At 38.5% G+C, this 59,812-nt stretch overlaps 2 protein-coding genes across 5 annotated transcripts; one reads left to right on the top strand and one right to left on the bottom strand.

Annotated features, from left to right (window-relative positions):
* Positions 1–418: 418 nt before the first annotated feature.
* On the bottom strand, positions 419–35,946 carry syt9b (synaptotagmin IXb). 4 transcript variants are annotated; one of them, XM_077516386.1, is made up of 8 exons: positions 35,455–35,946; positions 17,232–17,407; positions 15,521–15,738; positions 14,511–15,051; positions 7,367–7,487; positions 7,052–7,223; positions 6,847–6,976; positions 419–1,761 (listed from the first exon to the last, which is right to left on the bottom strand). In XM_077516386.1, exons 1-8 carry the CDS (start codon positions 35,600–35,602, stop codon positions 1,684–1,686), a joined length of 1,584 nt encoding a protein of 527 aa, XP_077372512.1. In that variant the 5' UTR covers positions 35,603–35,946; the 3' UTR covers positions 419–1,683. The 4 variants fall into 4 exon arrangements, with proteins under 4 accessions (XP_077372512.1, XP_077372514.1, XP_077372515.1 ...); XM_077516388.1 differs by having other exon boundaries at positions 15,521–15,734; positions 35,455–35,599; XM_077516389.1 differs by lacking the exon at positions 35,455–35,946 and adding an exon at positions 34,616–34,695 and having other exon boundaries at positions 15,521–15,734.
* An 8,845-nt stretch (positions 35,947–44,791) lies between these two features.
* On the top strand, positions 44,792–50,090 carry olfml1 (olfactomedin-like 1). The gene is made up of 8 exons (XM_077518053.1): positions 44,792–45,233; positions 46,434–46,537; positions 46,658–46,848; positions 46,949–47,052; positions 47,218–47,409; positions 48,099–48,279; positions 49,519–49,678; positions 49,787–50,090. Exons 1-8 carry the CDS (start codon positions 45,105–45,107, stop codon positions 49,941–49,943), a joined length of 1,218 nt encoding a protein of 405 aa, XP_077374179.1. The 5' UTR covers positions 44,792–45,104; the 3' UTR covers positions 49,944–50,090.
* Positions 50,091–59,812: the final 9,722 nt, after the last annotated feature.

Genomic DNA, 59,812 nt, shown 5'->3' with positions numbered 1-59,812 from the left:
AAAAATGTGCCTTCTAAAATATTGAAAGAAAAGAACAAAAAATAGGTAATATGCAAATCCATGAATCCATGGTGTGCTGAACTACAACGAGTATGCCGGGGTCCACTGTATGTTTTACTATGACAAGTTTAAATGGAACCTAAGAGTCTGGAAATGCAGCCTTTTAAAATGCATTGTGTGACAATAAATGCATCATTGCAAGGTTTAATGGCACAGGTTACAGTAAATATCCCAGACCTGAATATTTAAAGATTTCTGTTGCTAATGTCTCGAACTGCATCACTTTTGACACCATCATGCGTAAACAACATGATACTACTACTTTTAAGGTCAGTCAGTAGGGAGCACTCAAAAATCAGATATGACCTGGGGTACATTACAGATGTTTTCTATTTTTCTGACAATCAGTACACCAATCCATCCATAAAGAAATATTTATTAATGACATCTGAACTGACAGCTTGTGTTTACATAAAGGTTTGACAGAAACAAAGCTGCAAAATAAAACTTTGAAGCATAATGCATGCATTTAATTGACAAACACAAATCATCACTGCTACTTGTGACCGTGTCCAAAGCACTTTCTCAAAACCTAAACATAAAAGTGGTTTAAAAATACAATATGGTGTGGTCGCACATATGATAGAATTAGGAAAATTGTTAAAATAGCACCTTTGTCACCTTCTAAAATAATAGCCTAAGTCTTTTTTTTTTTTTTTTTTTTTAGAAAACAAACAACTGAGCCAGATACTTATTTTATGATCCATCCATCCATCCATCCATCATCTGAACCCTTTTACATTTTTTAAAAAGATCATTTCAGGGGTAGACTCGATGCTTAATTAAGGATGTAGCCGATTTTAGTAGGTGGCCAACATCCTGAGATGTTTAAGGCAAAATTGAATTTTGTCAGAATATGACTTAAGCCATTTTTTAAGAGGGTGACGATACTGCCAATGGTTGATTGTTGGTTACTACTAGCAAATACTTTGAAATGGATTCCTGATTTTATTTCACTTACTGCATATTTCTAAATTAGGATGGTTCAGTCAAACTGCCCTGAAGCAAAACAGAATACATAAAATCTGCAACCAAGCCGCTATCAATGCGCTGTTTGATATAACAGATAGGAATCATTCCAAGAAATCGGATCACTTCTCTGAAAAACACACCACATCAATATTTCTCTACGAGGCCTCTATTTTCTTTATTTTGACCAAACACAATGAAAAATGCTACTTAAACATGCAGTTAGGAGAGAAAAAAAAAGCCATATTTTCTTTATGTTAGTCTTGACATATTCTCAAAGCAAATACATTACTATATTTTTGCATATTAGAAAGCTGAAAAAAACTATTTTCACTAAGAATCTTTGACATTTTTGTTGAAACAACATTGACTCTATGAGCGTCACTGCAGAGAAAATGGATGATAGCTCGTCAGTCACAGTTATCTAAAGTTTGAACTTACACAAAAGTAAGTTACTTTCAAATGATTAATACTGTTAGTAAAAGCTAAAATAATTATATACGGCAGCAGTTCGGTTGGAATGTAATTAAGTTTTATTTTGTGTGTGTAAGTAAGAAAGTAGTAGGGATAAGCCTTAATGGTACTTTTTGTAGGTCCGTTCTTTGTTATTCTACCAACCTGAGGCGTGGTGTGCGTGTGCGTGCGTGTGTGTTTTCAGGGTGAAGGGGGTGCCTTCAGAGAATTGGTTGATCCTCCTTGACTTCCACTCCCTGCTGCTCCCTGTCCAACCCACTGATCACCACAAACAAGGAGACAAAAATGGTGCAGTTAGTTGCAGAAAAATACATATGTGAAAACATTACAATGCTGTACATTAGGGGTGTTAAAAAAAAATCGATTCGGCGATATATCGCGATACAACATCGCGCGATTCTCGAATCGATTCAATAAGGGCAGAATCGATTTTTTTTTTTTTTTTTTTTTTTTTTTTTAGGATTCACACCTTGAGCATGGAAGAATGTTATATGAACGGAACATTAAGCCTTAATATTTTATTTCAATGCTGTTCAAACATGAAACAGATTACAACCTCTATAAGACTGAAATTTCAGATAAATAAATAATACATTTTCATATAAATCTTACACTCTACAAGCTTACTGATTAGTATTTTCTAAATTTGAATGAAAAAAATCGCAACAATCGACTTATAAATTCGTATCGGGATTAATCGGTATCGAATCGAATCGTGACCTGTGAATCGTGATACGAATCGAATCGTCAGGTACTAGGCAATTCACACCCCTACTGTACATGATATCTTTATCAGCAACATTAGTGTGGAATTCAGATTTTCTTTGCTTAGCGCTCTCGACGGTGCCACATGATTAGCTTGGGTCGATAAAAGGTGAGGTACTCATGGGCAAAGGCTCAAAAATGCCTTTCAAATCGTTTAGAGGATGCTGGCAAAACATGTTCTTTTTATTCAGCAACGCTTTCATGCACCAAATGGAAGCAAACAAGCTTCTGTCCTCTTTATACCTTTTGCTTTTCTGATAAATAACATAAAAGCTGATTTTAAAATGAGTTCTTTTGGCATTGTCATTTTTGTATGTGTATCTGTTTAGAAGCGTGACTGAAAATACAATTACTATCATATTTATTATCATTCTCACTCCATTAAGTCAGCAGAAGTGTAATTGGAAGCCAGGGGTGTGCAAAGACCTTTTGAGGTGCAGGTGCGTTTTATGTGTTTGTGACATCTCTGTCTACTTGTGGCTTCTTACACAGCATAGGATATGATGCTTATGGAGCCCGTGACATGACATCAGTGTTTTTTTGTGTTTGTTTTTTTCGAGGTTGGGGGGGGTCCATAATGTTGATATTACATGCACAAAAATGCTCATTTAAGGTCACAAAATACAAATTTGAGATGTTAAACTCATAATAATGTGACCACAAAACAATAAATCTGTGGCTCCATACTTGACAGTTTGGTAAGCAATGTGGGAGCTCATTCCCAAGAAAGGGAAAGGTGTTGCTTGAGGTGAATGACATGGGACACGAATACAGTAGGAAGACTGAAATTTAGGGATGCGAAAATGTAGCTTCATGAGCTACTTGCGATATTTTGGACTCCTCTAGATGGCACTCTTGGTTTAAAGATGCAGTGCAAAGGTGATCTATTGCCATTGCAGTAGCCTTTATTTTCAAAACATGAGCACCATCTAGAGGAGTAAAAAAAATATTGCTAGTGATTCATGAAGCTTAATTTTCCTATCACTACTGACATTCCTTTTAGGCTGGAGATAAGCTGCAAAGACAAAATTGGCATTACAGATTGATGAGAACAGAAGAAGAAGAAACAACACTTTCCTTAAAGGGATTAGATCACAGTATTTTAAGCCCTTCCACAGTTAACTATAGGCATATAATGATTAAATCATTATCTTACCTTTGACGCCATAGCGATGTTTTTGTGGTTGTTGTTGTTGTTGTTTTTAAATGAAATATTAAGTGTTTTGCTGGTTATTTTTCTAACACAGAAGTAAAACGCCCAGCTCAGTAAAACCCCACCTCTCCCCGTGTGGTTGCCATGCCCCCTCTCGTCTGAGCCAGCTGATGCTGGAGCGCTGAGTTCGAGCACTCCTCTGAATGGCCACGCAAGCCATCAATTCTTCAATAGACATTTGAAACAAAACGGCTCCTTCCAGCAAGAAATCGTAGTGGAGGAGGAGGGGAGAGGGGGGGGGAGAAAGAAGAAGAAGGGGAAAAAAAACCCTGAGTGGGTCATAAACCAGGTACCTACTGCTTACAGGACAAGCACACTAACCACTACACCATTTGTTCAGTTCGGTTCAATGACACAAAGGTTTTACTTGTTGTTTACACAAGTGTCAGCCATAACGGATTTTAAGATGGCCAATTGCCATTGCACTTTGGCATTGCAAATGCAAATGTGAAGGATAATTGTTTGCTTTGAATTAATTTGGACAGAATGTTTACTAATAAAGGCTTTTATCCTGCGAGCATGGAAGGACTCGGAGAAAGTGGGCGAGCGGTTAGTTCACAGAAGCCGTGTGGGGGGTGGGTCCGCACTTAATGACTTCATAAAGTGAGCACCCGCTCGTTTTCTCAGGTTGGGAGGGGCTGGTGCTTGGAGAGCAGAAAGACCTAGAATTTCTCCTCGAGCGGTGAATGTAGGAAAACACCACTTTGGTGATGTTTTTGGTGAGGAATTAGCATTTTATCATGGCTAAACGCTCCAAAAACTTGATTGTTCACATTACTGTCCCTTTAAATGGCACCAGAGACCGTAACCCCTTGCTACCCCTTGTTTTGTTGTCAATGAGAATGAGAATGTGCGCACATTACACATTTATCATGGTCACAAATTAACAACAAGAAAATCCCATGCCCCGAGTCTGGTGCTCCTTAGATGGTGGGGGACTTATTCTCTACAATTGTTTTTATTTTCAGTGAAACACACAATTGAGAAAATCCAGCTCCCTAATTAGAACAACTTGATTTTAAGATAAGTACATTGAAGTTTGATGAATGAAATCCCTTCTTAATAGCCCTCAGAGTGGCAAAATACAACTATAAATGCTCCTTTTGAATCAGTAAAGCTCATGCCAGCGTGGCCTCAGGAGTTGTGTAGATCTTTTCAAGAAACACAAACGAGGCATTAGATCGGATCTTAGTCCAGTGCTAATGGCCATACAAAGAACATCGCCAGTAGAGTGAGTGTGGTGTTTTGCTACACAAACGCCCTAGAGACATTGGAGCTCATCTTTCTTTATCACCACTGGCAGGCAGGGCCACTGACCTCCAACCAACACTGCAAATCCTATTTCATGTTAAACACAATGTGACAGTTAGTGCTTCATTTAATTCTAAAGTGTGTGTTTAATGAGCAATGAAAGGATCCTGATGGGATTATGTTACTCCTAAAAAATATATTTGCAATAAATTCTGAAAATACAATCTCATCAAGAGAGTTTCAAAAAGTCTCTAGTAACACTTGAAAGTTTGTACCCCACCCCCCCCCCCATTTTGTGTCATGCCCTTTTCTGTTTGAGGAATAGGAATTGGTTAATTTGACCCATCCATACAGGCTAATTTCAGCAAGGCTAACAATGTGCTGCAAACCCAAATTCCAAAGAAGTTGGGACGTTGGGTGTATTTCACAAAGCAGGTTCAACAAACTCTGAGATTACCAACGAAACAACGAGTTCACAAGTTCACATACCCTAGATAGGAAACTCTGCGTTTTCGGTTCCAGCACAGCTGATTCCAGTGAGTTATATTAAAGCGCTGAGTAGTCACACCTGGAGTTACTACCAGAATTAAAAGACCGCCTTAATGGAGCCCCGATTCGTCGAGCCACCAAGGCATCAGGGAAGCCGAGTGTGGCACCGCCCTCTGCTTCCGCGTTGCTCCCCCCCTCTCAACCAGAAATCTTAATGCGATCATATGTCGAATTTGAACACGACTTTATGAAATAAATTAATAATAATAATAATAGTAATAATAATAATAATAATAATAATAATAATAATATTAATAATAATAATAATAATAATAATAATAATAATAATAATAATAATATATTTAAAAAAAAAAAAAGGAAAAAAAAAGGAAAATAAAGTGCAACACCGCAGCGGCTCCCCCTAGAGGAAGGCGGCGTTGGAGAACATTGCTTTGTCCTTTGTACGATAATACTACAGGGAAAACCTATTGAATGATAGCTCATTAATTCATTTCATTTAGGTGCGAGTGAGCAGCACACTTGAATTAAGATTTGTGTAAAATGTCAATAGAAACAGAATACAATGATTTGCAACCCTTTTCAACCTATATTCAATGTAGACACTATAAAGACATGGGGCTTTATTTTGGTTCTCGGCACAAGTCTGGGACAAAATGCAGTCTAACTTTGCACATGAGAGGAATTTACTTTCTTTTAGTATTTTTGTACATGGGCGAGGGGAGAAAGGGCCGTTTGAATCATTGGGATGGAATATAGCTGAGACCCGACCAACCGAGTGGCCTTCGTCATTTACATTCATCATCAGAGTGGTCCGGAGCGCACGCCATTCTCGACATTGCACGAGTAAATAAACTCGCTGGGCTCGGAGAGATGAGGTCGGCGCGCGCATAGTGCATTAATAAAGACAAACTGCAACATCGCTCCCTTGCATGATATAGTCAGTTGCACATGTGACGTGGCCATTTTGAGACGGTGCCTCCACAAGCCCTGGTTACCACCTATTGTTGACTTTTGGTTCCTGTAATATGATCATTTACATTACTTTTAACATACATTATTTCAAATGGATTTTTTTTTTTAAATCATCTATGCACCTTTGTTTGTGTTGAACACAGTAGATGCTTCTTTGAGAACTCATCATGAATCATGAATCAGTCCAGCATCTGTTTTGGCATGCTGTTTTTTAATGAGTGTGGGCTGGGAATTCAGAACTATAAACAGGTCTGTGAACGTAGTCACCGCTCTCTGTAGCTACAGCTACAGTCTTTGTTGTGGAAATCACAGAAAAACAAGGCGCTATAAATGAAAGCTCTGCTTCTTGTTACATAATTGTTGTTTCTGCCATTTTAAACCTAAAAGAGCAATACAATGCATGATGCAATAGAATAATCATGTTGTGCATCTATCTGAGTTGTATTAAGTCAGATTTGGTCTGTTTTGTATAATCTTAAATCTGACATTATACAAGTACATCCCAAACATTAAATGCATCATATCAATAACAACGGGAAACTATCTTGTCCAAAATCCAACACTGTTGGTCTGTTACACAATGATCCAGTGTGACAGTCAAGTCCTAGCAATGAATAAATAAATGATCATACCTCTATTAGCGGGTGCCAGTGAGCGACAGGCTTGCGTGGATAAGTCAACATCTCACTCCAGTGATCTCGTCCCAGTGTGTCGGCTTCATTGCCCACCCTGCACACCCCGATGATTTCGTTATGTCCAACACTACAGTCAACACAAGAGCAAAGTGTTCAACCCCATATTTGCTCAGCAGAAGAGCATCATACATTCCTAACTGACCGATCATAGTCCATGACGGCTATCAGTAGACTTATTTGATTGATGTTTTCTGGGGGGACATCAAAGACGATGGCTTCATTGTAAACTGGGTTTAAAGTGTTGCGTTTGGTTGATGTCTTCCTCTTCTTTAGTCTCCGGCCCTCGCACATCAGCGACACTTTTACATATGGATCTATGGAGAAAGCATTTTCAATAAGGAGAATAAAATATATGGAAAATAATGACCCTGCATTTATAATGAAAAACTAATACGAGCTGCAACATAACTTTGGAATCTCCCATATCAGACTGAATGTAGCATCAATGAAAACCCACCTGAAGCACCGGTGATGTCCATGGCTTTGAGATTTCTGGCTTTGATCATTGTGATGGTGAGCCTGCCAGCCGTGGGGAGATAGCACAGTGAGAACATCAGCTCTCCCAGGTCCACATTATCCTAAAAACAAATATACATTTCATTTTAACTCATTCACTCCCAGCCATTTTTATTAAAGTAACCCCCTTCGCTCCCAGCTGTTTTACTGGATTTTGACTGATTTTGCAAGGCTCACAGAATACTGTGTTCTATTGCTATAAAAACATGATACCAACCAAAATAAAGATTAGAGTCTCTTCTTTCATCAGGAAAAAAAAAAGTATATTTCAATCTGTTTTCATTTTGCAGCAATTAGAGTTAGACAGCTAGCTATTTTGGTGCCCTAAGCATAAATGTTTTGTGGTCTCCCCCCCCAACACTCGGTCCGCACACCCCATCACCCCTCCCCTGGTGGAAATGAACTGATCTGAGTATTTGTCAGTTTTGCTTTATTAAACAAAATAACTTGTAAGTAGGGCTGTGTTTGAAATATCGATATATCTCTATCATATTGATACACCTTTTCATATCCCAATATTGATACATAAAACCATGTATCAATATATCGACCCCCCCATTTTTGTCAATTTATTTACACAGCCTGTGCTGTGTTTGTAATTTATTTAAATTATTATTTATTGTTTTTATCAGGCCATGTTAAATGAAACAGATTAATGTAACTGCAATGGATTCAATTCCTCATGTAAATATTCATATTCTTACTAATGCATTCAATTAGAGCAAGAAGTTTCTACTCTTTGCAGCATTGGTACTTTTGACTGTCTAAAATATGTGCTGCATGAATTCCTCAATTGAATCGAAAATCGTTGTGAATCATGAATTGAATCGGGCCCTTGTGAATCGAATTAAATCGATTCTGGAAATCTGAATAGATACCCAGCCCTACTTGTAAGTGTCAATATTGAAGTTTTAAAAATGTTCACAAAAATAAGTGATAAATAATAAGTCTTTCTAAAACTAACAATGACACCAAATACTCAAATAATTAAAGCTAAATGAATTAAAATAAAACTCAATGCCACTACTATTAAAAACATCTGGAAATAAACAAAGTGCAAGCAAGTTAGTAGAGGCCCTCCAGAGGCACATGTCTACATTTCTGGGCTGCAAAATCGGCTATCAGGTCATCATCATATGACAGCTTTTGTGCAATTTCCGCATTCATGTTAGGGTATGAAATGCTCCTTGAACATATTGAAGCATTGATCCTGTATTCAGAAATACAAGACAATATTCAGGGATTCTACAATGAAATATGGTTTTGAACCAACCATGGTACAAACATTTTCTAAATGGATTAGGATTATGGTATTGTGCAGGCCTATATTTAAAACACAGGTACATGAAAATTTTAATAATCTACCCTTTTTAGAGAAGGACTGATAGGGCACTATGTAAAAATTCTGGACATAATGTTAAAACTATGAATATGAAATGAGGAAATCTACTTAGCCTTAAGATGATGATTATTATTATTTTCAAATTACACTTTCACCAGTACATGCCGCTCTTGGCCGTTCCATATGAAACAATATTGTCTCGTCACATTCCATTTAACATACCGTATAATGAACGTGCTGGTCACAACCATTCCACTGCGGCGGTTTGGAGTGTTTTTGTTTTGGGTTTTTTTGCTAACTGTGGTCATGTAAACATAGCTGCTACAAAATAAACAAATTGTCATACCTGCAAGTGACGCGCGAGCATCATCTCATTGTTTTTTCTTTTCCTCTTTTCTGCTCCCAATTCGTGATGCCTTTTTGATGACATGTCCAGATATCCAAGAATAAACTTCTGCCAAATTTGCGATTGAAGCATAAAGTGCACCCCACCCCCTCCCACTTTACCGAGTAGTTTGCTTCGTTGGAGCAAAAGTGCACCCCGCGGAGCAAAAGTGCACCCCGCCCCCCTCCCCCTTTCCCTAATACGTAGGAACAAACTACTAGGGGAGGGGGGGCACCAACGTAGACCAGCGATACCGCTCGTCGAGTAAATAATGCTACGTTATTATTTGTATTTATTAACATGCTTTACAAGCTTTTATTTTAAATATTAGACACTGATATTATAATTACTAATATGATTATTTTTACGGGCTTGATTTGTTTTTTGGTGCCCCCTTAGGCAGTTGGTGCCCTACGCGCAGTGCGTGATAAGCGTATGCGGAGCGCCGTGTCTGGCATTAGAATATAGCTAAGTTTCATCATGATTCACAAAACTGTTTAAAACAGTGAGGAAAAGAGCTTTTAGCAACATGGTTGATCTCTTATACTGTGCTGCCACCTGCTGGCCATTTTTGTAATAACTACCATTGCGTCAAGCATTCGCTTCAGTTCAGTGGCTGCATCAAAGCCTTCTGTATGGTTTAGCATTAAAAAATAAAAATAAAAACAAAACAAAAACACGTATAAATACGTCTTTGGGGTCATGGTAATATTTAAAATATAACGTATATATACGTTTTTGGGAGCAAATGAGTTAATACCTCTTCATATCTCTGTGAAACAATCCCTGGTGGGGTTTTAAACAAACTGGTGATATAATTACTGGTAACATGTTGTTGTCTTGTTTTCACTTAATTTGTTGTTTAATCGTAACTAAGTAGATTACCCAGCTATTCAACAAAGTTATGAAAAAAGGTCAAATTTGCTCGACGTTTTGTGCATAGTGCTTCTTCATGTATTAAAATCTATCATTTATCACATATATGCAGTACATTGTTTCTAAGTGGAAAAACACAATATTTGAAAGTGTGTGCAGAAGCATATACTTAAACAGGCAAGCATCAACTGACCCGCCTTCCATCAAGCACTCCACCGACAATGTCATAACCTCCTACACAAACACCCATTGAGCTTGCTTTCAGACTACAGAGTGCTGGCCACTACTCTTGAGCACTCACATCAAGGCCTGCGGTCAATATTATGGTCACATGTGCTCAGCCAATGAAATTAGACGAGAGGCCTGAAGCACAGCAATAAAGCAGAGTGAGAGAAGACAGTTTATCTTTTCCAGTTATAATGCTAACACCTTCTTTCCCTGAGGAAAAGTAAGGAAAAGTACTTTCTCATACTATGACAGAGTTTGACAGTATTTTTATTTGCTACCTTTTCTTTTTCCTTTTTTTTTTTTTCCATTTCAACTGTCCTTTTCATTTTTACTTTGTCACGAAGTGTGTGTTTATGAGCCATACACACAAAACTGAAACTGTACAATTTGGTTGAAGTACTTTTCATTGGAACCAAATTAATTGATTAATTGACTTTTTGTTCTCGTAAGGCCCTTTTCCACTGCACTGCACCTCTAAAGTCCACAAACGTGTGCCCACATACGTAAATTTAAACGTGCGCATGTTTATGTTATTCATAATATTGTATTTTTTACTGTGATGCTTTTCAGCATCAACAAATCTAGCAACTTTTATCATGTATTTGGGGACTTTTGGAGACTATGACTCCCTTCAGAGTAGAAAATGCATGTCGACTGCTAGACTGAAAGTGAATCGTAAACTATATGTATACTATATTAGTAGATCTTGCTTTTACATTCAGTATTGCAGGATTTGGGATGGAGATGTTCAACCCCTCATAAGGTATGCAACCTGGATGTGCAACAGAATGAAAGAGAATCTCACCTCAGATAAAAGATTAATGGGGGGAAAACCTGATAAAAGAAGAGACGAGATTGTCACTTCATTTTGAATGCTGTCATGGGCTGAGAGCGAGATGAGACACGGGCGCCTGCTGACTCATTTTGATCGTTTTTTTTTTTTTTTGGGGGGGGACACTATTCTTTGTAGCCAAATGAATGATAAATATATCAGTACTTCAATCATAGACTGCAAGGACCACGTTGGGATGAGATAGTAATAAAAACATTGATAATGTTCAGTAATATTGCACTTTAAAAATGTGTTTTTGTATACAAAATCCAACTCAGTTCCATATTAACTGAGCGTCAGTCAGCAGAAAAGTAATATTTGATTATTTTTGATTGAACATGGTGGAAGGAAATAAATCAGTCCTCATGTTAGGACTTTTTTTTGACAGAATCTGCTATTGCTTCATAACAAAGAAAATGTACTCGAGAAAAAATGAGTAATAACTTTTGCTCTTTTTTTTTTTTTTGCTTCTAATATTAAGTGACTTTTGAACCATCTATGTAATATGAGCTTCTGAGTGAAGTTGGTGGGTTCAAAAAACACAACAATAACATGATCTCATCAGCAATAAAGTTTGTGGTCTTTTGTGTAGTCATCGTTTGTGGAATTTGTCAATAATTATGTGAAGGAATTAAAAAAAAATCAGTTGCATGCCAAATAGAAAATTCAAACTGTAATGTGTATTATTAAATTCAGAAAACTATATAATTGAGAGTATGTACGTGAAGACAACACACTCACTAAATAAATCTATTAGAGACAACTTAGAGTATTTAAATTCTGTTTGGAAAGCTCATAATTACAACAAACACATTCAGGAAAAAAGAAAAAAAAAATCAGTGTACCTTATTAATTCACTCCAGACTTAAGTACGTGAACTGCAGGTCTCGCCAGTACAGTCATGTGTGTTAATTACAGCCCAGTACAGGGTTGTGCGCCTGCGGCTATGATTAATGCACATAGTATAGAGACTAGACCAGCACAGAGTCCCTTCTTCCAATCCCAGTGGAGATAACCTACTTCTACTGGGGAAAGTAAGATTCTCTGATCATCTTTACCGTCCATATTCATGTACTTATGGATTCAAAATACAACATTCAGTGTTTGAAAAAAAAAAAAAAGGATAAATTGTATATAAAGTGTGGTTAAAATTGGATGCCCTCAGACTTTGAGATGAGAGACAGCACAGCTGTAGTTGACAAGTGCTGGCCCTCGGACTTGGCTGTGTCAGGCACAGCTGACAAAACCAGGAAGGTGTTAAGATAATCAACACATGATAATTGAAGTGATATGTTTTTCATGGCTATGTGATACAACATGTTACCTCGTTGATCAAAGTTTTGCGTTTTATTTGTCTATCCTATGTAATTGAGATACACTTCCAAATGTGTCCCGCACAAATACATACTGCATGCAGTGTACTGTAAGCAAGCACAAATTCGAGTAACCACAGTGTATTATTTTTTATACAAATTGAACTCAACTCTTTTGAAAACAAACTAAAATATTCAACTTAAGATAGATAGTGTGTTAACCTCCACTTTCAGGCACCAAAACACAATTTTTTTTAAGATAACAGCCAGTATCATCACTTGCTTGGCAGGTGATCCTATCTCTTCACTTTATCACACAGTGTGCCAATGCTATGCATACAGTTAAGTGAATAATTTAATATAGATAGCGTCCTGCATGTGTTTCCGTCACACCATTTCATCGTTAGGTTTGGTTATATCTGGGTCATCGCCCGTAAGGATTCATACAGCTTTCATTAAACATTAACTGTCTCTAAGTATATTTCAGTGTTCCTGTCTCCTGAAACCACAGATGAGTTCTACTTGGAGGGAAAATTAGACACATTTCTATTGATACACCTCCTGCTGGAAATTCTCTCTGGACAGGATCTTGGCCTTTTTTGAATCATTTGAGCAGATGGCCTGTCTCAAAGGATGTTTGGCCAAATTGGATACCCCTGGCCTATATAATCTTCAAACACATTGGTCAAGTAAACTGCTCCAACTGATCGTGGTTGTAACAGAATGAAAACAGTTCTAAGACGTGAAGCTGGTAATATGATCAACTAGATAAAGTGCAATTTCTAGAGAAATTGTGTGGGAATGCTGAAAGCTGAATGTTAATAAAAATTGAATGCATGTGGAATGCTTATAAAGTAAATCAAAAGATAAATTACATGCAAATTACTAATTATTAATTGGAGTTGTATGATAAATTAAAAAAAATGAACTGCAATGAGTCTAAGGTGGGATTTGAACCCTCTCCTACTGTTTACTGGTCCACACGCTGCCACGCTAGCCACTGATCCACAGCAGACTTGCTGTCATTGAAGTGTTGTGAAATAGTATTGAAGGATGTCTTGCTGAATGCCAGTGAATGTGTAATTGAGCATTACATTTCATGCATTAAATATAATGTGTGTTAACCAAAGGATAATGAAAGATAAATTGTGTGAAAAATACAAATTATCAATTGTAGATGAATGATAAATGAAAAAAAAACAACAACGTTGAACTTCAATCAGTCTAAGGCAGGGTTCAAACCATCAAATGTACTATAATGTGGTTCAAGCTGGACTTGAACCTAAGTTCTCTGGTGGCAGGCAATTGCTCTATCCACTGAGCTGACTTGTTGAAACTTTGGCTCATGACATATTTATATTTCATATCATTTTAAAAAGCTGAAAGCTTGCATTGAAACTGAATAACATTAAGCATTTAATCATTTAAGTGAAATTATAATGCATTTCCCCATATATAGTCTTGGTATACATGTATATCACTTAGCATAATGACCATGGATATATTTGCAATGTATAGTCGGTGGTGGGATTTGAACATATGATCTCCTGGTTACTAGACAATGTACTTTAGCAACTGCTTTACCGAGTTGTATCATACACCTGCAAATGATGATAAGTTTTATGTATGGAAGTGGGTGTGGAAAGTGACTTATAAAAAGTTCAATGTCTGTCGCACTGAAAATGGATGGGGAAAAGTCAATTTTAAACATTATATTGTGGGAAAACTGTAAGTAATGTGGAATCAGACGGTATATTCCCAGGTAGGTGTGAATTTGTGAAGCAAGTTGAAATTTGACCAGTGTAAATCGGAAGTATTATGTGAGAGTTATTGCATGGCAAAAAAAAAAGTGTGAACTCATAAAATGAACTGGACTAAGTGGAATTTCTGGAGAAATTGCGTGGGAATGCTGAAAGGTGAATGCTAATAGCTGAATGCTAATGAAAGAAATAGAAAGATAAAGTCTAAAAATTACAAAGTAATTAACTATTAATTAGTTTCAACTTTCAGCATTCCCACAAATAATAATAACGGTTACAAATAACACAAGTGACAAATATACAACAGAATAATTAACACATTGCCACAGGATAAAGATTTGTATCTTACCGAAGTGACATATTGGATGTCCCGGCACAATTTAGTTTCTCGTGGGAAATCTGCAAGGTCTAGGAAGTTGTCCACCACCACTTGCCCAATCAAATCATGGCGAGTAAACCTGTCAAAGTCATAGACACTGAAGTGCAGCTTTCGGTTCGACAGCTCGGCGTAAGCCACTGGAAAGAGAAACACCTCATCAAATACTGGGTTGAGAGTCTTGCGGTGCACCTTGGTCTGGTGCTTGGTTTTACGGTCAGGAAGCAGGTAGATCTTCACGTAAGGATCAGAGGTCCCAGAGAAGTCCTTGGCGGGAAGATCTTGAGCCTTATGAATCTTAACTATCAGCTGCTCGAGATCAAAGTCAAACTTAAGGATGAAATGGAGACGTCCGCAGTTATCTGTCCTACGTCCATCATCTGTGTCCACAGAGCGCTGCTTGTAAAGCTCTGGTTTGATCCGACCTAAACCAGTCAGACTATCTTGCCGCTGGAACTGAGTAGGATTGAAGTCTGGATTGGACAAGTTCATCTGACGACGGATCGAGTTGTGTCTGGAAGAAAGAGTAAAATTTCAGTTATCAAAGGTAAAAATGTTGCTTTATTTACAAACTGTGACTTTGATAACTTTATTGTGCAGACAAAAATATTCAGTTATACATTATTTTAAAGTAAATTTTGGGCAAAGTTTGACCCTGTTGTGATAAGTTTCGCGGAGCTGCTACCCACCAGATTGAATTTCATTAGCTATAAATAAAACGACCTAGCATAGAATCCCATTCAATCTAGGAGCATAATAGCTAAGCTATGGAGAAAATATCAATATTTTTTTTTACATTTTACTTAATTGCTTGAAAAAGTTCATCTCAAATAATAGTCAATGTTTATTTGTTCAAATGGGATATCAAGCATCTGCTCTGAATTTAATATTTTCTTTGCGGTATATTTTCAAATTTCTGACTTCATATGCATATCCAGTTTTCAAACTCCTTCAGCATCACAATCGAATTGATGTGTACTGACCGTACGGACGACGTGGGTTCAGTGATTTGTCTTTGCACTCTGTCCCTGGCCAAGGTGTGGGCTTGGATATGGTCTACTTTGGCCTGGGCCTCCAGAGGGATGTCAGGTGATGTGTGGCTGATCTTCAGACCCGACTCCGGGACAGACACAGCCATTGGGAGGCCTGATGTCTCCTTCATACAGCCGTCCTCACTGTACTCCCTATCATCCCCATCTACCTGGGGATACAAAGATTTGTATATAGTATGATACTTTTCAAAGCCTCCTGTCAAAAAACAAAACAAAAAAACAACAACAACAACAACAAAACAGTTAAAATGTAGGCATGTGAAACACTGTTCTGCTCATCAGTGTCGGTCTCTTTTAGAGTTTGACCTGTTCTGAATTTAATTTCTGCCAAACACAGTCAGTTTAGTTGCCATCACTGGCATCACTCTTTTCAACAACTGAAAAACAATCTCTATTTGAAAGGCTCTGAAGTCCAACAGTTTACAATTTTGTCATCATTTTAATTATTATTTTTTCCACGTGCAAGGAGACAGATCGGCGTGCCGCCGATGTGGGTGATGAACGTCATCACATTTCATTCATCGTTATGGCAACAGCGTGAGACAGTCCCACAGAATAATTATAGGAATCAATTAATTGAAAGATTATCATGAGCATCTTATAAATATTATAATGGCAACCCCCTGAACGCACGTCAGAACTGGGGGTGGTTACACATGGATGCATGATCGGAGATGCAACGCAGCCTCCAATTGCCCACGTCACGTGTGACCACGACGTCATCCGTAAGGGGAGATTTTGCAGGAAAGTGCATTTTGAATCGCTACTGCCACATGTGGCCAAAAAATGAAACTGCATACTCTCCTCTTCACATACAAAATACGCACATCGTTACATCCGCAGAAAGCGGGAAATTCTAACCCTAATCCAGTCCGAAAATTATTAGCCAAAGGCTTGCAGGAGTACCTATTGTGAACAACTAAAGTGTTACTCTACTAATTCGAACATTTTTCAGTCATAAATGGTCAAATAAAAAGGCTGTTGTAAAAATATTTTTGGACAAATCGTTACACTGGCAGCTTGAACACAAATGAAGGATGCTGCCACGATTGGCTGAGAAAGCTACGTTCCATGATCGCACAATGGCCCATAATGTCACAAACGCCCTGTTGAAAGCCTAGAAAAAAAAAAAGAAAAAAAAAAGAAGGAACCTTTTTTATTATTATTATTATTATTATTATTATTATTATTGTTCAGCCAATGACGGATGCCATTAATGGCAAGGTAGGAAAGTGTGATGATGACCACTGTATTGCATAGTGTGGAAAAAAAATATATACAAATGGCCGTGTAAAAAAGGGGGGGTTTCACCAGAGGCATGCTATAACATTAAAAAGAACTATTGTTAAAACGAGTTATAAATTATTGAGTTTAATTTGATTGTTTTCTACAGCCGTTAACTTGTTTTACCACTTATAGCTAAGGAATTTCAATGTTAAAATAGCTGCCTTCACAGTAATAATGCTGTAGGATGGAAACATTTTGGGTTCCACTCTAATTATAATTTGTTTCACATTATGTTTTTTTGTGTACTTTGGTGTTAGCCAATAATTATGTTGGTAAAAGGGCAAATTATTTTTTTTTACTGTTGTCTGTGTGATGGATGGACCATATCAAAGTAATGAACTCCTTTCCACTTTACCTCTGTTAGGACAGGCTGTTGGTCCCCACCGAGAAAATGTGCACCCTTGAGGACATCTGGCAGAAATCGGCCACTCAGAGGTACCCAGCACAGTTTCCATGATACAAATAGGGAGACACTAAATAAAGCCAGGCCACAGGTGGTCACCAGCAGGGACAACAGGCTCACTGATACATCTGGAGATAAAAGAGACACAGTGAACAGTGAGCACTTTCAAGTGACAGAAGCATCGAAAAAAGCGGCACATGGGAAGGATGTTTGTTCGTTTTTCTAAAGAACAATATGTGCTACATGTCCTTGTTGCAACTGAAAAAGGTACTACTAACTCTTTTGTATCATTCTATTGCCACAAATACCGTATATTATAAGTAAAAATCATTAACTGAATATGCTAATCTTGTTTTCAGGCAGTATTAACTGTACTATATATTAAATCACTTGGCATTTGAATTATTTGAATAATTTGTCTTTTCTCTTTCTCCATATAACATTATCATGTCCAAGATGAGCTTCTCAGAATCTTCACAGACATAAAGAAAAAACAAACAAACAAAACTTTAAGCAAATGCATTGGCATTTGGATTGGTATTGTGAGGGTAAGCTAAAAATTATTTATGTTGTTATGCTACTAGGCTAACAATATAAAGAAGCAACACAATAAACAATAAGCTAAGCAATAAATTCCGTTCCAAGAATGTTAACCTTAACAGCGGACTGTTTTGTAAGCATTTGTTGTTTAGTGGAGTTTAAGTGCATTCCACTCCCAATTAAGTTTTTATTTATGGAGTCATTTTTAGCCATGAAAGAGAAAGTATGGTGCCCTGTCAAAGATATGCTTGATGTGGAGAAGAAAAGCTGCAGGCGATGTGGCGCTCAAGTGCAAAATCTTGTCGGGCTGCTGAAGAAGCAAATGGAGGGAGACGGTGAAGAAACGCCACAGCTGGTTGCACTTCAGAAGGAGTTTTTAAAATGACTTAGCAGTCTAATTCAAGTCCCTCTACAGTTCAAGTGAACCAACATATTCACACCGCATTACAAGTTTTCACCTTATAAACTCGTATTTTGATCAAGTTTATTTGGAATGCTTGGAAAACCAATCATGAAAGAGAAAGAAAGTACAGTATAAGTACGAAGGCAATAAGTGCATCATAGTCGATTAGTTGGTAGTCGAGTAGTTAGGTTTCCAGTACAGTAATGCCTCTTATGAAATGATTTTGTATTTACCGGTTGTTAAACTATCAAATAAAACACTGAAAACATGTAAGCTATGTATCACTTTTTACACATATGCTCTTTACCAGCCACATTTATGCTTAATAACTGTTATTTTTTTTGTTCAAATGACTGACCCACCTACCTTCAAAGTAGTGACGGATAAATGAAACTTCATGAAGCACTTGTGATATATATATTTTACTCCTCTAGATGGCACACGGTTTAAAAATGCAGTGGAAATGTATTCAATTTACATTGCACTTTAAACCAAGTGAACCATCTAGAGGAGTAAAAAAAAAAAAAGTGTTTCATGAAGCTTCATTTTCCCATCACTACTTCCAAATCTATAATTCTAATCAATGATTGAAAAAAGACATCCCAGATAAATGAGATGTACAGTGTATGTGATCCATGTCATCATGAAAGTAACTTTTAACCTGCCACCATTTTCAGTTATTTTTCAACTTTAAAGTCATCGTTTGTCATTTCTGTGATAATAGCCATAACATAAATGATAAAGGAGAGTGAATACTTTATTAGATATTGGACTTTATTTCCACCTGATAACTGCTGGGAAAAATAAGGTCGTGTATTGAACATATAGTGCGAGTGGATAATGCTCACGCAACCTTCCACAAGCACCTCTCATAGCAATGTGGAGACCAACTTCTGAATAGATACTTTCAGAGAGGAAGACCTTGAGGCATGATTATGTATGTAGTCTCGTATTCCATCATACACTATAGCTCGTTCATAGTCTCACTTGTCATTCTGAGTCAGACTCATCACACTGAGCACTTTGCAACGCAGTATTTTGAAGCTAAATGTTGTGTTGCAACACAGTCTTTATTCACAATGTTACTGTCTGAAAAGCACTGTGCAGACAGAAAATTACAATGGTAATTTGTTTCAAAACCATCTATTATGCCATATTTTATTGCGCATTTGGCTCGAGCTCACCGTTAGTGAGGGAAAGTGGTGCAAAAATGAAATGTATATAAAAACTTCTTTCCACAAAGAAACTTCAGTGAAATAAATAATATTTCATTGGCACGGTAGTTGAGTGGTTAACATGTCCGCCTCCCAGTATTGAGAACGCAAGATCGAGTCTAGGCTTCGGCCTTCCACGGTGGAGTTTGCATGTTCTCCCCGTGCCATTCCAAAGACACTCCAAAGACATGCATGGGAGGTTAATTGGTCACTCCGAATTGTCCCTAGGCGTGGATGGTTGTTTGTCTCTGTGTGCCCTGCGATTGGCTGGCAACCAGTTCAGCGTGTACTCCCCCTACTGCCCGAAGCCATCTGGGATAGGCTCCAGCACCCCCGCGACACTTGTGAGGAATAAGCAGTTAAGAAAATGGATGGATGTTCTCGCTCTTGGCCATCTCCTCATTCTCTTGGCCATCCATACGCTGCTCTCTGTTTGGCCAAAATATCCACGTCGCAGTGGATAGTTTCCCTTGCAATGCAGCAAGGGGGAAAAAACGGTGTGAATGTCTCAACCATCCTCTAACACTGTGATATGCTTGACTAATTTTGACAATTGAACGGATGATTTTGCATATTATGACTTACACACTGAAATCCTGCTGACAAGTTTTGGAGAGGACAACCATTAGACTGAAAAACAGCTAATCCAGTTTGATCAGCAAAATCTATTCATTTGGTAAATGTGCTGAATGTGGGCACATTTTGCTAACTGTTGGCTAAATGTACGCCACCATCTGCACAGATCTACTGAGGCAATTGAGACATGTACTAAGACATTGGCAATTTAATGAGAGCAATGAGGAATGCCATTCACTTGACACCAATTGTAAGGTGGTTTTGGGATTTGTCCATGGCATTTTGAAAATGTAAATTCAGCTTCAAGAAATGTGCCAAACCTATGGGAGAAAAACTGTAAAATCTTAACCGATTACACTGTAATTCCCTGAAAAGACAATAGTATAAACTAGTGTTGTTCCGATACCGATACTGGTATCGGCAGAGGTGCCGATACTGCATAAAAACAGTGGTATCGGGATTGGTGACTACTCACAAGTAACATGCCGATACCATTAATTCCAACGCTAATATAGGATTTTGGATGCAGCATCTTGTGACTTGCTCATGCACAACATTCACTGATATATGACATGTTCAATGCATACCGATCTAAGATATCCTATTGGCCCTTGAATGCTCTGAACCAATGGCAGGACAGCTTTTTCATGTTGAGGAAAAAAAATCTTAAGTATCGGTATGGTATCGGTATCGGCCGATACTGCAAAGCTGGGTATCGGTATCGGTATCGGGAGCCAAAAAAACGGTATCGGAACAACACTAGTATAAACCCAAATTATTGACCCACAGATAGATAGATAGATAGATAGATAGATAGATAGATAGATAGATAGATAGATAGATAGATAGATAGATAGATAGATAGATAGATAGATAGATAGATAGATAGATAGATAGATAGATAGATAGATAGATAGATAGATAGATAGATAGATATGTGAATTGTGGCTGGGATAGCGTGACATGCTGAACCCCTACAATGCAATTCCTCACATTTTCACATTGTCAACAGTGAGAAGAACATGCTCAAATTTGAATGAGCGTTAAAGCATAGCCAACTTTGTGTGAAATGAGGCCAATCCAAGACAGTACACTGTGTGCCGCTCTGACCAGGGCTCCAGCTGGGATGAGCTGAATGAGACGGCGCAGTGTGTGTCTTTAACAGTGTTGGCTGGATGTACTCCTATGGTACTAATATCGAGGACACAGCCTCCATTCATCCATCCATTTTCTTGACCACTTACTCCTCACAAGGGTCGCGGGGGCTGCTGGAGCCTATCCCAGCTGGCTTCGAGCAGTAGGCGGGGTACACCCTGAACTGGTTGCCAGCCAATCACAGGGCACACAGAGGCGAACAGCCATCCGCGCAGACAAGCACACCTAGCAACAATTTCGAGCACCCAATTAACCTGTCATGCATGTCTTTGGAATGTGGGAGGAGACCAGAGTACCCGGAGAAGACCTACGCAGGCACGGGGAGAACATGCAAATTGCACCCTGGAAGGCCGAAGCCTGGACTCGATCTTGCGTCCTCAGCACTTTGAGGCGGACGTGCTAACCACTCAACCACCTGTGCCAATAACATTTCTCTTCATAGTAACGTTGTTTATATTGAAATCAATCCGTTCTCATTTGACTTAATTTTAAATACCAATAAACACACTTGTCACTTTCCCATAGCCACAGGGTGTCTCCATTTTCAACGTCTGCTTGAAGTCTGTAATCAAAGCCTTCAGTTCTATACAGCTCAGAGCAGCTAATTACATTCAGTAGCTCCACTAATCAGTAAGATTGCGACAGTATACTGGAAGATGGCACAATCATCATTACATATCTCGAGAGAATTTGATTAATGTAATGCGATTGGGCATGTGGCCCGTGGAGTTCGCTGCGCTGCTTCTGTAGTGTGTTCCCAGGAATGAATCAGAGCAACATGGAGGTCCAAGCTCATGTAGCAGCTGAGCTGGCAGGCCAGGCTCATTCTCATGCTCAAAGAAAACGTTCTTTGCTCCTTGCTCTTTCTTTTTCATTACTTCTACAACACACATGGTGTATTTTTTCCTATGTATTTGGATCTTTCTTCAATACATGAGCTGTATTTTAGGTCAGGTAGGTTAGTTTTAAAAGCTTTTTCTTGTTTATGTTATGGTTTCATCATGCATTTCTGGTATTTGGTACAAAAGACTTTTTGGTGGCTTGTGTATGTATTACAAAATCCACAAAGTCCTTAGATGAACGTTTCTTTGTGTTGTGTTCATTAATTTATTATACTAGTAGTTTATTCATTAGTTCAGTTCATATTTAAGAGTGACATTTGGGAATTAAAACACGCAAATTCACTTTAACATTAGATTCAATATGTACATTACAGTCTAGGCCTGTTGGTTAAATTGCTTAGTATTCAATGACTAAATCAAATCTACTTATAGTTTACCAAGCTAAAACCTTGTCCAATAAATGCCATTTTACAGTGAGAACAAATCTAGAATCTAAAATCAGGTTTATCAACACAAAAGTAACTTAACAATTAGATATTACCACATCAAAGAAGGTCGTTTATTGATGTACAAAAATGGCTGCAAACTTTTGTTCATACAAAATGATGTGGATGAAGATCTTTGAACTCGAAACGTGACTGCCAAACAGGCAATATTGCTATTGTATTATATTCACATAGTCACATTTCCAACAGCACACGCAATTTGATTTCTCAAACCTGAGAAAAATTGTAGTGTCCCACATCTGAAAGGTAGGTGCTAATGCACACACAGAGGATTTTGCCATCTTAGCGCAACAAAATAAGAGGCGGCTGGCAAAACTTTTCTGCTTGTGTAAACGTTTTTTGAAAAGCCAGATGGCAACACTGCTTTCAACTCTGCATTTCCTTGTGTCTGGGTCATTTTAGCACACAGTGACAATTATTGCTGGCCTCCATGGGAGGAGTTTTCCAAGTGTTCTGTCCTATGTTTTAAACATATTGTGCAGGACGGGCATGTACATCCAAATCACATGTAATCAGGGTGGAGTAAATCAAATTAAATGTTGACTTTGTGTCAAGTCAAGTCAAATCAAGTCAAGTCATCTTTATTTATATAGCACTTTCAAACAGCCTTAGCTGCAGTTAATAATAACAAATTGAATTTATCAGCGCCTTTCAAAACACTCAAGGACACATTACAGGGCAAAGGAAACTAAGATGCTTAAAAAAAAATGGGCAGAAAAAAATTAAAATAAATAAAGAATAATAATAAAAAAAGACATAAAAAGGATTAAATAGGATGGATAAACTGGCAGGAAACATTAAATGGAGTAGTGTAACAATCGACAGTGTGGCACCGCACCACAAGGTGGCGCTTTCTTTTCTTTGTGTGTTAGTAGTTTTTCCTTTTGTCTTTTTGGAGATGAATGTTTTTTTTTGTATTGCCCGTATTTTTCCCTGAACGGTCTTTTTGTAATGCGTGGTGGCGTCGAGCCCGCTCCTTTTTTGTTGTTGTTAGTTTAAAATAAATGTTGTTAACGTAAGTTGCTCTCCCCTTTTTTTTGTGTTGCTGTCCTGCTTCGCCGTCCATGGCAAAATCAGCCTCCACGCATTACAATAGGCAGTCCAGAATAGGTGAGTTTCTAGTTTTGATTTGAAGGTGTAGAGAGTCACAGTTTCGGAGGTCCGTGGGCAGAATGTTCCAGAGCCCGGGGGCAGAGCGACTGAAGGCTCTGAAGCAGACTGAAGGCCATGTTACAAGTTACAAGTTCAGAGGCCATTATTTGGGATCTTAATAAAAGCTTGCAATTGAGATAGATCATAAGCATGCCCATCAACAGCATGGACGTTCAGTTACAGTAAACATGCGATTTAGCGCTTCAGCATCTTCATAATTTACCATAATAATAAATCAGGCCAATATTTTTAAATGCCGCAGAAGTTTAAAAGGCTTCACTGCTTGTTTGATTGGCGACAGTCCACACTTCACACTTGGACTGATGCATCTTCTTCATTGCTCACATTTTAAAAAGCGTAATTAATAAGTGTTGGTTTTTTTTGTTTTTTTTAGGAAGGTTTTTCATCATTTCTGTAACAATTTTTTCTTTTAAAAATGGGCAGTAGAAGAATATATGTCAACTGAAGTAAAGAAATCTGAGACATTTTAACATTTAGTGGTCCCATTAGGTCCCAAAAAGTTGACATCTCAAAAAATAATGTCTACTGTTTCACCTTTTTGATGCATCGCAGCCTCTTTCTGAGGTTATTGCTGCCAGTTAGTGTCTCACTAATGATGCCAATGAGCTAATTTGGTGTTTGGTAGTGTAAGCTGAGTAACCTGACAGATGGATTGCTTCACATCTCCATCTGGAAAATGTGCAAGCTCATCACTGTGCTCATCTTTGTGTGGAAATGGCTCAGTGGCAGAGAGGTCGTCTCCCAACCCAAAGGTTGGGGGTTGGATCCTCAACTCTTGTGGCCATGTTGAAGTATCCTTGAGCATGATACTGAACTATATCTTTCTTCCCGTGGACCTTGCAGCACCTTGCATGGTGGCAGCCTTGCATTGGTGTATGAATGGGTGAATTTGAGGCTTTGTAAAGAACTTTGGGCACCATATGGTGTAGGCAAAGCACATTATAACTAGTGTTGTTCCGATACCGATACTGGCAGAGGTGCCGATACTGCATTAAAACAGTGGTATCGGTATCGGTGACTACTCACAAGTAACATGCCGATGCCATTAATTCCAACACTAATATTGAATTTTGGATGCAGCATCTTGTGTCTTGCTGGTGCACGACATTCACTGATATGTGCCATGCTCACTGCATGCTGATCTAAGATATCCTATTGGCCCTTGAATGCTCTGAATCAATGGCAGGACAGCTTTTTCATGTTCAGGGAAAAAAAAACTTAGGTATCGGTATAGTATCGGTATTGGCCGATCCTGCAAAGCTGCGTATCGGTATCGGTATCGGGGGCCAAAAAAACGGTATCGGAACAACACTAATTATAACTGCACCCCATTTCCCATTTTAATCATTAAAAAATGGTAGGTTAGCACACGGGCTACGATGTCAATGTTTCCAAACCCTTATTAATACAAAGCACCTATTTCACATTGAAAAATCTAACGGAACACCATCAAAAATTGGCACAAAAATTGTAAACACTTAAATAGTGCTTGCCAATTGTGGAAGATGCGGTCAATGATGAGATGAGGAAATGAAGTCAAGTCATGTCTGTTTACTCTCCACAAAATAATCATTTTTGGACTCAGTGAAATTGGAATATTTTTCATGACATCCCCAGTGATCTCTCACAGCACACCTCCGCTCCTCAGCATGCTGGTTGGGAGTCGGCACTCACTCATCCCCATGACTACCAACAATCAACTCCTGGCCCAAGGTCATATCATCTCCAGCTGGCATGGCACTGAAATACTTCTCACAGCTACTCAGACTCAACAATTCCACTTCCATGCACTTCTACTAGTGGCATGCGGTGAGGCACTGACATTAGAATCAGATTCACAAATTCATGAGGTGAACAGTGGTGGATTTGCCGTTGAATTTGTTGAATTTGTTGGTCAATGATGTTTGAATTAGATTTGGACCTACAGCATCATTCTTCATTTATTTGATCCTGTGTCGCTTATAGTTTTTGAGAAATGTTATTAGTTCGAAATGATATCTTGACTGTTTAGCTTCAATTCAAAGCAACATTTTACAATTCTCTTCATTTTTTTTCCTCTTATCTGTACTAACAGCTTTGTTTTTTGACATACCAAATCATCTTGGGACAGGCACAGTTAAAAAAAAAAAAAAAGACTATTATTCCATGCATTTGAGAGGGGAGGGGGAGCGGTCTAAATTTCCATGATACAGTAGATTAAGCATGTTGATGTTTTTTTTGTTTTTTTTTTTTTTTTTTTTAATGGGTGAATTAAAATAAAAGTAATTACTGAAACTTTCATTTTGTTTTATTTTTATGCTTTCATTGTATTTTATTTATATTCATGCTGCTACTTTTCTATTGTGCTGGTGAGGGCTGACGGTTGTGGGAAATGCTTGATGGATGATTTCTTTGGCAACATTAAATATTACTTTTCTCAATGAAGAGGTTAGGGTAGGGTAGGGTAGACAAATTGTCTTCCCTGCGACAGGAGACCCTTTGATGAATTTGCTGACAAGTGACATAAGGATTTTTGGCTGTATAATGATAATAATGAGTGAAGTTATTAATATTTTTAAACATATAAATTGCAATTGAAGGGGAGCGCCGAATCTTGGCTACGGCAGCTCTGGGTAGGGGTGAATTATGGTTATTAGTGTCATATGCAGTGTTAGTATTGATTGTTCTCACAAATGACACTTTAAGTGTTAGCGAGTCATTACCAATCAACTCATCTTAAATAAACACTATTAAGTTACACACACTTTTTTAATCAGAAATCACATAAGCTACTTATGCAATTAAATAAATTGATAAACAGCTCATTTGCAAAATTAGGCAGCACAGAAAATGATTCAGAATGTGGGTGTGGAAAATCAAACATTGAAGTGCGTTAAGTACTGTAATCCATTTTGGCACAATGGCGTTGCTCTCATGCCAAGATGTATACATGACACTTGTTGAATAACCCTGTTTCACTGCTCTCACTTCATCTAGGAGTTAGAAGCAATGCTTTACTTTCCTGTACATATGACTGTAGGAGTGGATTAGCTAATGAAATCCCACGATTAAGGCCAGTTTATTATTTCCTGGAGATTGCTGCTGTCAGAGGGAGAGAGCTTTTCCTTTTCATGCCATCTCATTAGATTGTACTGTAGTGCCTCCTCCCAAGAGTCAACCTCCGAGAACAGCTCAATAAGATGCAGCAGCCAAGTCAGCAATAGGTCAATAAGAGACAATAAGTGAAGTGAAAGGGCATAGGAGAGTGAGTCCAAAGGGAAGCATCTGCATAATGTTCTTCTGCCGAGGGGAAAAATTGTACCTCAAAATGCAATTAAGAGCGTAATGACGAAATTCTACAAATATTTAATGAATTCCTGAATCATAAAGTGACTCTGAAAGTGGTAAAAACAAACTTAATGCAACGCAGAGTTCTAAAGAAACATATTTCCCATGTTAATGACTGTTTCCTCTTTTGCACTATAATGACAATTCAATTTCAGTGAGAACCAAAAACCAATTAAAATCTGCAATCAGTGTCTCTCAGAGTCAACAAAACTCATCATCATATTCTTCATGAACGTTTTTTCTTTTTTTTCCCTTTTTTTTTAGTTCCCTTTCCTACACTGTAACCACCTATCCCTATGAGGTACACTCTAAAATGGTGACTAGGCAATTGCATGGCACATATGGGAAAAAAAAAAGTCTCAGATGAACCAAAAGTGCATTGGAATGTAATAACTGGAGAAAACAAACATAGGGAATTTGCAAATGCCGCACATGTCATTTCATAATTTCTCACACAAGCTCTGCTGTAAAATGCAAACAAAAATATACTTTGCATGCAATTATAATAATGTAGTTTTTCATTATCAGAGAGGCAGCTTTTTCAAACCCCGGCACAGGGGACATTTCAACAATATGCCCTCAGAAAACAAAGAATGGATGCTACACATGGTAAATAATGCAGTATGCTTCACACCAGGCTTCCTCACTCCTGGTCCTTAGGGGCCGGAATTCTGCAGCTTTTAGATGTTTCAGTCCTCCAGCATAGCTGATTCCCATAAACAGCTGATCAGCAAGCTCTGCAGAAGCCTGGTAGCAATCCAGATCTTTAGAATAATCTGTTTTGGAGGACAGAAACATCTAAAACCTGCAGGACTCCAGCCCTCAATGACCAGGAGTGAGGAAGCCTGCTTTACACAATCAGGATTTTTTTAGGGGATCGATCACCACTCAGCAAGTTTTCAGTTTTTAGTCTCAATGTTTTAACGTGTAGTAAACATCCACTCTTGTTTCAGAAGCATTACTTCCTGTCCTTATGTTTCCTTTAATATGGTGATTGTCTCCACCTGTGTCCCATTTCTTGTGAATAAATACAGCCTACATCTGTGCCTGTCCTTGTATCATGTCATGTCCTGAACACATCTCATGGTTAGCGTTGTTATATATATATATATATATATATATATATATATTTGCAGAAGTCCACACTTATTTTTATTTATTATTATTTTTGTTTCTTGTGCTTCCTTAGTTTCTGCCTAAAGTTTTTGTTGTGACCTATTTTGCTACTTTTGTTTTTGTTTTTACTTTTTGTTTTTACCAGCCCTGCTGTGATTTTAATTGTTTCTATGTGTGCCCTGCGATTGGCATCCAGTTCAGGATGTACCCTGCACGCCTACTGCCCGAAGACAGCTGGGATAGGCTCCAGCAACTCGGCATAGGCTCCAGCAACCTGGCGACTCTTGTGCAATAAATAGTTCGGAATATGGTTGGATGGACAAATTGTGTATTTGGGTCCTTTTTCAAATAATTTTTACTAGGGATGGGTTTAAAAAATCGAACAATTAATAAAAAAAAATTTAAAAAAATATTTTCCCTTTTGAGCCTGATCTCTTTTCTCCATAAATTCATAAGAAAAGAGAATTTTAAAGGCCACATTTTTGGGGAGTATCTTACTGTTTTCTTGAAAACGGTTTACATGAATTTAAATGTATTTTCTTACAATTATAAAAGACCTGACTTATTGCACTTTAAAACAATTCAGAATCATTTTAATTAAATTTTATTTAAAATTATTGAAATTGAAAAATATGTTCATCTCATCCTTGTTGATGTCAATGCATGTGTAAAACCTAAGTGATTATAACACGTGTTACGTTCATGAATAGTTTTTATCACATCTTTGATATTTAAGAAGAACTGATGTTCCATAATTAATCAATATTGGATTGAAGTGAAGCGAATCAAACCAAGAAAAATCGAAATTGAATCAAATTGAACTTTTGTGAATTTAAACAAAATCGAATCAGGACATTACAATCAATACCCAGCCCTAGTTTTTACCATTTTTTGTCAATGTCTATTAGGGGTGTCACGATTCACCAACTCCACGATTCGATTTAAATTTCGATTTTGGGGTCACGATTCGATTTTTTTTTCGATTTTTTTTTTTTTTTTTTTTCTCTCCGCTCCCCCACTTTATAACACAGAGGCATATGCTTCTGTAGGCTAAGGCTAGTCTATGATCATTGGTTCTATTCATTGTACAGTAAATCTTATTTCAAAAGATCGGCTACATATAGGTGATGCAATTTCCATATTATTTTTGTGTAAATTTATGTAATATATGATAATTGACATTAGGCAGGAATGATCAAATTCAAAGAATTTATTTACAATATAAAGTTAACCGTCTTGTTCTTACTGAAGTGTAAAATAAAAAATAAAAAAACAAAAACAAAAAGTCACAGTGGGTGCCTGCCATCTATTGACTGTTTTTGGTTACAACAGTGTGCTGTGCGTTCCTCTTAAAATAATGTGCAATGTGCAACAACAACAAAAAATATATTGTATCCAAAGTCATGGAACAAATACAGCCTGAACAAACTATATCCCAACATTTACAGTTGCTGGGCATACTGTAGCGTGGTTCAAGTACACTAATTAAATGTTTGAATCCAGCGTTTTCCAAGGCTGCAGGTCTGCTGCTATAAATAGACCTATGGATCTGGCGTTTCGCGCGAGCTGAAGTGTGTGGAAGTTTCACTGTAAATGAGGATGAAATAGTTGGTTGGACCGTTGTTTTCCCACTTCTAGTTGAATTTGATAAATCTAAATCTTTGTGATGCCTGCGTAAATGTCCCGTCATGTTTGTCGTGTTTCCCGTGGCCGAGTACAGTACGCGCACATAGCATATCTTGCAACTGTGGTCTTTTTATCGACAACGTGAACGTTGTCGACATAACTCACCGGGAACGCAAAATGTTTCCAAACTGGTGACGAGAGAAGCGGGAGCGGCTTGAAGCACCATTGCTGTGTCTGTCCGCGCTTGCCATCATGACTGCAGGAGAAGTCAGCTAACCCCGGGTTTTCACTGACTGCGGTTGCGTCTTGACTGCGTGCTCCGGACGGGTCAATTTTTTTGTCAATCCACACCAGCTCCGCACAGCTGCGGTCCGGCAGCTCCGTCGCCGCCCACTTCCCAACGTATCTCGCGGGACCGTGCGCGCGCGATCATGTGGCATTTCACAACGACAAACATACAGAAAGTCTGTGCTTCTTCTGCTATGAGATTCCATGCAGCATCTTTTTTTTGGTTGTCCTTGTAAAGTATATTAATAACGAGAGTCGGGTCAGTGCGTGCTCAAGGCGAGCGCCACTCTTTATTTCTGTCTTCCGCGTCCGGCTGCCGCTCAGTACGGCAAGCGAGATGGGCACAACAAGCAATCGCGAACATCAAACTCACAATACATTACAGTCTTTATAAAAAGGATGTGCCGTGTCATATATTATTTTGTGGTTTTCCACCTCCAATTTATTAAACCTCTCCGCGTCCATGTTCGCTGGTGTCTAAACCGTGAATGAGCACATGGCCCGGCGACGCCCACGTCACGTTCTGCGGGGGGGGGGGGGGGGGGGGGGGGGGGGGGGGGCATCGAATCGAGTGTCCTCTCTTCTATTTCGATGCTCGAAATCGTGACGTAATTTCGATCGATTTCGATAAAAAATCGAAATCGTGACACCCTTAATGTCTATCATGTCCCGAAGAATAGTGTAAAAAGAAAAAAAAAGAAAAAAAGAGTGTTATCTGAATATGAACAATTTATTTATGAACAAACAAGCAAAATTAATGATGTAATCAGATTGATGAATTATGACATACGGCCAATCACAAAATTAACAGCATAGGCAACTATCAGCTGATTCAATACAGCCAATCAAAACAGTGGAAAGTCTAGTAAATAACTGGTGAACTTATCTAGAAATGTGAATTTAAGAAGTGTTGCATTGTTGTTGTGAACACAGGGAGACGTGCAATAATCTAACAGTTACGCAATAAAACCATTGACTAGCATTAAATGTTCGGGAGCATGCAAACACATAAAGTCCCATGTGGGTATTGTCCATTTAATGTAGTATTTAAGGTGTGTGAAGGGGATGAGGGGGGATTCTTAATGTTCCTTGGTCTCAGTTCAATTAAAACTTTATTTTCCCAACTGGGGCAATTCAAGAAATGTCAGCACTGTGCGTGGGATTAGAAAGATTAGTTTATCTTTCTAATAAAGACTGCTACATTTCATCCACAAAGTTAACCAATAGTATGTGACTTCCTACTCTTCTGCACACTATAGGTTAAAGGATAGTAACACATAAAAGTGTGAAGACTGTCTGCCTGGACTGGTGTTAACCTAATTACAATTACAGGCTACAAGGTTTTGCTTTGTGCTATTTGTTGCAACACATTCCCGAGGCCAGTAACTAGAGCTGCAACAACCATTTGTTTCTGACATATCCCTTTGATCCCAACGACTCCTCAGAAGGGCTCCGACCAAAAAGCAGCAGCTAACAATGAATCACGCTGCTTTGTTTGTTTATGTAGAACGAATGGAGATTAAAGCAAAAATACTGCAATAGTTGTTGAATTCACATAGACATGCACCCTTTCTTGACAGAGACGTACAGTGATTGGTCAGATTCGAAGTAAAGTTGCCTATTTACAAAAAGATCTGGTATATGTTGGTTCTAGAATATTCAATTCATAATCCAATTGAGATGCTATTCTCCATGGGTGCTTTATACATACAGTTAAACTGTTCATCAGTGGAATGTCTACTTGTTTAGGGTGACCAGACTTTGTGGTTTAAACAGGACAGTCTCAGTTTTAAACCTTATGTCCCAAGTCTGGCGGATTTTGTTAGCACCATTATTTTTGTCCTACTTTTACACAGGTCCTGTCCCAATATCCCGTCAAGCCAGTTATCTCGGCCAAATGTACGTCAATCACATAGTTGTCATGTTTCAGTTCAGTGGGATTGGGTTTTTGTTTCATTTTCAGTGTTTATGTTGTCTTTTGTCTGGTTTGTCTCCCCTTGTCTCGTCATAGTTAACCTCGTCCACCTGTGTGTGTCTTCCTTTCCCTGTATGTTGAGCTAATCAGTAACCTCAGCCTATTGTGTCTTCCAGGTGTGTCTTGTTAGTGTCTCGTTAAGTGTGGTGTATTTAGTCTGCTGTGTGTTCACTCGGTGTGGGAGCATTGTTCCGTTAGGATCTGGCTTGTCCTGTCCTGTCGTGTCTGGTCGTGTTGATGCCGTCATCATTGTTGTCAAGCCAAGTCTCCCACGTCAAGCCAAGTTTCCCCACGTCAAGCCAAGTCTCCCCACATCAAGCCAAGTCTCCCCACATCAAGCCAAGTCTCCCCACGTCAAGCCAAGTCTCCCCACATCAAGCCAAGTCTCCACGTCAAGCCAAGTCTCCCCACGTCAAGCCAAGCCAAGTCGCCCCACGTCAAGCCAAGCTTCCCCATGTCCAGTCCAGTCTCCCCACGTCATGCCAAGTCTGTCCACGTTCTGTCAAGTCTGTCCACGTTCTGTCTAGTCGTCCACGGTCCGGTCCTCCCTCACCTCGTCACAGTCTTGGCAATCAGTCCTCTCACGTCCCGTCCTCTCGTTTGATTGTCGACAATAAAGACCTCATGTTTCTTTCTCCGTCATGTGTCTCCGCCATTGGGTCCTACCTTCACATCCACCACGCTCACTCCGCACCCACCACACCCTGAGAGTAGTTGTCATAGTGGTTCATATAGTCAACCAATTAAAAAAGTATTTAACTGTGAAATTCCTTCATATTTACTCTCACATTCACGTTTGCTCATTTTCATTTGCATCTAATCACTTGCAGGTCTGCCATGTTTTTGTCTTATCTGAACTCGAATTACTTCCTGCTTCCGTGTCAAAGAATCATGGGAAATATAGTCCTACTAGGCCAATGCTGCAGTTACTGACGAACTTACAAATGCGAGCTGAGCGAGCTGTGGTGTGACCGCAAGGTAAACAACACAGACAGCTTCCAATAGCTGCCGAACAAAAAACGTTGAAAACAATGGTGACTTCATTGACTTGTTTAGCGCTGTTGAACTGTCAACAAAGATAGCATTTAGCATTAGATGAAGCAATTAATACGACCACAAGTCATCAGATTGACTAGCGATTAGATTTGTTCGAATTCCTAGTGAGAATTAATCGGACTGTGTATTTGATTTTCGGTGAAATTGTAGTGTCCTGGTTTTTAATTTTGAAAATCTGGTCATCCAATTCTTATTAAAATTTGGATATTTATTTTTATTTAATTTACCGGTATGCATGTTTCCTGGGTTCCATGCTTTCACATGCGCTTTGCATGTACGTGTGATAATGTAGAGATGGTATGCATACCTTCTTAAAGGAATTTGCATAACTTATCATGTGCTAAATGCATTCAATGCTTTTGTTTATCCAAAAACAACAACCAGAAATTGCTGTTTATATTTGTTGTTTTCCCACTGAGCCTGTGACTCACCAGAATTCAGAGGGCATTGCAATGCAATGCAAATGCAATGTGTGGCATGACACGTTATTTTAAAAAGCTTAGCCGTCTTGTGAATTAATTTACAGAAAATGTATGAAATTATGCAGTCATCGTGACATGCAAGCAAAAGGCAGCACACATTTACATCAGCCACCGTATTTGTGGGGAATCATCCTCTCTAAATTCAGTATCAGTGCTTTATTTTTGATATACAGTGTTGTGGTGTAACGATAATGACCATCGGGTAAAGGGACCTATTAGCTTCATAATAGTGGGCCAACTTACACAGAGGTGTGGTTAAATCACACAAATGTAATAACAATGCAGAAGGTACTGTAAAAACGCTTAATAGTGTCGTTTTTACTTGAACTGTAACATTATGGGTATGATGGACCAATTGAAAAGTATGTACAGTAGTATGTGACATACAATCTTATTTTGTGAAATCACTTGACTGAGTGTCTCAACATAATCCCAGCAGGATTGTTTTCTTTCCTTCTCTTTTTCTTTACATTAGAGAACTACTCATTGTACTGTACTTATCTGGCTGCAGCCTCTCAGTTTACAGGACAGTTGTTTGATGTGGATCAAACTGCGTGTGCATGCATTTAGAGCAGTCTAATACAAGAGGAAGTGGGTCACAGCTCCTCAGGGGAACCAATCTGGTAGCTTGAAATTCCTTCTCATCATTCATGTTTAATGATGGATTGTATCATTTTTAAAAGGCAAAGGCCACGCCTCAGAGTCAATTAACAAAGTTAACGAGCAACACAGACATAGAGATACAAGAAATGTACACCTATCTACTCAATATATGGAACAAATATGTAATAGCTTGCATTTATTTATTTATTTTTTAAATCAATGTCCTGTTGTATTGTTTTACTTAACAATCTTTGTTACTCCCTTTGAGTTCAATCAAGGCTCAAATTCGTTCTTGGGTTTCAACTGACATTTAATGTCGTCCACATGTCTTGTACATGTTAACAACACATTAACAATGCCGTCAGAACTAAGAAAAAGAGCGAAAATAAGCTCAATTAGCACACAAAATAAAGATGCTTCACAATAAACAAGAAATGAAATGACAAGTATTTACCTCATTGGCCACAATCACTCAAAGGGAATAATAACAAAAAAGCACGTCTTCTGGACAAGCTCCTTCCTTGTTGTCCACCTGTACGTCAATTAACAGTGTCCCTTAACAACATATGATGGAACAAAAAAGTCCCTTCCCCTTTTCAATAAAGTTTTTAATTCAAATGAATATATCTGAATATTATGACTTATTTAACGTTTTTTACATACAAATAATGACTATTTATTTTTCTTTTACTACCAAATCAAAACTATGAAATTAATCAATTAAATAAATGAGCGTTGCCTCTAATGGCAGCAACAATCTTATTTGAAAGTTTTTTTCAGAGTGGCTTTCTCACGCTGTTAATATTCTGTTAAAACATTTCTGGAAAAAGCTGCCAAATGCATCTATCTGCGAGTCGAGCAACAAATGCATTTTTATCTCTTGTTTGTTTTTGCTGGAGCCATGTCTGTAAAGTGCTTATTGGAGCTAAGAGGAATGTTGGGTGGGGCTTTTCTACTTCATCGAGTCCATTAGAAGAAGAAGAAAGAAAAAAAAATCCCAGCATCTTTCCATGTGCTGCGCTGTGAGATGATACTTCCAAAAGATGCAAGCAACAAGTTCACAATTGCCACTTTTCTCACATTTGGAATGAAATGAGCCGCCATTAATTGTTTGATAAGCAGTAAAGTTATTAGAATTGTGAGCGCACACACAACAAGTGTTTTGTGATTTGGTGAAAATAAATAAATAAATAAATACGATCCGTTATCGGTTACATCAACTGTGAATATACGATCTTCAATACAGTTTACGGATCCATGCAGTTTGCCTGTCAACTCTGCGTTGAGCCTTACCAGAGTCCGTGTAACGAGGTCTGGCCAGGTCCCTGAAGTAGTAGGTGAAATCCAAGCAGTTGTCGTCCTGCACCTCTCCTTTAGCGCACAGGTCGGAGAGCAGCTCGAGCGCCTTTCGACAAATCTCATACTCTCTTTCTCCAGGCATTGCCCTCCAGCATCCTCCTGACTGCTCGGCCACCCTGCCCGATCCTCCACCTCAGTCGCACCACAGGCACGACAGCGCGGCTACACCCCTGGATGGCGACGCATCCGCGAGGTCGAGCGAAAACTAGTTTTGTCTGATTTGAGGGTTATTTTCCACGCTCCAAATAATGTAGGTTTTAATGACTCCTCCAATTTAAAACATCCTCGGGATGATTTTTTTTTTTTTTTTAATACTCAAAAAATGCTCTCAAACCTGCCTTGTTGTTTCGATATCCACCAAAGCATCAATGGCTGCGAATGAATGAGTGGCTGGATGCTCTGTGCTCTCATCCTCTCATTGCAATTGGATGCTGAGACTCACTGGAAGTTAATATGACTCCATCAAATCCCCCCTCCTCTTCCTTCAAGGTATCCTCCACTCACCCTATATATATATATATATATATATATATATATATATATATATATATATATATATATATATATATATATATATATATATATATATATATATATATATATATATATATAATTTATTTTTAATACGATGACAAGAGGGACAGTGCTGACCATATAGATTGCGCTGTGTGAAGTGATGAAGTATGTGATGAAGTATGTCCCCCTCACCACCTGCATGCTGCAGATGGTTAGAGGCCTAAATAATGAGATGTAATGCGTGTGCCTGACCTTTACTGATAGGAGTAATAAAGAGCAAGCACAATGGATAAATGTGCCATTAAAGAGCTGATAAATCGAATAAAGAGCTCTCTGCTCATGCCTGTCTCACAGTCGGGTTATAAATAGATACAGACAGGTTCAAAATACTGTGGCACCAAGCTTAATGAATAATACTTCAAATAAAATCCACTATGTATAATTTAGCTCCAGCATAAAAAAAAAAAAAAATCAAAAACAAAAAAACATATAACACGTTTTTGATAGTAAAGGACAAAGTAATAAAAAACGGTATTTATACATTTTTCGGTTTGAATGGCGGACGTGCCAACCACTCGACCACCCATATATATATATATATATATATATATATATATATATATATATATATATATATATATATATATATATATATATATATATATATATATATTTTATTTTTTTTTTCTTTAGTTTCTTAGTTGCATGATACAGCTCTCATGGTACGAGGCATGATAATTGTTTGGTTAAGAGACTATATCATATCTGCTTCAAACACAATTTATTTGATATGTATCAGTTGACCAAAAGGTAATGTTTATACATTTGCTTTTGCATTTGTGCATTGTTGAGATTTGAGTACAACCAGCCTCCCTTATACTATGTCGAATCATGCACAGATCACATTGCCAGCCTCTCTCATAAACAGTGAAAATCAGGCAAAATTGCATGTTGCTTTTTTCCCCTACAATCTCTGTGGCATATGCTTAGAAGTGAGGCATAATACGCAATAAAGTGGTTCAGTAGCAGTAATGTAAGGTGCACCTGCAATTCACTCCACAGATGCTCTGTTGTATTTCAGTTGTGGGTGATTCAAATTCATTATTCGGGGGGACGGATCCAGGCTGAAAGCCAGGCCCAGCTGCCTCCGAGCTACACAACAGATCTGTTCACCTCCACACCGGCTGCTCTGTTCTTCATAGCTTGTGAAAGAGTAGCATCCGCTGATCAAATGAAGTTGAAGGGATAAATGATACAAGCGTCATGAGCTTGGTTCTGAATCCTAACTCTGGAATGCAGTAGCGAATGTATGACAACATGTACAAGACATTGTAGGGTTGCATATATTGTATGTTCAAGTTTGTCCAAAAGTGCTGTTGTAGCTTATTGGTAATCACACCTGAAGAGTGTATGTTCTTTACAGTAGTCAAACATTATTCCCATACTTTTACAATTTACCTGTTTATAGAGTTCAAAAGTTTATAATAATCCTGGTTTATTGCTTATTTTAATTTAAATCTGGCCATAATTTACCAACATTTGTAGGGTGTATTGAAAAAGATATTGGATTCACCAGTGAGACCATAAACATGATCGAAGAGTATCTATTGAGGTAATCAATCAAAAGGAAAAATAGGCTAATTTTTTCGTGGGCATCTGGACAAGGTCTTTTGCTGATCCACGATTTAGAAGGCAGCCGATGGTTCATATGCAGTGTCTCATTTTTCAGGCTGAAAAGCTTGTTAAACATCTTAGTCTTTTACTCGACAGCTTAAAATTGTAAAAACCCTTTGGCCTATTTCATCCTCTCTTTGGTTTGGGGCAATGGCCTCTGGTGGAGCTTTCTCAATATGGCAATATATTCAAGGAGACAGCGCCTGGACAAACAAGTTGTACGCTGTTGAATATGATAGATTTCCTGGAAAAGGCTCCATCTTGTATGAATCGACATGGCATTGAAAGACGAGTTCCTTTCATAGTCAGTGACCCTATGATGAAATGAATTTTCAACCAAAATATATTGCAAGTGCTCTGCTTTCACGCTGTCTAAACACACAGGGCTCTATTTTCGTGCCATGTCCAAGTCTTCCGTGAAGTACGGTGTAAATATGTGTAGGCTCAACTATTTTTAGGCATTTTCGCAGACGCATGAAGCGGCTACTTGTCGCGTCTTAACGCGTCTTAAAACACATCTGTATTCTTTGGCTTTTGCCGCACCATGAGACTTGTTCCTTTTGTGGTGTGTATGAGTTTTAGTCTACCTATTTATGTATTTATTTATCTCTTTATTCTCTTGCGTACTTCTTATTTATTTACTGATGTAAAATGTATTTACTTGAAAAAAAACTTGTATTGCACTTCAAAATGTTTGCTTTGTTCTTGTTTACAGCAAAACTGATATTTATGTTTTTGTACAGCACTTTGTATACAGCAATGCCTGTTCTTAAAGCGCTTTATAAACAAAGTTGAGTTGAGTTGAGTTGAGTTGAGATGATTGTACGTGACTGTGCACCCCCACAACTCCCGGCCCCCATCCTCCATATATGTGACATGGCCAGTGGGATGATTTTAAATAGCTACTATATAATAAATCTGAAAATAATAATGATTTGTTTAATAAATTGATTTCTGCAATGATTTCAAACAGTGGTCCCCAACCACTGGGCCGTGGCCAGCTACCGGGAAAGAATAAAAAACTTACTGTACTTCAGGTTTATTGATTAGCGGAGGCTTGAAAATATTTTATTTTGAAAAGTAGCCAGATTCTCTCTGTTATAACAATGGACTCTTGACGCATGTCAAGATGCTAATTAGGTAGGTAAGGTACTCACTAAATGTTTAGTTTACAATCATTTGTGAGCATTAAACATGATCAGATGATCACTACATGGGATGTCGCACAGGTGCAATTGGGGAGGAAGGAGGTCATGCATGCAGTTCCTTAAAAAATTAATTTTGCGCACCGCTACCTGCCACATGCAAATCAGTTTATTCTTCCAGCATGTCAAGAACTGCCTTTTATAGGAAATGGAAAAAAAAAACTTTGATGAGAGGCTAATCAAGGCAACTTTTAACTTTTTTTGTGTGTTTTTTTTTTTTTTTTTTTAATATGGCATATTGCGCGTGCTCGTCTGCGACTATACCAAAACTTGCCAAAAGTCTGGCCTGCCTACACGCAGAATTCGACTGTGCATCACGCATGAAAATAAAGCCCTTGTTGTGGGCTTCTCAAGTTTCTGGTACTACAAGTATTGTCATATTTGGGTCATATCACGACTAAAAAATGAGAGCTTTGCTTTGAAATATTAGGGATGTAGATGACAAGGCAAATGCCTCAGTGAGGTAAAAACAAGGCATCGTAGCTTCATTACCCCTAATTAATTTATATACCCGTGGTTGACTTGGCATTCACCTCAGCCTTGTTACACCAGGGAGCCTCACAGTAATTACATTTTTAAAGATGGGGCTGCAGGAGGTCTTGACTATCCACAGAGACACAACTTGAGTAAGGAACATCAAGAATTAGAAAGAATCACTGACAGAAAAGGTCAATGTGCTCATGAAACACTGTTAGGATTGAGGCTATCAAAAGGTAGAGTAAATCCATAGCATACTGTAGTTGTAAGTGGACAGTGATGACCTAATTTATTGAATAGCTACAGTATATGTGGATTACAAATCTGTATGGTTCTGTTGATCTGTTCACACACTCACACATACATACACATGTCTATATATATATATATATATATATATATATATATATATATATATATATATATATATATATATATATAGACAAGATTAACAACATATCAACATTGACTCATTAATTGAAGGAGACTCAAACTTAATATTGAAATTAATTTTGAGTGAGCCTGTGGAGCACCACATCAATATATGCTAATTTTATCAGGACAACCGATGACAAACTCGTTGGATCATTCATTAAAATAAAGGTTGTACTCTTTAGAAATTTTGTGAGTTGTTTGTTCAGCTTAGAGGTTAATATAAATTGATAAGACACACACGCACACACAGTACACAATCAGGTTTTGATTTTGTGCACGTTTATTTTATAATCTATTTGGGAAAATCTACTTGGAACCGAAAAGAAGCAAAAACTCTTCTGTGGTGAGAAATAGAAAAATGATAAAATAATAAAAACAAACAAGAGAAACGGTCCTAAACGAGGTAATGGGACTTCCTAATCAAGTCACATGGGGCACAACATTTAACCTAATTGTGTAACCAATTTGTAGGCATCAATTTGTACACTCTGGTTAATGTTGGAAAAATTGCACTTATAGATAGATGCATGGTCTCACCCCGGGTTTTCACCGGTTGCGGTTGCGGTGCGGTTGCGGTGCGGTTGCGGTGCGGTCCGGCGACGCAAGCAATTAGATTCCATTCATTCGAATGGTGCAGTTTACACCGCTTGCGGGTGCGTTGCGTGTCGACTGCGGAAGGCCTGCGGCGTGCCGCAAGCCTTCCGCAAGGATAGACCTATTTTCTATTTTTGCCGGACGCCGCAGCGGTAGGCCTCCGGCAAATGGCAAGCTAGCACAAAACACATCGAGCGGGACAGGAAGACCGAGGCAGTTTCAAAATAAATTTCCGGTTACCTTTCAGAATAAAACACTCGCCAGCTCCTATTTCGCAAGTTTTTCAGCAAAACGTGACGTGGGCGCCGCCGGGCCATGTGCTCATTCACGGTTTAGACACCAGCGAACATGGACGATGAGAGGTTTATATTGGAGGTGGAAAACCACAAAATAATATATGACACGGCACATCCCGTTTATAAGGACTGTAATGTATTGTGAGTTTGATGTTCGCGATTGCTTGTTGTGCCCGTCTCGCTTGCCGTACTGAGCGGCAGCCGGACGGGGAAGACAGAAATAAAGAGTGGACCCGCACTGACCCGACTCTCGTTATTAATATACTTTACAAGGACAACAAAAAAAGGATGCTGCATGGAATCTCATAGCAGAAGAAGAAGAAGAAAATGTTAAATCAAAAGAAGTCCACCTCTCGTTGTGAAATGCCACATGATCGCGCGCGCGCGGTCCCGCGAGACACGTTGGGAACTGGGCGGCGACGGAGCTGCTGGACCGCAGCTGTGCGGAGCCGGTGTGGATTGACAAAAAAATTGACCCGTCCGGAGCACGCAGTCAAGACGCACCGCACCGCAACCGCACCGCAACCGCATCCGGTGAAAACCCGGGGTGAGTCTCACAGGAGCCGACCTGCTGGCTGGAGAGGGGCCTTTTTGATTGCAGCCTCAGAGTGCCGTTGTGAGAGCTGCAATCCGTTTTCACCTTTGCAGGGATAAAAGCAGAGTGTTTGTCTGAGCCTGTCACAGAGCGATGGCGCCGTGAGGTTGCCGTGTGCTGACGGTCAAGCCGGCCGTGTGCTAGCCCTCTGCTAGCAGCCGTGCCAGATGAAGAGGGGACACCCACAGAACAGGGGAGCCAGAGCCAGATGTGAGAGGGAAGAAGAAGAAGAGTACAAAAGAGAGCGACAAACATGAAGCCTGCCTTTTTCTAGTGGGCTACTGCTAGCATCTTCACCAGGGGTCCGTTCTCGGTTGACACAGAGGCGAGTTGGAAAATTACCAGGTAGAATTTTGACTTTTGTGAAGAATCATCAGATTGAATTTGGATCCTGTTAGCCAAAATTCTAAGGTCAAAATTCAAACAATGCAAACACGTACAGTGGAACACATCAAAGGAAATGTTACCTAGCTTACTAACTAACCTAACTGTCAAAACGTGCACACAAATGAAAATTAAGTGGAGGATATGCCACTCAAATGAACATCTTCACGATACTTCATGGACTCATCATTTCAAAAATGACAAACATAACATTTCATAATGCATTGTTCTGTTGCAAAATAAGGGTCCTGAAAAGGTTTTTACTTTTTTTTCTTCTCAATCCAGAGCTGTGGGGGGTGAGACAGAACGTCTCTGAACGAGGACAAGCAATATACGAAGGGATTTATGAATAAAGAATAAAACCAGTCATCATATTATTATAGCAAGCCGTGCCGTGTGGTCTTCAAACAGCAAAGCTTTTTTTCATTGAATGCCTCAATTATTCAGCTTTAATAGCCACTGTCTCGACAGCCTGCTCTTCTTCTTTCCGGTCTGCAAACTAAAATCATTATGTGCTTATTTTAATATGATTCCACATGCAAATATCCGGAAAAAAAAGTTGTTGATATTTGGAGCATTAGATTTTTACAGCCAAAAATTGTCTGCTTTTACATACCACAAATACAAGGGGAAAAAAGTCCATTTGTTATTTCAATTTTGCATCAATTAGCATTATCAATCAAAATCAATAGCAAAATCAATCTTGATCTCTTATATTCTGCTGCCACCTTCTGGTTGTTTTTGTAATTACAACCATTGCTTCGCCCGTTGAGAGGCTGCATTAAAGCCTTCTGTATGCTCCATCATAAAAAAGAAAAAAGAAAAAAAAGAAAATGTATAAATGCGTCATTGGGACACTTAACACATTTCAAATAGAACGTATTTATACGTTTATGGGAGCAAATGAATTAAAAACAAAATTTCAAACTACCTAGGGAACTGAGTTTTGCAAAGTCGCATTTTAACAACCAACCGGCATTGTCAACATTATTGACTCATCACCATACATTATACAGGATGAAGCTCAGACGCACAGACAGAGTCAGATGTCTTGCTGAGACTTCATGGATATTTTAAAGGTCTCCTCCACAAATAATTGCAATGAATTTTTCATGAGGGTACATCGGAACGTGTGTATGGAGGAGTTACGGAGATAATAAAGTGGCATGGTGTAACGATTTGAAACCAGAATGAATATACACTTGAATGTATTTTATATGTATTCTGTGTCTCACTGTTTTTAAAATATGCTTTGATGGAATTAATTTATTTGTTTCATTAGAACACTGACTTTCCCACAAAGGCCACAAAGAACATCCTCATGAGCATCTGGTCATCAGCTTTCGAGAGCAGGGCTGGAAGGTGACGTGTGTGCCCGCTGAAGTAGGCTGTATAGGATTTGTGGGTCAGTCACTCCACAGTCCTCAGCGAACTGAGCATCACGGGATGCAGGCAATAACCCTTTTAAAAAACGAATATTGGCAATATTTTGGTTTTATAAGGCCATGTAAGGACGCCCAATAACCCGAGTATGCTCTGTTTACGTGGCTTTGCGCCTAACAGGTCAAAAGCCACCTTATTTTCACCTCAACTCTGGCTTTACGAGTAGCCTGCATTGGCAATTCACAATGGTGAGTTTGTGATTGGTCTTAGTTTGTCATAAGGTGTGCTGCTCTCTTGTGGAAAAAATGTGCAATAACTTTGGTAGCTTGCTAGTCTGTTATCTTACTGCACTTTCTTCTATGTTCATCACATCACGTCGTCTTGTTGAAAGCTGATGTATGTCATAACAAAAGGGCCTTGAAGCAGACCGATGCAGCTGTAAATAAACCGGACACTCGTAAAGCATTAATTATTCATAGTGACAGTTTGGATGTAAATCCAACAAATTATGCAGTGAATCAGAAAGAATCATGAAAAGGCCATAACATGGAAAATCATGGATTCATTTGTAAGATTTGCTAAATCTGGCAATGAGTTTAGACCCACCAAAAAGGCTACAATTACATTATATACAAATAATTAGGGCTATCACTATCGAATATTTTTGGAATATAATTTTTTTTTATAATTCTTTTTATTAGAAATGATTAATCAAATAATCAGATAACATTTGATTTTGCATAATGTGGATTAAAAAACAATAACAACTATGTTTCCCCAATGCTGTTTCTTAACCACTTTGTTTTATTTTTTTTGGTACTGTTCAGTGATTTAAAAAAAAACATACACACACAAACAAACTATTACTTTTACTTTCACTTGAGTATAATTTTTGAAAACCTCATGAAAATAATTTCCACATGAGTGTAAATGAGTATAGCCTACGCTGAGCTCCCACTGATGGGCTAAACTGCTATGTAGGTAGAGAAAACAGCAATTTGCTAACGAAGTTTAGATTAGCAGCAAGTATACATTGTGTTTACAGTTTGCCTGTTATGGACACACGTGCTCACTATAGGTATAGAGATTGTAGCCTACTTATGCTAATGTTAGCTGTTGATTAACATTTGAGTTAACCCGTTTGATAGATAATAATATACGCCTAAGAAGATTATTACAAGTACACCCATTGTCTGCGTAAAATTGTGGAGGACCAGATGTGCATGAAAAAAGATTCCAGTGCACAAACGGGGGGAATCAGCGTCAAACCGGTAACATTTTCCAACGGGAATAAGTCATGCTAGCAATGTAGCAGCCATGGCTGAGGTTTGTTTTGGTTAAACAGGTGATGGTCGGGTATGAAGTGAGGTGACATTCAAATTCTGCTAGCTGTTACAAAACGGCATACACCCTTCTTTAATGATGACTGTTTTCAGTTGCTGTAGCCTACATCTGCTTTTTGTGAGAGTTGAGGACGTGTCATTTACTCTATTAGAACATTCATATAAAACACTGACTATTCAGCTGTTTCACCATAATGGCTCTTTCTCGCTATTTCCTACTTTGCTTGTTTTAAGGTGCACCACCCCTTTTCTTATTTTTATTGCTCATACCTCAAAAGTGCACACTCCAAGAAAGGGTGGGCATAAAGGGGGGAGTTACAGATGGTCAGATTGGCGAAGAGAGGGAGACTGAGGGGCTGGAATCACATAAGAGCATCTGGATCCAAGAACCACTGGCCTCTAAGCAACAACTAAACGAGAAACAACACAAAATGTGCTGGAGCAACACAACAGAGCAGAGTCTTTTCTAAACCCAGCAAGACGAAAAGGAGTGGGAAGAGCATAATTTTCTCAAGAAATCTTTCAGCACAGCAGGACTATTATTGTTGCACATTCAAACCCTGAGGATTACTGTTTTTTGTGTCTTTTCAGGCAAACTATTGGATGGAATAATTGGAAAAAAATCTGATTGAAACTTGGCAATAGATTCAGTGCTGATTTTTTTTACGTGGGAGTGCAAATAATGTCAGACAGAGAGTTTTTTGTCCTTTTGCTATGTGTTTTTGTCAGCGTGAGTTCAGTCAAGAGTCAGGGTTCCCCCCAGGATGCCTTTATACTACAGTACCTGGAGAGGAGACTGGCTCAGATAGAGGTAAGAGTGGGATTTTAAAAATACATATATATATATATATATATATATATATATATATATAGATGCAGTATATAATGTATATGTTCTCCAACCCGCCTATCTTCACAAGGTTGGCAGACATGCTGGAGCCTATCCCAGCTGTCTTAATGCGAGAGGCAGGGTACACCCTCAACTGGTCGCCAGCCAATCGCAGGGCACAAATTGACAAACAGCTATTAACACCTGTGTGCAATGTAGAGCAGGGTTCACCAAACTTTTTAAAGAGTGAACTACTTCTTGAGTTACCAGTGTCATCCATCCATCCATCCATCCATCCATCCACTGCCGCTTATTTGAGGTTGGGTCGCGGGGGCAGCAGCTTTAGGAGGGAAACCCAGACTTCCCTCTATCTTATGAGTTTCATTTGTGAGCAAATGTTTTTAGTTACATTTTCTTTTTTACAAACAGTAGAATACACAATGGCAAAAATACACAAAACACAAAACATACATATAATCCAACCGCAACAACAGATATACACATACCCCTTCCCCAATCCACCCCTTGGACCTCAACAATTAAAGGCGCAGTCTGCCGGATTCACTCAGGAAAATGCACTTTTTAAATACAGGATGTACACACTTTAACTTTCTCTCAGTTTACACATCTGTGTTTATGTTCATCTTTGGTGGTGATTTCGTCCTAAACCCCCCCCCCACACACACACCCACCCACCCAGCCTGTATTCTGCCATTTTGTGTTTGTTTTGTAAACAGCGGGACGTTTCTCTGGAAAGACAGTGTTTACACCCTTCCAGCCAATCGCAGAGCGGGGGGTGGCATGTCGCAAACGGGGCCAGGTGAACGTGTCAGCTGTGTGACGTCACTCCCGCGGAAATTTGAAAGCACGCACGGATTTTTTTTTTCTTCATTCATTCATTCACACACATAAGCTTCTGTGAGTGAGTGAGTGAGTGAGTGAGTGAGTGAGTGAGTGAGTGAGTGAGTGAGTGAGTGAGTGAAAAAATAATAATAATCCGTGCGCTCTTTCAAATTGCCGCGGGAGTGACGTCACGCAGCTGACACGTTCGCCCGGCCCCATTTGCGACACGCCAATGTAGGCCCTACTGTAAATATAACAAAAACTATTTTTTGGGGATGTTTTACATTATAGATTCAGCTCTGTATTAATTAAAATGTTCCTCTATGTAATTGATGTCAGGAGCGTCTGAATCAATGTGAGCAAAACACCTTGAGCGTAACCCAGAAGACCTACGATGTCTCCTCAGAAATGAGAGGTCATCTGTCCACCTTGAATGTTTTGAGGTATGAATATCACTGAACAGTTGCCCATATGATGAAGAATTCATATGTATGTTGCACCAAGAAACATCAGGATTTGTTGAACCAGAAGTGCGTGAAATGAGATGTGATTTTCCCCTTCAGATCAGAGGTGAGGAGCCAGCTGGAGAGCATCTCTACGCGCGTTGAGCGAGTGGAGAGAGAGCTGGAATATCTCGAAAACAAGATGCCCGCCCAGAGTGACATTGAGATGGAGGAGGCACTCCTTGAACAACAGATAAAAGCAGCAGAATTGGACCAGCTCAAGAGGAAAGCTAAAATCAATGTGGAAAACGGTATAGTCATATTTGATGGTAGAGTATTTAAAGAAATAGGACATGTAGGCACATAATATTTGCAGAAAGGGAAAACCGTGGTGTCTTCTGTCATTTCCAGATTGTAATGTTGCCTTGAGTGAAATTAAGTCCCTTAAAATTATGAAGAAGATGGGAGATAACGCAGGGTCCTGGTTCAAGGACCCTTTTCTTGGATCAGCTAAGGTATGTATTCAAACGCCATTTTTTTTTTTTGTCCTTGTTGTCGAAGCATTGAATTGCTGTTGGCTGACGTGATCATCACAGAACCAAAGTGAAACAAGTTCACCCTCATTAAAAGTGTGAAACCACAATAATGTTGGCTTACCTCAAGTCTGATCCAACTTAAAGGTCTACCTGCTGAGTGGAGTACGTAACAACACACTACTGGAGTACGGATCTCTGCAAAGCTTCTCGGACAGAATCGCTGTTCCCCCGGTTAAAGTGAGCAGGCTGCCTTTTTCATGGCAGGGAACGGGCCACATGGTCTACAATGGATTCCTCTACTACCACAAAGCAGACACACTCAACCAGATACTAAAAGTGTGTTAAGTATATTCATCCTAATACACTTTATGTGTTGTTCTTTCAATGTATTTGTAAAACACTCAAATTCCTGCAGTGGTCCAGTAGAGGGAGTGGATAGATTGGCAACAGAGGTCAAATCCTGGTTCCTTTTAAAGTTGCAGTGGATTACATAACTGTGTGGTTCTTGGCTGGAGACTGAGTGCACTACGAGTGAACTCAGTCATTGGGGAGGATTAGTTTTCCTTGTTTCTTTGCTATCAGTAATATTTGAGGCCAGTAAATAGCATTTGCCAAAACAAACTTCAAAGACGTGAATCTAAGTGACCTCAGAGCTGACCTTCCCTCATCAAACAATATAATTGAGTTCTTTAGGACACAAACTATCACGAAAGACGGTCTGGCAGGAAGTGATTAAGTTAACTCTAATCTACATAGCATATCTGCTTTTGTAGTTAAGGTGATAGGACATGAATATCAAACGAGATGAGAAAGGAGAAATTTTGTCTTCATTAGAGGTCTTGTGACTCATGCTGTGTTGAGGTTGCTATACTCCTATTGCAGTTATTGACATACAAAAAAAAAGCACAAAAAAAAGCAAAGATGTATAAATTTTCAAGTTTTGCTATCCTCATCGAATTGGTGCATACAGGATTCTTCTACTTAGCATTTAGGTGAACGCGCTCATTTCTGCCATTTTCCTTCAGGTTGACTTGTCGAACGGCACAGTGGTGGACAGCACCCTTCTTCCAGGTGCTGGTCGCATCCCGGTGTACAGTTTGAATACCAATACCTACTTGGACATGGCTGTGGATGAGCTAGGACTTTGGGTCATTCATGCTGACCCGGAATATGGAGGAAACTTGGTTCTAACTAAACTGGATAAAGGTAGAGTACTACTGTATATGCATTGTCCAAGTGGCTCAACTAATTCTGTGTGAAAATTCTTAAAATTAAAATGGCTCTTTTCCTCTTAGGATTTAAAAAAAAACAAAAAAACACACAGCTGTTTCTGCTATTTAGCTGTAGGGTGACCAAACACCCTCTTTTTCCTAGACATATCAATTTTTCTACATCCCGTATGGGCGTCCAGGGTTTTTATAAATTTATGAACCTGTCCGGTTTTCATTGCGGAACAAATGGGAGGCGGAGTGCATCATGTTGTTAAATACAGTCAGATTTTTACGTACCTCACTTCCTGGGTATTTGAAAAAAAAAAAGCTGCTAAGCTGTGTTGGTGGCCAAGATGGGTTTTTTTTTTTTTTTTTTTTTTTTTTTTCACTGGTATTACTGTGTGTTTGCAAATTGCAGAAGTGGTCATGGTGTGGGTTCAACCCCCTCCCTTAAGAAAAAAAAAGTTGATCGTGGGAGCAAAAAAGTTGAGCTTAGAACATTGTCATCATATATTCATTTTTGCTTTATTTTCTACCCATACAAGAGGAGGCATATGTTAAAATTATTATAATGTATGGCATCTTTAAGTAAATTTTGAGTATCATTTACATATCTCAAGGTCGGGCCGAGTGTCCTCTTTCTTTGGAACTCAAAATATGGTAATAGTAATACCTAGTAATAACATACTAAAAACATTTTTCCACCACTCAGTACATTTTGTTTGCCAAACTACACATGTTTTTGGTTAGCAACACACTTTGTGGCGACAGAATGCTGCATGAGCTCCACAATAGCTTGGCATCATAGCAGCAACATGTAACTTGTCAGAAAAAAGTGACATCTGTTGTGCTAGCTCTAGGCATTATCTGTATGAAAGAACCACAAATGTTTCACAAATTCTCTAGCCATAAATTTGTAACCCTTTTTAAGAGCTTACTTTCTCTGCCATTTTGTTCTTTCTCCAAGTAAAGTTGGAGTAGGGTTGCTTCGACACTATTTGTGTTATCACTTTAAAAATATTTTACATAATTTTGATGATATAAAATGTTTAAAAAAAATAAAAATAAAAAAAGACAAAGACTGACCCATGAACTGTTTTGTCAGGATAAAATTATTTGGAAAATTTTTCTCAGAATAATAAAGCAATTTGAACAAGAGCTCCTCTCATACTGTGTAGCACTTTTATAAAAATAAACATAATCATTCATGACATTTGCCTTTTTTTTCGTCTAGGAAACCTGGCATTCGAGTCCATCTGGGACACACAGTGTAAAAGTCACGATGCTGAAGGAGCATTCATAATATGTGGGACTCTTTATGTGGTCTACAACACGCACTATGGCGGACGGTCAACTGTACAGTGTCTCTATGATATTCACGACACCATCCACAGGTTGGCCTTCAACTCACAAATTTACATCAAGTTACATCACTTACATCACCTTATGTAATGACACATCCTTCCCAACCATTTTCTCTTTCCTGTGCCATCGACTGGAAGTTCTGAGAGTCCCGTGCTGTTTTTTCCAAAACGCTACACAAGCCACAGCAGCATCCACTACCACCCTGGAGACAAACAGCTATATGCCTGGGATGATGGCTACCAGACGATATATCAAGTGGAGACAACCGCCAGTGATCAAATTACAGCTGAATGACAGTTTGGCTCAACAGTGATCCAATTATTACACACCATAAGTATTCACACATTAAGTACATGTAAATCATTGTCTTTTCTCATGGTGGTTTGCTGCCTATAAGGAAAACAAATTTTATATCACAATAATAAACAGCATTAAATGGCATTTGTGTTTTCATTTCAGTTTGAGAAGTAAGTTTAGACTATGCCAAAAAGTAGTTTTGAGCAAGAAGCCCATAAGCTATTGAGGGTCAGGCCAAACTCTTCATGGTCCTCATCTGCCCACACAAACCACAATGTGTTGAAATGACAGTAATGGCAATGCTGCATTTGAGTGCTGTCGAGAAAAAAATACAGCTGTAGACATGTTTATGTAACTGTTTACGTAACATACAAAAAGACACAAGTAACCCAGATGATTTTTTTTTCATCCTGATAATAGCTGCAGTGCAGCTTGTGACCACCAGATGAGGATGCAATGCAATTAATAAAACACAGTTCAGTTCCTGTTGTATGAAGCCTATTAAGAGGACGTCGAAGAAATAAGAAAATTGTTCAACGTGAATTATATAATGTTCTCTCCATTGGTGGCTTGTCCTATCAATGCTGCTATCATGCTGCACCACTAGCTTGTCTAACTTATTATTTATCCTACTTTGAAATGTACAATTACTACTATTAAACACACCCTAAAACGCTCACTGATCAATAGTTTTTGTCTCCCTTTTTCCTTTTGAAATATTCCCTGAAATCCAATTGCCTGAAACTTAATTGAAAGTTCAATATCATTACGTATTATTACTACATTTCTCTGGATTCAAATGTGGACTCATGCACAGGTAATGTACATAAAATGCCATTTGAAATTTTTTACAATCTATCAACCTGTCTGTCATATGCACTTTTGTTAGGGATTAACTAAACGAACTATCAATATGTGTATTGAAAAGAAAAGAATTAAATTCTGTTCGTTTTATCTCTGGAAGAGTCAGACGTCACTAGAAATGTCAGCTTTTAAAAGATTGTTATAACACATTTTTTTACAAATCTTGTTCTTGTACTGTACAAGTAATTTTAGTAAGCTATCTTGTTTTGTTCTTTTCAGGCTGCAGATTTTGAACTTTGAATCGCTACTGGCACCTATGGTCGATAAATGAAACCCGCAGACAGAGGGCGGGAAATTCAAATCCAGTCTGAAAACTATTGGTACGAGGCTTGCAGGAGTACCCATTGTGAACAGCTAACAGCTAACTAATTAGAAGATGTTACACCCATAAATGGTCAAATAAAAAGGCTATTGTAAAGATTTTGGGCACATTATTACAAAGTGCAGCTTTAAGTGTTGACGATTCGATTCGTATCACGATTCACAGGTCACGATTCGATTCGATACCGATTAATCCCGATACGAATTTATACGTCGATTGTTGCGATTTTTTTTCATTCAAATTTAGAAAATACTAATCAGTAAGCTTGTAGAGTGTAAGATTTATATGAAAATGTATTATTTATTTATCTGAAATTTCAGTCTTATAGAGGTTGTAATCTGTTTCATGTTTGAACGGCATTAAAATAAAATATTAAGGCTTAATGTTCCGTTCATATAACATTCTTCCATGCTCAAGGTGTGAATCCTAACCCGAAGTCAGACGTTTTGTTGAATATTTTTCCATTAAAAATGGAAGTTTAAAAATCGATTCACACACACTAAAAAAAAATAAAATAAAAAATAAAAAAAGGCAATGATGATAAGACGTTAAATCGGTAAGACTACCGAATGAACAATTCTGAGCTCTTAAAAAAAAAAAAAAAAAAAGATTTTTTTTTTTTATTGAATCGATTCGAGAATCGCGCGATGTAGTATTGCGATATATCGCCGAATCGATTTTTTTTTTAACACCCCTACTTTAAATTATGTAAAGCACAGTTACCTTGTGTAATGCGTTATATAAATAAACATTGATTTTGGTGGTAAATGGGCAAGATGATTGTATGTTTTTGATCATTTCAAATTGTCTCAGGAATACAGAAAGGACATCTTTTCCTTTGAATATTGGAATGAATTAGAAGTCTAGATCACTTATGCTAACATGAGAATCTGTTGCACATTTCACACACACATTTCTTACGCACGTTATTGACATTGTAATGTGGGTCAAGCACTGAAATAACTTAGAATGCCACTGCTGCTCCAACATGGGGTGTATGGTTCTGCGCTCTATTGCAAGTTTCTCCTTTGGAAGCCCTTGTAAGATGGCAAACACTGTGCTCTGCTGGTCGGAGTTAGACATTGCAGCCTATTACAGCATTATTGTCCATCCATCCATCCATTTTCTTGACCGCTTATTCCTCACAAGGGTCGCGGGGGCTGCTGGCGCCTATCTCAGCTGGCTCTGGGCAGTAGGCGGGGGACACCCTGGACTGGTTGCCAACCAATCGCAGGGCACACAGAGATGAACAACCATCCACACTCACACGCACACCTAGGGACAATTCGGAGCGCCCAATTAACCTGCCATGCATGTCTTTGGAATGTGGGAGGAGACCGGAGTACCCGGAGAAGACCCGCGCGGGCACGGGGAGAACATGCAAACTCCACCCAGGAAGGTCCGAGCCTGGACTCGAACCGGAGACCTCAGAACTGGGAAGCGGACGTGCATTATTGTAATATTTTATATTTCCTACATTTTTTATGTTTTTTTTGTAAATAATGTGGAGTACAAATAGTTGTAATGATTCTATGTTCAACGCTATCTTACAGTATAGTTCTTATGAAAGGTTGAATTCTTTCTAAATTCTTCAGTTTGCAGTAAGCAGGCCACGGTTAGTTTAAAACAATATTTAAAGAGCAATCATAATAATAATCAACATCGGACAATATGAATAAAATACATTGTGATAATTTTATTCCAACATATTACTTCACTCATGCGTGTCATGTCCCCGAAGAACACGGCAAGATTGGAATCATACAGCATTTAGAATCTCATTAATATCAATCAGTTCATCAGGCCTCAGCATGTTTTTGTATCCTAAGAAAGGGAGGTTTCCACAATGTTTTTTTTTTTTTTTTTTTTTTTTTGGGACATGTTTGTATTACACAGTACGCTGAATTATTTTCTTCAATAGTAGCTCACGCGGCTTTCTGCCGGACGTCTCTGTGGGATTCCTTCTGCATTGAATAGAACAGTGACATACATAGACGTGTTTTGTTGATGTGAAGCTGTCGTTATAGCAACTTGCAACGCCGGGTTATTGGGTTTGTGTATACAGTGCAGAGAATTCTGAGGACGTCCATCCATCCATCCATCCATCCATCCATCCATCCATCCATCCATCCATCCATCCATCCATCCATCCATCCATCCATCCATCCATATATGTCAGTTAGTGTCACACCAGAAATTGTTTGTAACATTGAATCACAAAATACCCTTCAATATTATAATCACCAGTCACAACTCTGGTGTGCCAACGGCTTAGTTCTGATTGGCAGCTTTTCTAATCGTGGTGAGTCAACCCTAATGGAAACAGAGATGTCTTAAAGTTTAGGATGTTTACCACGACATTCTGTTCAGATATCCCACACATGTATTTAGTGCTTATTAATATTCACTACACCAGTTACAGTTCCGTCCGGTTCGTCAACATCCTCATGGTCAGCCGACACTTCTCATAAATGCTACTTCTATTGTGTCCTTTGTACCAACTCTCTTTCGCTGTGCCTTCTTTTTTTCTCATCCATTTATCCTCACTGACAAATTGACACCCCCATTTAAACGGAGGGGTTGACATGATATTTGTTTGCTACTCACTGACTCGGTTCCATTCAGTTTTATTTAACCCCTTTTTAGCTTTTTACCCTGGATTGGCTGGCAACCAGCTCAGGGTGGAAAATGGATGGATGAATGGAATATCATGCATTTGACGTGATAAATTATTAGGCACCCTCAAGCGGTTAGCATGATATGAGCTGTGGTACTGGATGCTTAGTGGTGTTCACTTTTACATTTCGTCATTCATATTACAGGTGCAATGATGAATCAACAACAAACTGATTTATTGAACTTATACTACAAACTATTTCTTTTACTGTTGTGGAGAATAATTTGTCGAAAATACTGAGAAGTGCAGTATTTGTCAAATGCATGGAAGCTGTTTGTAGTTCAAAGCCTTTACTATTGAAATTTTGTGTTGTGAGGGAAAATATTTAAATTAGAGCTTTCAGTATGTGTACCAGTTGTGGTTTTTAAGCGCAATAAACACTAAATTAAACAAATCACAAGTACAACCTGTTGTCAAAATCCAAATTCTTTGACACATTTGAAGTTTCTTCAAAAAATTAAAACTCTCATAATAATTCATTTTCCTGCTATCTCATTGTGTTTTTGAATGAGTAATTCAGTAACTACTTCAATTACTTTGGGGAGAAAGTAATAGTTATATTAAACAAGAATATATTTACACAACACAGCTCCTAATGCATATCCATGTGTGTTTATGGCAGTGAATGTGCGCACGTGTTTTTGTCTGTGCTCCAAGAGACTGGGAATACCAGAATGAGTCACTGGCTGGTGGCTTTAGGGCTGTGTTTGATAACACAGCTGGGAATGCAGTGAAAAGAGGGGGTAGACAGAAAAGCCTGGGGGGGGATGCATTAAAAATTATTGAACATTCTCAAGTGGAAGCTACAGTTTATAATGTAAGCATATTTGAGAATAGATTTTTCTTTTAATGTGGCTATGGTAATTTGTACTACACGTTCTCTGTGTGTGTATGTAGATACTATATGTGTGCGTGTGTGTGTACTCAATGAGTCATATTTGCTGTTCAAGTCTGCCAGAAAACCCCTCTCAGCATCAGGCAAATGTAACCTGATTCATTCAGTGTCATTCAGGCAGCATGTTTCTCACATTCATTTTCATTACATCTTTGTCACTGAGAACTCTATGCTGTTACAACATTACTATACATTGTGTGGGACAAGTTATGATTCAGGATGAGTGTTTGATAAAGTGTCCTTGATTGACTATGGGTATAATTAACAATTAACTGAACGACTGTTTTTTAAATTGCACTGGTTTAGCACTGTGGTTAGCACACTGGTGCTACATTTCTGTTCTGTTACCTTTCTTTAATTTCACTCATAGTATAAAGAAAATGTACTTAACAGTTTTTTTGTCCATTCTTTGGCCTTTCTACCTTGAGATCAAGATTAACCTCTAGCAAAGTGATGGAAATGCCAAAGTATGAAGAAAGGATCTGCGTATGATCCAAAACTTGCAAACATTTAGGCTCTCAGGTGACATTTCAGGATGAACTTAAAAATCACTGCATGTATAATCTTTACAGGTAAACTTCATTTGACCTTTGAAATGCCCGTCCAACTCTGTTCAGCGTTTCGGTACTTAATGCACAACATGTTCCCTAACTGTTTTCTAAACAGTCACATTTACAGATGTTTGGTTCCATCCTCTCTCACATTTTTACATCATGGAACCGACCAAGATAACAATTGATCAGTAGTTGTGGGCCATTGCAAGGCTTCAATCAAGATGTTCTAAAATTGACAGGGCCACTGATGTTACAGTGCCAGACTCACATTGACAGGTTGCAAAGGAGATGGAGTACATTCAGAGAGAATGGAAGAGTCGCAGATTGTTTCTTCAATGCCAGCTCTCAATTTTGAATCATTTTGCTTTTGTTTTGTTATGGCCTCCGTAGAACAAATCAATACTTATCCAGGTTATCATTATCATGGCCCATTGTTGGCTCTATATTACATCAATTAGTTCTACAAGAATGTCACCTCTCTAACCTGTACAAGGATTCTTTGCTGGGCATCTGCTCTACCAAAGACATGTAGTTTGACCTGTCTTTGTCTAATCTTAGTACTTGTAATCCCTCTTTAGTTCTCCATCTCCATTTGTGTCTTCTGTTTGAAGTGGAATTCCTGCTGCTTGACCAACCCAAGCCTTAACTTCTCCAATTATTTTAGATGTGCTTTGAACATTTAAGCATAAGAAAGTGTTTTAAAGATCCCACATAATAATAATAATGATTTAAAAATGCATCTTTCTGATATTAGCTTTTTTTTTTCTTTTCTTTTTTAGGTTTTTTTAGTTTTTTTTCCCACCTATCCAGCATTTGAACTTCACCGAAAGCTTCGATCATCTTGCCTGTATTCCCCATGCCTTGTGTCTTAAGCAGGGTACTTACTCTTATATGACCCCAACTGATCCCTAGCCACAAGGACTGTTTTTGTCCTAGTGCTTGTTCTTGCTGTCTGACCCCCTTCCATTTCATAGGATTTGTGTGTCTCATGATGATGATCATCATCATCATTATTATTAAATTAACCCCACTTTCATAGCATCAACCTTGTGATGAACTATTTATCTCAACATTCAGTCTCTGAAGAATTATAGGACCTAACTGCCACCTTGGTATGAACTTTGACCCTGCACCAGTTCTTTCGATACATTGAGAACTCGTGAATGACAGAGTGTGTCAGGGGTTAAATCTCACGGCTCACTCAGGATTAGGGACGACTAGACCCACTCATGAACATTATGTGCCAATCCACTCCATCACACATCTTTCTTACTGATCCTGTTTCCTCATCATTGCTTCTTTTCCCTCAACTACAACATTCTCACCTTGTATAAACTTCCTTGTGTGTTAAAGTAAACTGGTGGTTTTTGGTGTATTGTAATGCATTGACATTGATGAGCAGGCGTGACGTGGCTGTTGCATTCTGATCAATGAAAGTTTCAATTTCTGATATTTTTTCCCAAGCAAGTTAAATTGTGGATTTAACGTGACTACGGGGAAGTGTGTTGATGTTGGTGCATAAACATGGTACCCATGTTAACTCTACACTAATGGCAGCAGTAATTGCAGGTTTAGTCAGGTTTGGTGTCTTTAGAGTATTTATTCCCCCTCCATAAATAATCAGCACTGGGTCATGCAGCTCACTTGATGAATGGCCTGCTAATTCCACACTTACAGTAATGCTTTTTACATTACACACTCACTATTGCAGGTGTGCTCCAAAGACTCCCAGATGCTTCACACCAAGGAAAGCACCTAAAAAAAAAAGACGATATATAATTCAGCATTCATACTCAGATAGTGAAGAATCAACAGCGATTTATGTCATCTGAAATTAACTCTTTCTAGGGAGAGCGAGTGGGCAGTAAATCCAGTCATTCATACCCTCTCATTATATCCCTGAGAAAATCCACAGAGCTGAACTCATTACTCTTGCCTTCTCATTTGCATTTTCTTGTTTTTAAGGTTTGGCAAATTTTATTTCAGTAATTGTACAAATTGTATTAATTTTGACCACTACCTTGGAGGTTATGTTCAAATGTGTAGCTGTAACCACGAGTTTTTTTGTTTTGTTTTGTTTTTTACTCCATTATTGTGGCATGAAATTACTTTTTGATATTTTTTTTAATCTTCAATATTAACACTTTTGTTTGGACATAGGATTGCAGAGTTAAGTCCAGTTTTGAATGGTCAACATGTTCCACAGAAGTGGTGCAGCATTGCAGCAAAATGTATTAAATGTTGCTTTGATACAGTAAGAGAAGCTGATGTGGGTCAAAATAGTGCTTGGAATTTGCGGGTAGCTGATAGCCTCTGGTGCATCTGTTTTTGAATGTACAGTGTTGCTCCAAGGGACAGAAATATTATTACATTGACTGTAAGAATCAAATGTTTTGTTTTCAAAAGATATCATTCAGTTAGAGATGGCATTGTGATCTGAAGATCTGGCTTGTGAAGAACCAGAAGCGCTACAAAAGCCTGATAACAGAGTGGATCTCAGATTGAGAACACTCTACTCATGGTCTGCAGCACAGTCAAATGACCTCAGGTGCTCACTGAGCAGCTCTACTGGGGCAATTTGGCAGTTGCTCAGTTTTTGTTTTGAGTGAACTTCTAGCTTTTCCCTGTCGTGTGTGTAACATTTAAGGCAGCAGCTGAGCGCAGTTTAATATCATACACAAGACACAGAGATCTGTCAATGTCTTTGCTGGTGTAAAGGTCATTAATGTAACAAGAGACAATGTGGATGATTCATGAAACTATGTAGTTTTGTTTTTATGGAACACACTGTTCAAATATTGACAAAGAAAACACATTGGCAGCTCTCATCAAGAGGGCCACATTAACTCATTCAAGCAAAAAAAACGTATAAATATGTTTTTTTAAAACTCATTCACTGCCAGCCATTTTAGAAAATTTCTAAATTTTCAATACCCACGTGATATCACGTTCAATAATTATATATAAACCAAATCTACCAAACGACAGAATAGACTCCCTACTTTTTGCCTCGTCCCGTTCTTTTATAATTGACAGTAGAAAAATGTAGGTTTGCCAAAATACAGCCATTTCTCCCATGGACTCTGAAACTGTGTTTATTTCATATAAAATGCAGCAATGATGTCATCTACCGGTGGTTGGGCATCAGTAAAGTTGTTTCCAAGTTTGACATTTACAGTGGAGCATAATCAGATCCTCCCCCATCTATCCCCGCTCTAAAAAATACAATTGACAAGTATACTTGTCAAAGGCAGTGAATGATTAGTTTGTCCTGCACTCACAAAAACGAATTTCTACATGTTTTTTGTATGTTTGTTTTGATGCTAGAGCATACAGAAGGCTTTGCTACATGAAGAGGTTTCTTACAGCAATGATAGTTATTGCCAAAAATGGCCAGCATGGGGCATCAGAGTTATAAGAGATCAGCCAGGGCCAGGTTGCAACAAGCTCTTTTTCCCAGTGTTTTCAACAGGTTTGTGAATAATGATGAAACGTTCTTTTGGTAGGTTCCATGTTTTTATAACAATAGAATAATATTCTCTGGTTCTTGCAAAATCAGTCAAAAATCCAGTAAAACAACCGGCAGCAAAGGGGGTTGCTTCAGTGAAAATGGCGAGGAGTTAATGAGTTAAATGTGTAAAGATATACATTAATGGTTGAAGTTTTTGACTCAAAATGGCTTTGTCCCGAACTAAACGAGGTCTCAGCAGAAGTGAACAATATTTTGAAATACAAATCAGACCCTGACAGAAAACCTCTTCCCAAAGTTTTGAAAAGATGGGAAATTTTCACTTAGCAGTAAGCCTAAGTTAATTTAGAGCGAGGCAAGGCGCCCCCGAGTTAAATTCATATATACACAACCACATAATGTATTGGAGCATTTTCCCGATGCCAAAGCATGAACAAACGGTTGCTTTTAACCAAACAAAGCTGTCAAGTGTTAACACACCCTAAATAACTTGTTTTGCAACAACTACTAAAGAACCTTTGTTGGGTTTCTCTCGTGGCGGAAGCAATACCTACAAGGCCATGTTCCACCAATAAATCAGTCACGCACCTAAACAACCTTGTCATTACAACCCTGAGTCATATAGAAGCCATGACCCTGAGCTCATAGTAAGCTAATGCTAAATGTCCTCATCTTGTTCAACTTTGGGTGACAAAGACATGCTGGAACATGTCAGTGTTTTGAAGTTTGCATCGGGCTGTGAATGGGAATCGCTGCACATGTCTGACAGTGATGGAGATAGATCGGAAAGAAGAAGTAGAGAGCCATGGGCTACAAGTGGGGAGGATGTGTGGGAAATGGAGTTGGTTCAACATCAAAGCTATCTCTTATCAGGACTCAGTACATACCTCACATTAGGCTGCGAGGCACTCCACTTTATCATTGGTTCTTCCTGTCTGGCAGAGGAGTTACATTAGAGCTTAATTTAAACACCAACATAAATCAATATCACCTCTGCACTTCCTAATGACATCACTCTTGAGAAATGTAAAAATAATAATAAAGAAGTGAAAGGTAATAAATACTGTTTCAAAGATTTATTTATT

The sequence above is a fragment of the Festucalex cinctus genome, chromosome 3, assembly GCF_051991245.1.
Source record: "Festucalex cinctus isolate MCC-2025b chromosome 3, RoL_Fcin_1.0, whole genome shotgun sequence".
NCBI lineage: Eukaryota > Metazoa > Chordata > Actinopteri > Syngnathiformes > Syngnathidae > Festucalex > Festucalex cinctus.
The sequence above is the reverse complement of the archived record's forward strand: the minus strand, read 5'-3'. Positions and strand labels throughout refer to the sequence as shown.

Excerpts from the sequence above, each read along its gene's own strand:
- olfml1 (XM_077518053.1), top strand. The coding sequence starts at position 45,105 with ATGTCAGACAGAGAGTTTTTTGTCCTTTTGCTATGTGTTTTTGTCAGC. Across the intron at positions 48,280-49,518 it reads TCTAACTAAACTGGATAAAG|GAAACCTGGCATTCGAGTCC; the intron begins GTAGAGTACTAC and ends TTTTTCGTCTAG. Across the intron at positions 49,679-49,786 it reads ATTCACGACACCATCCACAG|TTCTGAGAGTCCCGTGCTGT; the intron begins GTTGGCCTTCAA and ends ATCGACTGGAAG.
- syt9b (XM_077516386.1), bottom strand. The coding sequence starts at position 35,602 with ATGCCTGGAGAAAGAGAGTATGAGATTTGTCGAAAGGCGCTCGAGCTG. Across the intron at positions 15,052-15,520 it reads GAACCCACGTCGTCCGTACG|ACACAACTCGATCCGTCGTC; the intron begins GTCAGTACACAT and ends TCTTTCTTCCAG. Across the intron at positions 1,762-6,846 it reads ACTGGCACCCGCTAATAGAG|TGGGTTGGACAGGGAGCAGC; the intron begins GTATGATCATTT and ends TGTGGTGATCAG.